Raw genomic sequence first — 72,089 nt, 5'->3', positions numbered from 1 at the left:
AATCTTGGAAAGTCTGATAATTGTTGGTTTATTTTATCAACAAAATTTGTATTCATCTTCCGACATACATTTTTCATTACGAAATCTGAACATATACACTCTATTCAGTCCATCCGCTGCCCACTCCAGAAATTGTCATTATTTCATTTTTTCCAAACCTTCCGTTCTACTATGACTGCTCTTGAAATATTTATACGTGCCAACGTAAAATTGGTAAATTTTAAACAAGAGCTAACGGATGCCATTATCACAGAATCTGCTATACTCGCTCTGGATGTCCATCGTGAAGAATTAAAGGCGATATGGGGAAGGATTAAAAGTTTATATGAAAAGTGCATTGAAGTACTTGATAACGAAGAAGATGGTGGAGCGGACGGCGGAGAAGACGAAGACGATAAAGATTCCACCGAAGACAATACCCTGACTAGCATAAATTCCAGGTACCATGCGTCTTATGAGATTTATTTCAAAATAGTTTACAAAATAAGTGCTAGCATCCACGAAAGATCTAAAGATTCTCCTTCTAGCACCCCTTCACTTTCCAATTTTCGTTTACCGGCATGTGATACCGAATTATTTCGTGGAGACTATCAGTCCTGGCCATCTTTCAAAGATATGTTCACGGCCATATATATAAAAAATTCAAGTTTATCCAAAGTCCAAAAACTTTTCCATTTGAGGAAAAAGACGGAAGGTGAAGCTAATGACATCTGTTGGCGTGATACCAGTGTGAGAAACCCAAAAAGAAAAGAAATAAAAACAATTTGGTGTATGTAATTTTATGTATGTTTATTTTCAAATCTTTGTTGTAAAGTTGGTGGGTTTCAAAGAAACAAAACTTTACCTTTATGCGTGTGTCGTTAACGAAAGCGAAAGAACAAGTGTTGCAGGTGGGCAGAATAACGATAATAAGGCCGTGAACATCAACTACGACGCAGCATTGGAAAGCGCCCCTCTGCATCCGAACTATGCGAATAAAGCTTTCCAGGAGAGGTAGTAGAAAAGAGCGAACTCTCTCCTACAAAGAAGGCTCCTGGAAGAAGTGCAGAGAAGATTTCCCCATAGAGCTCGAACGAGCGGCCAATTAACGTAGTTAATTGGAATGCTGGGAAGGGGAAACAAAGTATCGAACGTATACATTGGCGTAACCAATGTATCGAACTTATACATTTGCCGCCCACCTTGACGCGCTATCTGCAAGGCAACAGGGTTAGACTAATTCGTGAGCAAACTTAAACTAGAGTTAGTAGTGGAGTATGTTTTATATGAGAGGTGTCGTAGTTCAGTTTCTATTGAGCATTTTAGGTGTAATTAAATTTTTACTTAATTCGGCTAGCATGATTTTTCAATTTAGGGGTGTACTGCGACTAAAATAACCCAGGAAAACGAAGTATATTGTGAGGTGGGCAAACAAGGTTGAGCCATGACGCGCGATATTGCATTTTACACGGCATTGGAAGGATATTGATTGTTCGTTGTGCGAGGATAGTCGTAACTCTTAAATGAAATTTCAATAAAACAATGTCCTAGGGCAACCACGATGAAAATAAAACCGAAAGATGCCAGAAATGAAGCAGCAGATAGGTCCGAAGTGGCTTCTAAGTGAACTACTTTAGTTAAAAAGCAGGTGAAGACAAGTACGTAACCTTTGGTAATTCGACACGCTTTACCCGTAAATGTCTTCATATCAAAGGAAGATGATCCCAATATGCGATACGAAGTATACCAAACATTAATTGATTTCCACCATGAATGGAAATCGCGTGAACGAATTCTGCAAGAAGACGAACAAATCGACAACGATACGGCAATAAAATCGGGTGGCGCTCAGTGTAGGACCGTGTTGGAAACTTAACAAGACGCAAACGAGGGTCTTAGTCCAAACGAAGGTTTAGGACAGAAGTGAGCTTTTAGCCTCAGCAAAATATAATTTTTGGGCAAAAAGTACTAAACGGAGCTTGCTCGCTTTTATTTCGGAAGTATCTAGAGAATGAAAGAATCGGAATTAGCCTTTAATCGAAGTCCTAATTGCTTGACACTGCTGAATTCTACAAAGGAAGAAACGTGGATATAACCAGTTCACAAGGAGAGAAGCGAGACAAAAGGGAAATATGATTTGATATCCACTTCCTCAGTTCAAACTTTGTGATACATCCATACATCGACGAAGAATGCGAGCTTCGAGTGAATAATGATACTGAGTGTCATCTGCTAATTGACAAGGTGTACGAATGGCGAGGAAGGGCGCACAGTGTATCCCACATGTGACCGTTTGCAACTTAAATTTTGAATTGGGTCAGAAGGAGAAGTTCTACACCAAATGATTTGGAAAGGAAAGTGCTTGGGATCGACACTACATCTACCTGAAGAGTTGGAAGAAGATGATTCAAAATAATACCATTGGGCGACTTGTTGTAAAAATAGAATACTACGAGAAGTTTTGTGGTCGGTTTGTCAAGGTTAATGAATGTTATGATGTGGAATGTAGGAAGAGAGTGAACTGAAATTAGATTTGCGGGGGTTGACATAAACGATTTTTTACCGAGATTTTCGAAGAAGAGAATTTTTCGACCGACAAAACTGTTTCAAAACGTTTCTACGAGAATGCAATGTTTGCGGAAATCCGGATTTAAAGGGAAGCGTTACTGCGTAACGACCCTCCGAATCTCGCACGGTCGTGGCACGATAATTCCTCTCACGAAACATGTCCGATGGTGACCGGAGTAGTGTTTCGCTGAGAGATTCCTCCTCAGCTATATCCAACACAGTCGTGAAGACCTGGACTGAGGAAGAAGGCATGGGACCAGTCAGAATCCAGCCAAATATCGTGTTTTGGGCTAACATAGAACCCAGAATGTTTCTTTGCGTCCCTTCCCGCAAAATCTGTGGATACAAATCTGCCCCCAACAATAAATCGACAGGTCGTGAATCAAAAGGGCGATCATCGGCTAAACTAATATTAGGCAACCGAGATGTGATGTTTGAACTGAGGGGACATGAGGGAAGGCTTCCGGAAATTTTTGGAAGAACAAACGCACAAGTTTCTACAATTAAGGAGGAATCGAAACGAGAACCAATGCGAAGCGAACAATTTTTCTTCGAAGTGGCATATGTTGAACTATTAACACCAGAAACAGTAGCAGTGATTGACTGGGTGGGTAATTTAAGGCGCTTTTGCAAACGTTCAGTAATAAAAGAAGCTTCTGAACCTGGGTCTATAAGAGCCCGAGCAGGATACGAAACTCCTAAATGAACAATGTTGACCATCGCAGTACCTAGCAAGACATTCCGATCTTGGGATGTATGGAACACTTGACTATTCATGGCTCTAGGATTAGCGCCGGTGGAAGTAGAAGCTATATTTCCATCTACTTGTGGAGGATGGCTATTGGTCAACGACGAAAGAGATGTGGATGGTCTAGGTGAAGGAGATGACGAAGGCCTATGCAGCATAGTATGATGGCGACTATTGCAAATATTACAATTGTGGGTACTAGAGCAGTCTTTGACTGAATGTCCCACCGAAAGACAATTTATACAACAACCCTGCTTTTTGGCAGCTTCAAATCTCTTTTCAAACGAAAGTGCTCTAAATTTAGGACAAGAACGCAGTGAATGGGGTTCTTTTCTACAAAGTATGCAGGTCGATTTAGATTTATCTTTAACCGAAGAAGTAGCTAGATTAGTTTTGGCTCTACTTTTCGGAATTGAAATAGAAGAAGAACCTCTCATGTCTCTAAGGCAAGCTAATGTCTGAATTCTTTCTGTGAGGAATTTGTCTAATTCTTCCCACGAGGATAATGAAGATTTGTCCTTAATACTCTGCTCCCACAAAGAAACAGTTAGTCTAGGCAAACGTTGTTGACAAATGAAAACCAAAATTGGATCCCAATGATCCGTGACTACATCATAGACTGACATAGCAGAAATACAACTATTTATTCCACGCTGTAAAGTTTTCAAATTAGAACTAGTTTCGGTTTCAAAGGCAGGAAGATCAAATAAGAGCATGAGATGGTTATGGACTAGAATACGTTTATTATCGTACGTATCCTTTAACGACTTCCAAGCTAAAGCGAAACTTTTGTGAGTGAGCGGAAACTTTGCAACGATTTCCCTAGCCTCACCTTTTGTTTTTTGCACCAAGTGACAAAGCCTTTCAATGTCACTTAGCCCAGCGTTATTAATAAACATGGCTGAGAAAAGGTCCCGGAAAGTGGGCCACGACAAGAAGTCACCATGGAAATCTTCAATGTCACATGGTGGTAAATGAAGATGATGCATGTTATTCGAAACGTATGGTGGTAAGCTCCAATTAGAAATAGAAATGTCCGAAGGGTTTTGGATATCTGGAAAAGCAGTATTCGATAAATGTGGAGAAATAGAACTATGAATAGAGATATTGCCACCATTAGATGCTGGTGGTTGACCAATATTGGGTATATTGGACCCACGAATCGCAGAATTGAAGCGATGACTATTTTGAGATTGACTGTTTTGAGGCGTAGTAACGAGCAAAGCAGATGGGGAAGCAGGGGGAGACTTAACTGACTTAAGCTCCTCCAGTTTTTCTTTAATTGTCGACAAACAAGCGACGTAGCTTTCGCAAGTAGTTTGATACTTTGCGTCGGCTGAAGAAATGTCCTCAGAATTAGTACCCTGGACGGAAAGCAAATGATCCAGATACTTGTCATAAGTATCCTTCACCTTATTCCACAAATCTTGAAGTTCCGTGTTACGAATCTCAAGATTGAAAACGGTGTGATTTTCTGGCCTAATCAGAAGCACGAATAAATTGTGTGACAGGAGTGACCGACATGATTTAAGACAAGAAAAAACCAAAGTATCGACAGAAAATTCAAAAATCTCAAAAAAAATCACTTTTTTAACTATTTCAGAAAGTCAACTAGACCCGAATGTAGGGTGCACACGGTCTAATTTGCAGAAAAGGATCGGGAGAAATAAGCACGATGGCTAATAGCAACGAAAAGCTTAAAAAAAGTACGAAAAATTTCGAAAAAACACAATCTTTTGACAAATTAATGAGAAATTCGTCTATTACCAACAGTAGGGTGCACGTCACACTATGTGGTAAAAACGAATTTATCCAAAAATGTTTCGAAAAAAAATTAAAATTGAATTTATAAATAAATATTTATAAATAATTGAAAAAAAATCAATAAAATGTGAATTTAATATATAAATATTATCAATAATGCCGATTGTAGGGTGCTTTATTCGAATAATATCACGAACAATCAATATTTAATCGCGACACGAAATTATATTCGAAAAAAATAACAAACAAAATTTTATTACAAATTTATCAAAAAAAATATTATTTTTTACACTGGTGCCCAAGGTGCGACAACCAGCAACGAATATAAATAACAAAGAAAAAAAAAACAAGCAAATTATCAACGTCAGCCACCACACTACAGCATTGGTGGGCAAATTGCGAGAGACTCATGTATTTTTTACACTTTTGTGTATGAGGCCGAGCATTTCTGCCCAACAGTGCACTACAGACCAACCAACGACACCGAACCAGCACTAGTGGTGGGGAGAGGAATAATTTGTTGGTAGCTTGTATGTGAATAGACCGATCGACGAACGATGCTGCTTGGAATATTTGGGTATTATTATTGTTGCAATTGCACGACAAAAAACCCAAACGTTGGAACGATTAGAAAATTGTTGGTAGTTTTTAGAATTGCAAAGAAAAGGGCACGATGGAGAATAGTAGTGTTGTTATTGTATTTTCTCACTAGTGGCTGACAATTTCAACGATTAAGGGAATGTGTGTATGTAATGTATGTAAGCCCTTAGGTAGAAATAATAAACAAGCACTACAGAATCGATCACCGGCAAACAAATTAAAGCAATAGAATGCGAACAAATGCAAATTAGGCAGAAATTAAATTAGAATAATTTAGATTTTTTGTAAATAATCAGCGAATGTATTAAAATAAAGCACAATATTGGGATTATTGGTTATTTTAATACGATTATTTAGCAAATTGTACGACAATAAGTGGACTGTATGATGGTTTTTATGTTATAACACACGCGTTAAGGCAATTGTAGGGCGACCAGTACGCGACGTAGCGAACGAAATATCAAAAATATCACTTTTTTAAAACCGAAAAAAAAGCAAAACAACAACACTCGCGGTATGCTCAATATAAAAGAAACTGAACTACGTACCTTTTAGTAAATGATGTTGTTTGTGGATATTTTGGTTATTTGGATGATTTTTGATGTGGATGATGGTGAGATGATGCGCACTGATGAGGGGGGATGATGATGTTGATGATTTTTCTCCTTTGAAAATAGGGAAAGAAACCAAGATTAGCAACAACTTCAATATGCAGGTTATTGATCCGGCTCGAAGGACCAAAATGTTGGCGTGATACCAGTGTGAGAAACCCAAAAAGAAAAGAAATAAAAACAATTTGGTGTATGTAATTTTATGTATGTTTATTTTCAAATCTTTGTTGTAAAGTTGGTGGGTTTCAAAGAAACAAAACTTTACCTTTATGCGTGTGTCGTTAACGAAAGCGAAAGAACAAGTGTTGCAGGTGGGCAGAATAACGATAATAAGGCCGTGAACATCAACTACGACGCAGCATTGGAAAGCGCCCCTCTGCATCCGAACTATGCGAATAAAGCTTTCCAGGAGAGGTAGTAGAAAAGAGCGAACTCTCTCCTACAAAGAAGGCTCCTGGAAGAAGTGCAGAGAAGATTTCCCCATAGAGCTCGAACGAGCGGCCAATTAACGTAGTTAATTGGAATGCTGGGAAGGGGAAACAAAGTATCGAACGTATACATTGGCGTAACCAATGTATCGAACTTATACACATCGTTAGGAAATGCCCGCTTACCAACGATGGATTCGATATCGCTTGGAAGAACCTAATTGACCGCTTTGAAAACAAACGAATGCTTGTACACAGTCAACTCCGCATACTTTTTAATTTAACCCCAATCAACTCAGAGACTAGTGAAGAAATAAAAACTCTACAACGTAACATAAATGCTAGTATCTCATCTCAAGAACTTTAAAAAATTTACATTTCCAATTGGTACACTATTTTTGTTTATATTTGTTCCACTAAATTGCCTAAGATCACACTCTCCTTGTGGGAGCAATTTAAAGATTTAAACCCGCTCTTGTCATCCAGATACCAAACTTTAGAAAGATTGGGGAGATAAATAATCCCCAAACATCTCAAAAACTCAATACAAACAACTTTTCGGGTAAGAAGTCTTCATTCACCGGTGCAAAGAGATTGAGTTCAAACCATACCAGAATCAACCCTTCAGAATGCAACCTATGTTCTAAAGAATATCATACTGTACGAAAATTTTCAAAATTTAATGAAATGAATTCGGAAGACAGAACATCTTGTATCAAAAAACAAAATTAATGTCTTAATTGTTTTGCTAGTGGTCACACTGTGAAAAATTTTAAGAGTGCCCACAATTGTTTCACGTGCCACAAGAGACATAATACACTTTTGCATAGTGACACTTTATTCTCTTTATCTAAACAGACAACATCCCAACCTAATGTCATTCCAATTATTCAACCGATATAATCCACACCATCCTTTTCGAATCAAAAGTTTAAAAATAATTCTGGAATTTCATTAGGCCCCTCCACATCTCCCAATCATGTTCATAGTTGTTTCACAACCCACGCTCAAATGTCCTTCTAGGTACTGCAGTAATTCAAATCAACCATTTAGGTTTAAATTACATATGTCGAGCGTTAATTGATTCAGGATCGCAAGGAACCTTTATTACCGAAAAGGTTTTCAATACTTTAAAACTTCCTTTCACTTCCATTGACGCTGATATCTCAGGTTTCAACGGCGTAACATCTGCAAGAGTACTGAAGTTGGCTCATTTTACGGTTTGTTCTCGATTTGACACTAAGACACCAATCAATACAACCGCCCTGGATGTTTCACAACTCTCAGGTAACCTTCCCACAAGCTCCATTGATCCATCCATTCTCAAAGACCTTGGTACTTTTAAGCTTGCTGATCCAAAATTATACGAGAGTTCGCGGATTGACAACTGATATGTTCAATCAAATACTTCTAAACAGAGTTGAGCGAAATATTTGTGGATCTCTTGTTGCGCAAGAGAACATCTTTGGGTGGGTTATTATGGGTCCTCTACATTCCGATTTCAAAATATCTTCCTTTTCTACCACCATCACAGTCCACGATGAAATCAGCTTAGAAAAACAGCTCAAGCGTTTTTGGGAGGTGGAGAATATTCCGCAAAAGTCCCATCTTTCCCAAGACGATGCCATTTGCGAAAAGCTGTATTTAGAAACAACCACCAGAGATAGTGATGGAAGATACATAGTATCACTTCCATTTAAAACGTCATTTTCAGAGCAATCTGTAAGCTTAGGCCAATCCAGAGCTAAAGTATATTCCTTATTCTTACGAAATGAAGCTCGGCTCTTAAAAAACGAAGACCAAAAACATAAATATGATTCAGTTCTTCAGGAATATATTGATCTTCAGCATATGAAACGCATTTCCATAAATCCCCCAGAAAAGCTTCCAAATCATTATTACTTACCCCACCACGCGGTTATTAAACCCGAAAGAACTACTACTAAATTGAGGGTAGTATTTAATTCTTCCTTTCCAACCACTTCGGGTATGTCCCTAAATGATGTCCTTTATAGAGGACCTACTCTACAGAACGATCTGTGTTATTTATATACTATATCATACAAAACTGTAGAAATTATTTTCCAAAATTTCACAAGCAGGCATTGATTTACATTTTCTAAACCTTTCAAAACTTGAAAAATTTTCACATAATTTTCATTATACGTTCATTGTTATTTGGATTGTTGGATAGCGTAGAAGGGTCTACAATTGTAAGATTTTATAATTTAAACATTTTCATTTATTAGATTTATAAATTGCAACTTTATTTTAGTGAATAAACCTGACCAATAACAGATGTTTATCAAAGGCCCTTATGTGTTTTTCTTACGCTAACAACATTTTCTTTATTCAAATTGGAATAATTGGAATCTTTTCTCATCTTGGTTTGGAGAATTTGCAAGATATAAGAAGGATATTTCGGAATCATTTGTAATTGTCGGTCTTTCTTTGCCTGGTGAAAGACACAGCGAAGTATTGTCAGTCTTTCTTTGCCTAGTGAAAGACACAGCGAAATAAGTCAAACTTCAAGTTGCAGATTTTGTGCCGGATATTTTATTCAAGTCCAGAAGAGGAATTATTTCAATATTGTATGATTTTACGTAGTGGTAGAATTACGTCTGCCGAAATGCCGCTACATCGATCTCCGCAAAGACCAATGCATTTGGAACGGTCTGATGAATCAAATGCGGCTGATAATGACGAAATCGAACAAGTACATCCAATGCAATATCGAGCGAACCAACGGCTTCGCAAACGACTAATATAACATTTAGAAGTATAGAACAGGTAACCCAACATTTTGCTAGACAGTTTGAAAAAATGCAAATCGCTATAGCTCGGCAAATGAGTGCTTTTCAGTCAACGGTGGAGACAAACAGTATTCAAATCCGCGAGTCTTTAGCATCTATGGGAAGATTCAATAATTTGCCAAATGTTAACGTTACAAGCTCTAATGTTCCGCCAACTACATCTCCTAGCTTAGCCAATGCTACTTCCGATTTAGCGACGTCCATAAACCAACAATCAACATCTACTGTAAATGTGCTTCCACATACGATGGCACCGTCCTTCTCAAACCCAGTTGGAGGATTAAATTCAAGGTCTACAGCATCTGGAACAAACCTACGACTTCCCAGTGCGCAGTGCCTCTCATTTGAACCGCTGAATTCAAATCTTCCACCGCCAACTGCGTCCTCTCAAGTTATCGTGCCGCACCATCATACGAAAATATATGATTTACCCAAGTTTTCTGGTGCACCCGAAGAGTGGACAACGTTTGTTGAAATGTTCAACTGTACCACCACGGAGTTTGGATATTCAGATTTACATAATGTTATGCGATTAAGAAATGCCCTACAAGGAAAATCGTTTGAAACGGTGGAATCGTTATTATCAAACCCAGCAATTATGAAAATCCTTGCTGAAACATATGGAAGACCCGATCAGTTAATCAAGTCTCAGATTCAAAAGGTAAGAGTCCTTCCTTACATTAAGGAGTTCGATTTTGATGGGCTCTTAAACTTCGCGATTAAAGTAACCAATATGACAACATACGTACAATCTGCTGGAGGTGATTATCATTTAACAAATCCCACACTCTTAAGTGAGTTAGTTGCAAAGTTGCCGACATCAAGAAGAATTCAATGGGCAGAGAAATGTCTCAATATGACGAATATTCCGAGCATAGTTGATCTATCGAACTGGTTGCAGGATATTCGAAAAGTAATCAATATGGCGTCTGATTCACTACCAGCTTGTGATAATGTTGAGAAAAGGACCAAAAGGTTTGCTTGTGTAAGTTCTTCAGTGGAAAGTAAGTTTTGCAAAATGTGTGGACATCAATGTAAGAATCTGGCAGTTTGTGAGAAATTTACAATATTACCTCTTCAAATGAGGTGGTAAAAGGTAAAATCATTGGGAGTGTGCTTTTCATGCCTAAAAGGAGGTCACCAAACGACAAGATGTTTTTCTAAAAAGAAATGTGGTGCGAATTCGTGCCAAAAATTTCATCATAGGTTGTTGCATGCTGATTCTCAGAATGATGAAAATGTGAAGAAACCGACAGCATTCTATTAGAAAATCGGAAACGCAAGCCAATGCTGCACGGAATTGCTTAGTAGACGAAAGTGCTGGATACGGATCTGTCTTATTCCAAATGATCCCAGTTAAACTGTATGGACCGAGGGGATACGAGGAAATTTATGCTTTTATAGACGACGGGGCCAATGTATCCATGATCGACGAAGATGTTATCAGGAATTTGGGTATCACTGGCAGAGCCGATGTACTTGAACTTCAATGGATTAATAGTCAAATTTCTAGGGAAAAAACGCAAGTTGTAGATTTATTAATTAGCAGCGCTGAAAACGATTCAACCAAATATCCAATGAGAAATGTGTATGTTAGTTCAAATTTGAACCTTCCAATACAGAGTTTCAATTCAACATCTTTACAACGAAAATATCCAAACATCTCTCTTTCCGATATGAACTTGAAGGATTACAGTAATATGAAACCACAGATGATAATAAGCCTTTCCCACGCCTTCTTAACCGTTCCATTGGAAGAACCCAAAATGTTTAGCCCATCAGGGCCAATAGCCTCAAAATCTAGATTGGGTTGGATTATTTATGGACCGACTCAAAATAAAAAGGGAAAATTCTACTCTTGCCACTGTCGAGGATCCGAAGAAGAAGTTGAAAAGTTAAGAGAACTGGATGAAATGATGACGAGTTATTTTGGTTTAGAAACATTTGGTATCAAATCGCCTGTAAAGAACTTAATATCTAAGGATGACGAAAGAGCTTTGGAAACCTTAGACAAAACGACTGTTCGAAAAGGAGATCGTTTTGAGTCTGGATTGCTTTGGAAAAGCGATAACGTTATTCTTCCTGAATCATATGATATGGCGTTCAAACGGCTTTTAACGGTGGAAAGAAAGATGGAGACGAATGAAACATTTGCCAAAGAATATTGCGAAAAAATACAAGAATATTTAGATAAAGGATACGCCAGAATTATGTCGGAGAAGGAGGCAGAAACTCATTCCAGCAAGACGTTTTACTTGCCTCATTTTGGAGTAATAAATCCAAATAAGAAGAAGTTAAGATTTGTTTTCGACGCTGCAGCAGAAGTAGATGGAGTTTCTCTAAATAAAGTTCTTTTACCAGGTCCCGATATAAATCAGCCACTTTTGGCAATTTTGTTAAAATTCCGACAGGCAAAGTTTGCAGTATGCGGGGACTTGAAAGAAATGTTTCACCAAGTAATTGTCGCACAACAGGATCAAGAAGCTCAACGCTTTTTGTGGAGAGATGGAGATCCGTCAAAGCCTGTGAAGACGTATGTGATGCAACGACTAATATTTGGTGCAACATGTTCTCCAACAATTGCACAATTTGTAAAAAACAAAAATGCTCAGGAATTTACTGATAAGTATCCGAGAGCGGCGAAGGCAATTGTGGAAAGACACTACGTGGATGATTACGTAGATTGTTTTGATTCAGAAGATGAAGCGGTCGAAGTGGCTGAAGCAGTAAGGAAAATTCACAAATCAGGTGGATTCGAAATGCATAATTTGATTACTAACTCCGATCGAGTGGCTGAGAGATTAGGAATAAAAATTGACGACAGATTCGTGGATGTAGAGAAATCTAAAGAGAGAATTCTTGGAATGCATTGGGATCCCAAAACGGATGATCTCATATTTATCCTAAAATTCCATAAGGTTTCCGATGATGTTGTTAAAATGAAGCGAGCTCCAACCAAAAGGGAATTGTTAAGTATGTCAATGTCAGTATTTGATCCATATGGGTTTATCGCAAATTTCATGATATGTTCTAAACTATTAATGCAAGAAGTATGGAGACGTAAACTGGGATGGGATCAAAGACTACCTGAAGATATTTACCAAAAATTTAGAAATTGGTTGGAAGAACTACGAAATGTTAAAACATTTAAAATTCCAAGATATTATTTCAGCCATGATTCAACCGAGAAATTGCAGCTCCACATTTTCTGCGATGCCAGCGAACAGGCTCTAGCTGCCGTAGCGTACTGGAGAATTGAATCTAGACAAAATAATGTTCAGATATCCTTTGTCATAGGAAAAACATCTTGTGCACCACTTCGCTATCATTCCGTACCAAGACTTGAACTCCAAGGAGCAGTGATGGCCGTTCGTTTAAAGGAAACGATTGTAAAGAATCATGAAATTGGGAACTTTCAAACGTACTTCTGGAGTGATTCGCATACGGTTATACAGTGGATAAAGTCAGATCATCGTAAATATAAACAGTACGTAGCGAATCGGGTAGCAGAAATTCTGGAATATTCAGAGGAAGAACAATGGCGATGGTGTCCTACATCACAAAATCCTGCCGATAAAGGTACAAGAGCAATGTTTCCAGTGCATTATGAACCGAACAATGTATGGAAGAATGGCCCCAAGTTTCTTTATAACGAAGAATCTGAATGGCCTATGCAGAAGTTGCAGACGGTAGAGGCTGATAAGTCAAAGGAAGAATTGAAGGCAAAATTTGTTGTGTGTAGCACAAAACAGACATGCGACATTATAGAGAAAATGATAAGTCGGTCATCACAATATTTTAAAATTCGACGACAGATTGCTTGGCTTCTGAGATTTAAAAAGTATATTCTACATAAGTTTTTGAAAATTGATGTTATACGAGGAGAATTATCAGTTGATGAGGAAATGGAAGCTGAAACTATAATATTGAAAGAAATTCAGAAGAAATCATTCTGCGAAGAATACACATTACTGGGCAATAATAAATCAATTAGTAGATCCAGCCGAATCGTATCACTAAATCCATATTTAGATGAAAAGGGAGTTATGAGAGTGAATGGGCGTCTAACGAATGCAACAATTCTACCAGAGTGCACCAGAAGGCCAATTATTTTGCCCAAAGAACACAAATACACTAGATTGATAGTGGAATACCACCATCAAAGGAATTGTCATCAGAACTCAGGGGGAGTCATATGCAATGTGAGAGAAAGATTTTGGATTCCGTCTATTAGAACAGTTTTAAAAACAGTAGAAGCTCAATGCACATTATGCAAAATCCTGAAATGCAAACCATATCAACCTCAAATGGCTCCACTTCCAAAGGACAGAGTGACGCCTTTCGTTCGCCCTTTTTCCTATTGCGGTGTCGATCTTTTCGGTCCCTTTAACGTAAAAATAAGAAGAAGTACGGAGAAACGCTGGGTTGCACTATTTACCTGCCTTTCGACGAGGGCAATTCACATGGAAGTCGTGACAGACTTATTTTCTGATGCATTTTTATTATGTTTGCGTAATTTTATAAACAGAAGAGGAGTTCCATTGCAAATCAGAAGTGACAATGGAACGAATTTCGTTGGTATAAAGAAGGAATTAAGAAACGAAGCACATTTTCTCGATCATAATGAGATTACGAGAAATCTAACTCCTCTCGGCATAAAATGGATTTTTAATGCGCCAGCTGACCCTAGTTCAGGTGGATCATGGGAAAGACTGATACAATCCGTAAAGAAAACTCTCCGAGTTCTCTTGGGAAATATTGATCCAAAACTAGAAGTGTTTCAAAGTCTTATAATAGAAGCAGAAAACATCGTTAATGGGAGACCACTGACGCATATAGCATCGACTCCAGATGATCCGGAGCCCCTCACCCCAAATCATTTTTTATTGGCATCTACTAATTCAACGCAAGCCCCGGCGGACTATGATATAAAATTGATTAATCTAAAGAAACAATGGCGGATCCTTCAAAATTTGAAGAATGGTTTTTGGATTCGCTGGATAAGGGAGTACCTGCCAGATCTAACACGAAGGGTCAAATGGTGCTTGCCGTCAAAATCATTAGACGTAGGAGATGTCGCAATCGTATGTGATGAAAACCAGCCTAGATCGAAATGGAGGCGATGTCGAGTTTTGCGAATGTATCGTGGCAAGGATGGAGTTGCTCGATCAGCGGATGTCCAAACGAATGAAGGAATATTGAGAAGGCCCGTTTTCAAGCTGGCGAAATTGGATTTTATAGAAAATTAGTGAATCTCCGTAGTCAATTCACGGGGGCGGGGATGTTATTTATATACTATATCATACAAAACTGTAGAAATTATTTTCCAAAATTTCACAAGCAGGCATTGATTTACATTTTCTAAACCTTTCAAAACTTGAAAAATTTTCACATAATTTTCATTATACGTTCATTGTTATTTGGATTGTTGGATAGCGTAGAAGGGTCTATAATTGTAAGATTTTATAACTTAAACATTTTCATTTATTAGATTTATAAATTGCAACTTTATTTTAGTGAATAAACCTGACCAATAACAGATGTTTATCAAAGGCCCTTATGTGTTTTTCTTACGCTAACAACAATCTGACAATATTGTTACTGAAATGGCGTCTCTATCAATTCGTTTTCTGTGCGGATATCGAGAAGATGTATCGCCAGATCAAAGTTCGTAAAGAGGATACTTGTTACCAAAGAATTTTATTTTGAAAGAATAGATCTGAAGAAGTGCAGGATTACGAACTTCAAACCGTAACGTTCGGACTAAATGCAGCTCCTTACTTAGCAATCAGAACGTTATTGCAACTAGCAGACGATTTTGAACAAATGTTTCCACGTGCATGTAAAATTATTCGGAAGTCAATGTATGTCGTTGACGTCATTGCTGGAAGTCATGTCATATCCTCAGCAATTTCATCAAGAAACCAATTAATTTCAACAATGGACTCCGCATGTTTCCCTCTTCGTAAATGGGCCTCTAATAATCTTGAGATTTTAAAAGGTTTGCCAAAAGAAAATCTTCTTCAAGAAAATTTTCTTCATTTTGACGACAGTAGTCAGACAAAAACTTTAGGCATCGGGTGGGATGCAAAGAACGATTATTTTGTATTTCGTTCTATTCAATACAGTGACAAATGTGTTAGTACAAAAAGCGAAGTTCTGTAGAGATTTCAAAAATATTTGATCCAGCTGGATGGCTGGCCCCAATCGTTATTATCACTAAGATTCTAATGAGAAGAATTTGGCTTTCCAATGTTGGTTGGGATGATCCAATTACCACCGACTGTCTCCAGGAATGGGAGCAGTTTAAGCAATGTTTTTCACTTATCGATTCAATCTAAATCCCAAAATGGATTTCATATTCCCCAGCGTATAATATCCAATTCCATGCATTCTGCGATGCATCGGAGAATCCATACGCTGCGGTTGTTTACACTCGTGTCCAAATTGATAATCATTGTACCTGTACCCATCTCCTAACGTCAAAATCTAGAGTAGCTCCAGTGAACACTCTATCTATCCCAAGGCTCGAATTGTGTGGTGCTACACTCTTAGCCGATTTAGTTGACTCAGTTATTCCAAACCTCAATATGTCAAAATATGAACTGTATAAGTGGACTGATTCAACCATTGTTTTATCTTGGCTGAGAAAACCTTCGTGTTTTTGGAATGTGTTTGTGGCAAACCGAGTGTCTATCATTTCCTCCAAAGTTGGTGTCGACAATTGGTTTCATGTCGACTCCGATTCCAATCCCGCTAACTTAGTCAGTCGCGGAGTTTACCCACAAGATCTAGTCGACAACAATTTATGGTGGAATGGGCCTTCATGGTTAAAATAACCCCCAGATTTATGGCCAAAACGTTTAGACGTTGAAATGAGTATTGATTTAGAAAAAAAATCCATTGCAATCAACGTTGCATTGCTGCCTGATGACAATGATGTCTTGGAACGATTCTCCAATTGCAGTCGTGCTATCAAGGTGATATGTTGTGTTTTTCGTTTCTATCATAGAACTCACCCAAGACACAAAGAGTCCTTTCATCATTTGTCTACACTTTTAACATCTACAGAGACAATTTTCACTCGAAATCGCTTTATATCTCTTACTCAAAAAAGACATTTTCCAGAAATATTTAAAGCAAAAATCGAAAACGAAATGATTCCGATCGTCATCAATTCTAAATCGTAATCCGTTTATTGACAGAAACGGTTTAATTCGCTCACTTGGTCGACTCTCGTATTCGCCATCCTTCAAATACGATGAACGACACCCCATCATCCTCCCCTACAACTGTCAACTCAGTCGATTGTTAGTTCAATTCACTCACTTGTTATCCATAAAATGGTGGTAACCAGCAAGTCCTGAACCTTATTCGTATGCAATTCTGGTTCCCTAGATTAAATAACCTAATAAAAACTACTCTTCATAACTGTGAAATGTGCATTATCCATAAGAAAAAGGTTCAAGAACAACTCATGGCAGCATTGCCTCCGGAAAGGGCAACCCTCCATCGTCCATTTCATTCCACGGGTATATATTTTGCAGGTCCCTTTGACCTTAAAGCATTTAGCGGCCGTGGTACCAAATTCAAGAAGGGATATGCCTACATTTGTATCTGTTTTGCCACCAAAGCTATCCATTTGGAATCTGTATGCTCATTGACCTCATCAGCTTTTCTTGCTGCGTTCCACCGATTCATTTCCAGAAGAGGATGTCCTTTAAACGTTTATTCTGATAACGGAACGAATTTCGTCGGAGCCTCTAAAACCATAGCCAAAAACTTTTTATCTGCTTCCCGTTCCGGTACTACTTCCCAATTACTCCCTAAAAATTTGTCGTGGCACTTCATTCCACCCGGAGCTCCACACATGGGTGGTCTCTGGGAAGCTGGGGTGAAGAGTTCTAAGACGCATTTCAAAAAGATGTGCGGTTTCTTCAAATTTACATTCGAGGAATTCTGCACACTTTTATCGAAAATAGAGTCCTGCCTCAATTCACGTCCGATATCGCCAATCTCTGAAGATCCTTCTGATCTAAACCCTCTTACTCCTGGTCACTTCTTGATAGGATGTCCTATTCTTTCGTTACCTGAACCTTCTGTTGAACGTGTAAATGTCCTACAACACCATTTTTGCCAAAGATAGAAAATGGAATATTTAAAGGAGCTCCATAAACGTAATAAATGGAAAAATCCTGAGAAAAATATTGATATTGGTTCCATTGTCGTAATCAAAGATGAAAATTTAAGTCCTAACGAATGGAGAATAGGGCGCGTTGTTCGTTTACATCCAGGTACAGATAACCACGTTCGGGTCGCAGACGTATATACACACAAGGGAACTATCACACGTCCAGTTGTCAAACTAGTTTTGCTTCCTACGCAATAGTTCAGGATCAACATTTTCTTAGTAAAATTATATTTTTTACAGAATGCCACGAATCATAAAAAATCGCACATCTCCAACTAATAAGATTTTTCAACCAAAAAGGAAACTATATTCATGCAAGGTTTGCAAAATTGTTCATCCACTAAAAACGTGCAAACAATTTCTAGCAATGAGTATTGGTGAAAGCAAACAAACAGTTGAACGATTCAAATATTGCAGAAATTGGTTAGCCCATAAACACTCGCAGTCAACCTGTTGCAGCAAGTCTGGATGTCACATTTGTAAACGCCGCCATCATATTCTTTTGCATGAAAATATATCCCACACCATTGACCATACCAACGAATCACGATATTACCGACAGCCATCGTTAATGTATTCCATAAAGGAAGAACTTATGAAATTCGAACATTTGACACTGGTTTCACCATAAGTCGTATCGCCAAATCGTTCATCGATAAACATCAACTGTCATAGACAACTCAAATATGGCACAAATCTGTATTCGAGCACACAGTAACAATTCTGTAAAGTTAACAGCATGCCTACGTGTAGATAACAGAATATCGATGTTAACACCAAGCAAATCTCTTCCCTCTTCGTTAAAGGATAAATTTGTCAACATTATTTTAGCGGATCCCACCTTCTACGAATGTCATGGCATACAAATTGTTATTGGAGCAGATTTATACCCTAAAGTCATACTAAGCGGAACTATGCCGGGTCTTGAAGGAATACCAATGGTACTGAACTCGATTTTTGGATGGTTGGTCTCTGGCTCATTCTCTCAATAAAGAAGACGTTTAATGTAAAATTCACTACTATTTACATAAATTTTACTTTGTTCAATGGATTGGTTTGCATTTAATAATACATATCATGCGGAACTATGCCGGGTCTTGAAGGAATGCCAATGGTACAGAACTCGATTTTTGAATGGTTGGTCTCTGGCTCATTCTCTCAATAAAGAAGACGTTTAATGTAAAATTCACTACCATTTACATAAATTTTACTTTGTTCAATGGATTTGTTTGCATTTAATATTACATATCATGTTATATATCTGATAATTTTCTTTGATGGGACCCATCAACGCGCCCCGGAATGTTAATATGAAATCCGTTCCATTATTTTTATAGCTAAATCTAGGAAATATGAAATTGAGATGTCGTTTTAATCAATTTTTAAATTTGCCGAAAAACAACATACGTCATCTGTCAATGTTAGTTGTTAAGTTTTTAACTGAATAAAGTCTCTCTTTGAATTCAACCTTTAACCGAAGCACAAGGTAATCCTGTCTTTTGTTCAACGACTAGAACGACGAAACCACAATTCATAAGAAGTTCATAGTCAATCCTGATGATTTCGAATGAGATGATATTTTTAAAGGAAAACTACTAATAATACAAGATTAGTGATTTTTCAATTTCGTTATGAGATTTTGACTGCTGCAAATATACAATCCCTACGTCGATAATTATTCCAAAGGGAGAGCCCTTTAGTGAGAATTGCAACAACAAACGAATTACAAATTACCCGCCTTTTTCCATTTCTTCTAGCGTCACTTATAAAACGAAAAAAAAACCTACCAACAACAAGCCAATACGTTGTGGCCTCTCCACCTGCTTACCTACTAAAAAAAATTATTTTTTATATAAATTATTTTTTAATATTTTTTCGGAAAAATAAATAATTGCAAATTTTTTGAAAAATAATCGGTTTTCGTTTTAAACGTTTTTTGAACATCGTACAAATATTCAAAATAAATTTATATACTAAAATCACCTTTTTAATTAACATATTTGAATTTTCGGTTGCGGTTTTTTGCTTTTTTGGTTGTTCCGAAGTAGTGCACCCTACATTCGGTCCCTTTGGAATTTACAATTTTAATTTTTCACAAGAAAAATTCCCAAATTATTCGGTTTTCGATATATTGGCCATTTGTGTTTTCCTATTTCACAAAGATTAATCGATTTCGGACATTCAGTCATTGATTCACCCTACACCCCGTTGTTAAAACAATAAATTCAATTGATTTTTTGCAGCTTTTTGGAAATTTGTTGTCTTTTTGCAATTTTTGAACAGAGGGAATTTGTTTAATTTTTCGGACATTTGGTTTATTTGTGTTTCCTTTTCCGCAAAATAAATCAGTTTTGAAATTTTAGCTATTGGTTCACCCTACACTTCGTGCAAAAATAAAAAATTCTATTGAATTTTTACAATTCTTTTTTCATTTTTGTGAATTATTCCAACAAATTTGTGGAAATTTGACTAATTTTTCGGAACAAAGAAATTCTCTACAATGCCGGTCACACCTTTAGATCTCTTTATCAGAGCATCGGGTGCTTTGATCAAATTCGATTCCCATTTCAACCAAATGCGGGATGATCAGTTAGACGAGTATGAATTGGAGTTCCGTAGCGCAGAAATTGACAAGCTATGGTCCAAGGTCCAAACAATGTTCGATACTTGTCTCGATTATTTAATGTCGTCGGTAGACCCAGGAAAAGATATCATCAATTCGATAGATAGTAAGTACGAAGTGTGTCATCAGAATTACATTACTTGTAGGTCAACTATGAATCGCAAAATGGGCAAAATTCTTCAATCCTCCAAATCTTCACCTCACACCTCAATAAATAGTTCGGACTTCTCGTCATCAGAATTTCAGGGCGACCATCCAAATAACTTGAGCACTTAGACACAGGCGTCGCGGGAAATCGGTACTCAGGTGGATCATCCAGCCCCTTCATTAGTTCAAAACAGTTTTCAAACTCGAGAATCATTCTTTTCACCTAATCCGGACAGTGTACATAATCTAGTACTTCCTCCCTGCGATATAGAATCCTTTCATGGTGATTTTTTGTCGTGGCCAACTTTCCGAGACCTTTTCACCGCGGTATATATAAATAATTCTGGTCTTAGTGACATTGAGAGACTCTGTCATTTAATTAGAAAGACAGACGGCGAGGCTAAAGAAATTGTTCCCAAGTTCCCACTAACTCACCGTTGCTTCGTCTTAGCATGGACAGCTCTCAAAATCGGTTTGACAATAAACGGGTTATTGTCAATAGTCACTTGAAGCTTCTTTTTGATCTTCCATATATCGATCTTGAGACTAGTTCAGGGTTGAAAACCTTTCAGAGGGGTATTAACAGTTGTTTGTCCGCAATGGCAGTGTACGATATCACCACAGCATATTGGGATCCAACCTTAGTCTTCATGTGTATTCAGCGTTTACCGCGAATAACTGTCACTCTATGGGAACAGAGTGTTAGAGGCAAATCGGCTTTGTCTTCTTGGGAAGACTTGGATTCATTTATTTCTGAAAGAATTCAGACTCATGACTGTTTGCGTGATATCAAAGGCCCTGAACCCAATAAAAAGCCTTCTTCGAAAGAATTTAAATCACCAATAAATCGGACTCTAGAAAATTAAATTCTCCTTCCAAGTAAACTTGCATTCTATGTCCTACGGAAATTCATTCTTTGCGATCTTGTCCAAAGTTTAAACAATTGTCTTTTGACCAAAAATCTTCAACGGTGAAGAAACAAGGCAGTTGTTGGAATTGTCTTTCACGGGGTCATACAATTAAAACTTGTACTAGCGCCCATAATTGCAATATGTGTCGTGGAAAACACCACACCCTCCTCCACCGCTCTACTAATTCACCTTTCATCAAATCATCAAACTCTACACCTTCTTCTTCCCGTCATTCTGTAGTTCACCACAATGGAACATAGCTTCCATCTCCACTGGTGCCAATCCAACTATAGCAAATCAACAAGTTTTCCATACATCACAGAATCGTAGTCTTCTTCTGGGCAGTGCACAGTGCGAAATATGAGCACTTTAGTGGAACTTTACTAATAACTTTTAATGTAATGGACGTATGTTACCAAAATTTTGCAAACATGTTTCTTATGTATGTGGGCAGCATGGGGCTCAATATAGACCCGCGGTTTCCAGTAGCCCCCATATAACGGTGTCGCTACTTTTTACGTATAAAATGCATTTTTCAATCGATTTTGCTGCAAATTTATATATCGTGGTTTTAGTGGATAGAAAACTTCTCGACAAAATATTATCACGATAGCATCGCGATTTCCAATATCCCCCCATCGAAATATTTTGAATGTTTAACATTTTCCATTTATAAGCACAACTTGACATTTTATGTTCTCAGTAGCAGAAAACATCCAAACAAATATTATCCACATATATCCCCGACTTGCTATTGCCCCCAAATAATAGGTCCCCCCAATTTAAGGTATATTTTAGGTGTTAGATTATTATTGCCAACTAGGTTAGTTTATTTTATATTTTGTATACAGTGAATAGAAAATCATGACATATTACTAAGAATCGCAAATAATCGCAGCTAATTTTTTATTTTCCAATAGAGGAAGTTCCCACCTTTCAAATGATATAAACTTTAGTACGCTGGTCCACGCTGGGTATAAAGAAATCTCCCAAAGAACATATATATTTTTTCTCAAGAATTTAGTAAAAAGCAATTTTTCTGCGGACGAATAACACAAAAACTAAATCATATTTTGCAATTCTGTAAACACCAAAATATTACAAGTTCCTCCAAAATACAACAAGAACGAAAAGTCATAGCCTACTGGATTACCATTTGTTACTATCGCATTATTAACTTAAGTAAATCGATGTGCTATTTATAAATAAAAATAACAATGAATAAAAAGCTCAACTTTTACGTTCATTTCTGGTTGTTTCGCGGGGAAAAATGAAAAAATAAGTATGAGGTATTTATGGTGGGATACTTCCCTAATGATTTTCATATGAATATCATGATTTGAACGTTCTTCAAAATTTGAGTAAAGTTCCACTAAAGTGCTCATATTTCGCACTGTGCAGTGTTCGGAAACAAACAGTACCTTATCATAAGTTATCGTACATGTACACAAACACTAAAAAAATTATAAAGTTTAATATATAAAGTTTATTTTACCAGTAGGTCACTGTTGGTGCAAATGTGCGAGATTATTACCAACGAATTTGGAAAATTTAATTTTTAATTTAAGATTAAAACAAAATTTAGTTCAATAATGTTAAGTTTTTTACTGTTTAAAATATCATTAAGGCAATAAAATCAGAAATCGGCCAGAAATAACAACAACAAAAACTGTATGTACTTGATTTCTTGGCCTTGGTCTAAATGTTTGCAAATCAGTTAAAGTGCAATAAAATCGTGAATATTCCCACGATTTGTTTGCAATTAAGAATTTTTATGGTGTTCTTGGTATATAGAAATGTAGAGTCTATAACTTTTCGTCACAAAATAATTTAGGAAATCAATAATAGACTACAAACCAGAATAAAATGTTGGTTTTGTAATTGAAAACGATTTTGGAATATGTGCGTTACGTGAAAAAGTCAGAAAAGCATTATCACGAAGGGATAGGAAAAACCACTGCTCTCTCCGTAAAATATAGGGAAACGAATTTTCTACAGAGAAGATTTCAAGCCCTTTAAAGTACTTTGATGACGTTATATTTTCTAATGAGACGAACATTATCTTACAACCCTGGAAAATAAAAATGTAATACATACTGAAAACTTCGGAGAACTGTAAGTTATGGTATTGGCATAGACAAATGAATTGTATAGACAAAAGATTACTCAAGCTGTGTGCTGTCAACAGACTCAAACCAAAATACTGAATATTTTTCGAAGGCGATTTTTGAGAAAAATGGCAAGATTTTCTTTTACAATTTTATCCGAGGATGTAGATTCCGTCAAACTTTATAGAATTGTATTTATTGTAGTTTTAATTGAGTTATTCTGTCAACAAACTTGATGTTAAGAACATTGTTTAGAGCATTCCTTTGTCTATATGTACATTTAATTTGTCTATGGCAAAGGGTTGTATATGAAGAAATGACTTTAGGCAAAATAAGTTTTCTAAGGTTTATTTGAAGATCTTCTACAACTTATTTAACGAAAACGTCAAAATTGTGGTTTTTGGAACCTGAAAATCAAAAAAGTAAATACAATATAAAATCTACCAAGAAAAGACATTCTAGACGTAAATCTTATTTACAAAAACTTTATGGATTCACCTGAGGAAAAAGCTGGAAAAAGACCCTCCAGTAATATGCGAAACTTAATAAAGATCAATGGGAAAAATACCAATAAAATATGACATGTCGAAATGTGTTTTTTCATATCGTGTAAAGTACCCTTACCTATGCATATAACTTACATTTAAAATTAGTGTTCAGTGAAAAACAAATTTGTGTTTTGAATGCTGGTTAATGAATGACTATAATATATTTGATTTCTAAGACGATCCGAAATCAAATTCGTTCGAATTACTACCAAACGCCTTTCGGTGTAGAAAAACAAACAACAAACAAAAATAAGTCATATATAAACAAAACGTAACTCAGGTAGCAGTATGAACACATTTGTATTCGTATCGTCTTAACGAAACTGTTCATAAATCTCAGGTGGCAATAGCAATATTAAGCATCACAAGTAGTGCAATTGAAAAACGATTGAAGACCAGACTATAAACCGGATTATGGCGGTCTTAAACTCGAGTTGTTTCCGTGCCTTATGAAGGGTTTGATTTTTATTTGTTTTGCAAGATGACCCACGGTGATATATAAAGCTGGGGAAGTTGGTGTTTTAATAAAAAAAATGTGCTTTTTTCTTTTGTGTTGTGGTGAATCTATGTTAACGTTATGTAATGGTGAAATTTCCAAAAATTTTGCACGTTTTTACGTTCATTAGTAGTATCGATAATTGTCGGTAAAATTAAAATGCTTATAATTTCGATAACACTATGATACAAATGAGGACAAAATTTTTTTGCAGGATTTCTGATGCACAAATTCGGTTTTGTGGGAGTTCATAGAAGACGAAAATACCTTTGCTTTGTTTGGGTCACTTCGGGTTTCGATTTCATAGCGGTAAATGTAGTGAAAAATGGGCTTTCTTGGATTTTCAAATTTAAACGGACATTACTTCATTTTTCCACAACCGATTTGCACTGTTTTTCATTATAAAGGGGAGAGTAATGCCTTTCGAACAAGCCATAGATTTTTAAAATCGGTTAACAATTGCCTAAGTAATAGTGGTTTAAGTGTGACAAAAACGCATTAAAAAACAGTAAAACGTTTTTCCTTGTGCTTTAGGCTGCGTAAACGACACCTGACACCTGTTAACAAGTAGGAAATTTAGTTGGCTTTCTAAAATGGGAAAAACCAACGAAATCGGTTGAAAAATGAATGCGTTATGGCATTTTTTGTGTTTCAACTTTTTGGTTTTTTTCATATTTTCCATTATAAAAGATGGGTATCTTAGCATGTATGATTCTAATTGTGATTATCCTGCTTAACAATTACGCACAAGGTATCAATGTTTTATAAAGGAAAATATGAAAAAATACCAAAAAGTTAAAACACAAAAAATGTCATAACGCATTCATTTTTCAACCGATTTCGTTGGTTTTTCCCATTTTAGAAAGCCAACTAAATTTCCTACTTGCTAACTGTAAATAATTGTACTGTTAGGTGTTATTTACGCTGCCTAGAGCAAAAGGAAAAACCTTTTACTCTTTTTAAATACGTTTTTGTCACTCTTAAACCACTATTAATTAGCCATTTGTTAACCAATTTTAATAATCTATGGCTTGTTCGAAAGGCATTACTCTCCCCTTTATAATGAAAATCAGTGTGTGCAAATCGGTTGTGGAAAAAAGAAGTAATGTCCGTTTAAAGTTGAAAATTCAAGAAAGCCCATTTGTCACTACATTTACCGTTATAAAATGAAAAACCGAAGTGACCCAAAGAAACCAAAGGTATTTTCGTCTTCTGTGGACTCCCACAAAACCGAATTTATGCATTAGAACCCCTGCAAATTTTCACTGTAGCACAGTGTAATTAACGAATTTTTTTCGGTAAGTTAACGAAGAATAAAAAGTAGTCGCTAGCCTCTAGCGAAACAAACAGTGATGTCAACTTTTCTTTATGTTTTTAGTCATAATTTTGCTATTTAACAGTAAAAATGAGTTATAGCAAAAATGAGTTACAGAATCCCACTACAGGTTTGTGTACCCTCAAATTACTCGACTTCGAAAATAATTAATACAGTTTTCTAAAAAATGAATTTATATTTTGTATATGTTTTTCAAAATAGTCAGGCTTAATCCCATAGTCGTTGTTTTAATATTTTATTAAAACAACTTTAATTTATTAGTGGGAAAAATAAGGGGTAATAGTACGTTTATATATAAGCGGATTTAACAAACCCACTGGGTTTCAAATGTCAATTCCTTTACGTATACGTCAAGTAAATCCTAATTAAGTAGGTTAACCCTGCAAATGGCTATACTATAAACATGGCCTAAGGCAGGGAATACTATAGTTTCAGATCTCGCCACAGATCTTCATCAGTTCCCTTATTTCTTGTTTTTCAACAAGAAACTTTTTTTTTAGGTAGTGCCAAGAAATTCTCGATCAGAGTGTTTCTTTGCGCACGTATCTATTTGAGCTAGCAATTGACGCTTGGGTATAAAAAGTTTCTTGTTGAAAAACAAGAAATAAGGGAACTGATGAAGATCTGTGGCGAGATTTGAAACTATAGTATTCCCTGCCTTACCCTTGGTAAACATCGCCAATTTTTCCCACTAATAAATTAAAGTTGTTTTAATAAAATATTAAAACAACGACTATGGGATTAAGCCTGACTATTTTGAAAAACAAAATAGAAGTCGTCATCCCAAACAAAAAAACGCCAACCCTCCTAATTTTGTATATGATTAAATTCTTAATAATACTGCACAAATATAAACAAAAATACATCATAAGACCTCTGCCCCCTATTAACTATTTGACAATATGTCTGTCCGTGTACTCGTTAATTTTTAATAATTAGTACAAATGTTTCGAATTTTGATAGTTTCGAAACATTTGTAGTTTGATATGAAGGACATAGGTTACTAATTTTTACAGTAAACACAAAAGTTCCACTTATATTAGTTGGTAGTGCCAAGCTCAATATTTACCACATAGACACGCGGTTTCCTGTAGGGTTAATGTAGCGGTAGCGTCCATTTTTACGTTATAGACTCATTCAATCAATTTTGCTGCAAATTAAGTATAGTACACATTGAGAAGCAAAACTGACAGTCATCGAGGTCTATTTCGTGAATATCAAAGCCTAAGTGAAAAATTTCTTTTGTAATATCTAAATAATACCGTTGTTTAAGTTAAATAGTTTATTTGTATTATTAGTTTCATTTACAACGGCCAATCTGTTGTGGTCTACATTATCGTTAAAATCTGCAAGCTCCTTATTGTTACACCCTTGTAACATTTACATCGCAGATTTTAACGATAATTCTTTCGTTGAGTTGTTTGACATTTCTCCACCTCTCATCATCTACACTTTTTTCATCGGATCGTTGAACGCTATCGAAGCTTTATTGTAAGCATCTGCAAGATCGTTGCAAATTACAGGTAATATCGTTACCAAAAACCCTCTTTTATTTATTCAATAAATAAAGCTCATTTGACTTCTAGTCAAATATCATCAATACGAAAATACTGCCTTTTATTTTTCTCCTTTTTTTTCTTTTATTTACATTGACATAAACATTTGGTCACTTCGAGCCGCGATTGAGTCGGTGTTGTTGTTGGTACCATTTCTAATTGGTTTGCTTGTTTCCCTTCACAGCAAACAACACATCAAAAGTCCATCCTACAGTCCATCCATCCATATCTCCATCCATCAATCCATTTTTCACCCATAATCTCATCAACAAAACAGGTACGTAAAGTGTTTTAAGTGAGAATATCGAAAAATAAAAGTGGAAAATAACAACAATTCTTTGTGTCGTGATCGCTGTTTGGCCGTCTTACAACGCGTCGCGCATCCCCCCTCCCGTATCAATCGATTTTTCGTGTGCCTTTACCACTATTACATAGTTACAAGTGAAAAAGAAAAAAAGTTCCAAACAAACAAAAAGGGATAAGTGACATTTATTTTTTTTTTTGTTATTTTTTATCGCAAAAATATTTAATTTTTTCCTATTAATTGTGGTGGAATAGTGCTCAAAATTAAATATAAATAATTGTTAATAAGTGCTTTAAAATTATTTCAAAAAGAACCACAAATTTTGATACATTAATTGTGGCAGAATTGCATTTTTTTATTCCCCACATAATTTGCATAAAAATCCCTTTACGTTTGTTTGGTTATTAGCAAGTGAACAGCATACATTCGTTTATACGTACATACGCTAATAAACATACATACGTACACTCATATCGTTGAGTCAGTCGGTCGGTCAGTCGCTTGGTCGTTTGCCTGTTTGCTTGCTAGTTGATACACACACACTGTATACCCCCATACCAGCTGTGCGGTGTTTTTTTCCTCTCTTTTTTCTTTTTCGTTAAGTAGTGGTATCCCAGCAAACATTTTTTGGGAAAACATATTTAGTACACGCAAATAAAATAATTTAATATATTGAAATATTTTTTGGTAAATATTTTTGATCGTGATACGGGAGTGTTTTTCGAATATTTTTGGAAATTAAAAAATCGTGAACACCCTACACTCGGTCAATTCGACTTTTTCATAAATAAAGTGATTTTTTGACCGTTTTGTAAAAAAATCAATTATTTTTATTAAAATTTTCGAGTATTTTAATTTTGATTTAATTTGCTTTTGTGGTTTTTGGTCCACATTCACCCTACAATCGGTAGTAGTGAGCCTAATTGAGGTATTTTCGAAATTAAATCATAAAATCTCGGTATTTTCGGTTGAAAATAATAATTTTTTTGTTAATATTTTGAATTTTTGTACGGTTTCGGTACGTGAAATTACGGTTTTTTCAATTTTGAGAAGAAAATATTTGAATTTTTTGAAATACTTATATATATTTTTGATTTTTTACATTTATTTTTGATACTTTATATACGATTTTCGACCTTTTAGATATATATTTTTGATTTCTATTCGATTTCTTTTGATTTTTATTCGATTTTTTGAGTTTTTCTTGAAATTTTCTGAATTTTTTGGTGTTTTTTAACTTTTTTTGCCGAAACTTTGTACATTTTTTGATATTTTCTGCATTCCTTTGGTGGAATTTCTGAAAGCTCGTGTGTTCAGATACTAATTGAGTATTTCTAAACTACTTTCTTGTGAAAATTGTTTCCTGTTTTTGGGATTTTAATTGATTTTCGGGTATTTTCGTGACACTTTAGTGAGTTTTGAAGTTGATTTTTGGAAATTCAGTACGAATTTCAAAATATTTTTGGCAGTTTAGCGATTATGTGCTTCTTTCGCTTTTGAACTTTCTTTTGAGTGATTTTTTCGGACTTTAGTTGAATTTTTTTTTGATAATTCAAAATGTCAGTCACTCCACTGTATCTTTTTATCAGAGCATCGGACGCTATAGTAACATTCGAGTCTCATTACAGTGCTCTTAAGCCTGAAGAGATAGACGAATATGGGTTAGAAGTCCGTAAAGAAGAAATTCAGAAGTTATGGGTAAAGACACAGGAGATGTTTGAAAAGTGTCTTAATTTTGTGATGTCTTCCGGTGATACGAAAAAGGAGGATATTGAATCGGTTGACAGTAAGTATGATGTAGCTTATCAGACTTACTTGAGATGTTTGTCCGCTATACGAAGTCAGTTAGGTAAACTTAAAAGGTCGCATAGACATTCGTTGAACTCGACAATGAACGATTCGGTTGCCTCTTTAGCGCAGCAATCGGTTGCTAGTCCACTTGAAGCGAGAGGTAATCTTAGTACTTCTACTCAGGCTTCACGTGAAGTGGGAACCCAAGTTGATCCTCCTAATACTTTCTCTTTTAGGAGTCTTGTTTTAGATGATCTTCCCACAGATAGCGGTCATAATCTCGCGCTTCCACCTTGTGATGTGGAAGTCTTTGAGGGCGACTTTCATTCTTGGCCCACGTTCCGCGACTTATTCACAGCCATTTATATTAAATCTTCTCGGCTTCGTGATGTCGAACGGTTGTGCTATTTGGTTCGCAAGACTAGTGGAGAGGCTCGTGAGATAGTTTCCAAATTTCCATTAACTAATAGTAGTTTCGTTCTTGCATGGAAATCTTTAAAGGATACTTATGACAATCCTCGTGTTATAGTACACAATCAATTAAAAATCCTTTTCTCTCTGCCGGTTCTTGATAGTGAAACTTGCTCGAATTTAAAATCGTTACAGCGTGGCATAAATGGATGCTTGTCGGCAATGTCCATTTATGATATTTCGACTGATAATTGGGATCCGATCATAGTTTTTATGTGCCTACAAAGGCTTCCTAAGTTTACACAAACCTTGTGGGAGCAAAGTGTGAAAAATAAATCTTCCTTGTCTTCGTGGAAAGATTTAGATGCGTTTTTGTCGGAGCGGATCCAAACGCTCATGTGTCTTCACGACATGCGCGGAAATGACGGAAAGCGCACAATTAAAAAAGTGCAATCGCATTATGTTAATGCAGAGTCCTCGGCATCCTCTCAACCTTCTCGCATTTCTAGCGATTCTAAACAATCAAGAAAATCTGGTTGTGTGCTTTGTCCAAATAAAGGTCATCGCTTGTTTGAATGACCGCGCTCCAAAATCAGTCCTCTACGGAACGGTATAAAATAGTTAAACGGTTCCAATTGTGTGTGAATTGTCTACGTAGAGGACATGGAGTAAAAAAGTGTGATAGTAGTCGTCGTTGTTCCAAATGCAATCAACCTCATCACACCTTATTACATCGCCTAGATACCCAATCAAATACATCGGCTCCGGGTAATACAGTCGCTACAAATAATAGGGCGGTCAATCCCTCTGCCTCATCTGAGCAACCTTTACCATCCACATCGGCTGGGTGTGTTCCTCGTCAGTCCTTTCATGTAGCACAAAACAAATCGGTTTTGTTAGGAACAGCCATGGTTAATATTGTTCATCATGGTGTTTCCTATTCGGCTAGGGCGCTTATAGATCCTGCATCTGAGTCATCATTCTTGTCTGAGCGACTTCAGAATCGTTTAAAACTTCCGGTGCATTCCACTACTGCTTCTATTTCGGGTGTGAATTGTACTGTATCGGCCACTTCTCGAAAAATTTGTTCGTTGAAAATTGGAAGTCCTCTCGATAGCCGTCTTATTTTGGAGACGACGGCGTTGGTTTTGCCTTTGATTTCGGGAAATATTCCCTCGTTTACTGTCAGCTCGGATTTAAGAGCACAACTACCTGATTTGCGGCTTGCTGATGTAAACTTATTTGACCCTCGGCCCGTAGATCTTTTACTAGGTGCTGATCTCTATCCGAAGATCTTATTAGATGGTTGTCGACCCATTCTTTCTGGTACTTTGCTGGCCCAAAATTCGGTGTTTGGTTGGTTAGTTACCGGTCCTGTCCCTACGACCGAGGTTCGAACATTCGCGACTAAAATTGACGTGATAGAAGAAGACAGCATTAATAAAACTCTTTTGCGTTTTTGGGAGCTAGAGGAACCTCCAAAGCGAAATATAATGTCTCCTTCTGACCGTTTTTGCGAAGATAACTATATAAAAACTACGCGTAGAATGTCGAACGGTAGATATATAGTAACACTGCCAATTAAACCTGACATAGATCCTACGGAATTTTTGGGTAGGTCGCGAGAAACCGTTTTAAAGCAATACCTTAGAAATGAATCGTCTTTATTGAGAAAATCGGACGTTAAGGTTGTATATGACGCGGTCCTACAAGAATATTTAGATCTTGACCACATGAGGTTAGTATCCCCCAGTTCCTCTACTGATGCTTTATCTTCTTATTTGCCTCACCATCCCGTCATAAACCCTGATAAACAGACCACTAAACTTCGGGTAGTCTTTAACGCTTCCTTCAAAACATCTAGCGGGAATAGTCTGAACGACTTGCTTTATGTCGGACCCACTTTGCAGCTTGATTTAGTCTTGCTGATTCTGCGGTGGCGTGTTTTTAAATATGTTTTCAATTCGGACATTACCCAGATGTATAGGCAGATTCGAGTCGATCCAAAACATGCTTCGCTTCAGAGAATTCTCTTCCGTGATTCCCCCACGAAACCGGTCCAAGACTATGAATTACATACGGTGACTTTCGGTGTAAATTGTGCACCATATTTAGCAATTCGAACGCTATTAAAACTGGCAAAAGACACCGAGACCGATTTCCCACTCGCAGCGCACATTTTGCGCAAATGTATGTACGTTGACGACGTGTTGGCGGGAACACATGACCTGGAGACAGCTTTAACTGCTAGGGATCAATTAGTTTCCGCGCTTTCTTCAGCGAAATTCGAACTTCGGAAGTGGACAGCGAACAATAGATCGATTCTCGAAGGAATTTCTCCTGATCATTTGCTAGATGAGAAAATATTGTCCTTTGTAGAATCTAGTGGATCTAAGCCGTTAGGAATAAGGTGGAATGCACAGTTGGACACATTTTACTTTGAGGTTGCTCCAATCGCGAAAAAGGCTTCGTATACTAAACGGGAAGTTCTTTCAGCCATAGCAAAATTGTTTGATCCTGTGGGCTGGTTAGGACCAGTTATTGTCGTTGCTAAAATGGTTATGCAAAAGGTGTGGTTGGACAATATTGGTTGGGATGACTCCCTTTCGTCAGCCACAGATGCCGATTGGCGCAAATTTGTAGATTCCTACACGGATGTTAATTCGGTTAGGATTCCCAGATGGGTTCAGTATACTCCTGATTGTTCGGCTGAACTCCATGTTTTTTCCGATGCCTCGGAAAAAGCATACGCGGGGGTAATTTATATTAGAATTGAGTCCCCTAGTGGAGATATTTTCGTCCATTTACTATCGTGTAAAACTAGGGTGGCCCCCATAAAATCAATTTCTCTGCCACGTTTAGAACTCTGTGGTGCTGTTTTGGCTTCTGAGCTTCTAAAAACGATAGTTCGGGAAATTGATATTGAGTTTCGTCAGGTTTATTGTTGGACGGACTCAACTATAGTCCTCTCCTGGTTACGAAAAACTCCTTCGACTTGGACTACATTTGTAGCTGACCGCGTTTGTCGTATCCAAGAAAACGTTGGTAATCACAATTGGTACCACGTTAAATCTGAGGATAATCCCGCTGATTTGGGAAGTCGCGGTCTTGCTCCTTCTGATCTAGCCAATTCCTCTCTTTGGTGGCATGGGCCACATTGGCTTAGGGATCAAAAATCTAAATGGTCAATTCGTGATCTGTCGGCACTTGAAACCGATACTGAAAAGCGTTCGGTAAAAAGTCATGCCTCTTTCATTACGGGCTCTGAGGACTTTCTTGCTAGGTTCTCTTGTTTGGGTAGAGCTCTTCGTGTTGTCTCGTATATATTTAGATTCTTCAATCGTACTCATCCAAGACATAGAAGTAATTTTGTTTACACCGACACCACTATTGCTTCGTCGGAAATCAATTTCGCCCTTACTAGATTGATAATTTTCGCACAAAAAATGTACTATGCGGACGAATATAAGGATTTATTAGAAAGAAATCCGCTTAATAGTAAGAGTCCTTTGGTTCCTCTTAACCCCTACTTGGATGATTATGGCATAATTCGTATGAATGGAAGATTAGTTAACTCACCTACTCTTGCGTATACGGAAAGGCATCCGATAATACTGCCCTATCATTGTCGCTTTGTAAAGCTTTTAGTGGAATTTGTCCACAAGATTTCCGTTCATGGAGGAAATCAATTAATGTTGAGGATTCTTAGAATTGAATATTGGGTTCCTCGATTGAAAAGTCTGATTCGTTCGGTGATTAATCGGTGCAGAGTTTGCATATTAGAAAAGAAGCGCTCTAGAAGTCAAGTTATGGCTGCGCTTCCACCAGAACGAACCGAGATTAATAGGCCTTTTACTACAACTGGTGTAGATTTCGCTGGGCCTTTCGATGTAAAATCCTTTACGGGTCGTGCCTGTAAAATTACCAAAGGGTACGTTTGCGTTTTCGTGTGCTTCTCGACGAAAGCGATTCATTTGGAAGCAGTGTCAGATTTATCGACTGCAAACTTTCTAGCAGCATTTCATCGATTTGTTTCTCGTCGTGGTTGTCCTCGGTCCGTATTTTCGGACAATGGTACGAATTTTGTCGGGGCTTCCAGGGAAATAGAAAGAGATTTTAGGTCGTTTCTTCGAGAATGCTCAGGAACTGTTTCCTCTAATTATGCAGTTCAAGGCCTATCGTGGCAATTTATTCCAGCTGGAGCTCCACACATGGGTGGGCTCTGGGAAGCTGGAGTAAAAAGTTTTAAATTGCATTTTCGAAAACAGGCTCGAAATCTCCGCTACACTTTCGAAGAGTTAGCTACGGTTTTAGCGAGAATCGAAGCTTGTCTGAATTCTCGACCGCTTTGTCCTATGTCAGATAGTTCTACTGACATCGTTGCCTTGACTCCAGGACACTTCTTGATCGGTGCCCCTTTGCTCGCTCCTCCAGAACCCCTAGTCACTGAACAGCCTTTGTCTATCGTGAACAGGTTTAGAAAAGTTCAGGCTTTGGTTCATCAATTTTGTTTGAGATGGAAGAAGGAATACTTAAAATGTCTTCACATGCGGTATAAATGGAAATTTCCGCAACGTGACCTTCAAAAAGATGATATCGTCGTGATTAGGCACGAAACTCTTCCTCCAACGTCGTGGAAACTAGGTAGGGTCGAAAACGTATTTCCCGGCCCCGATGGCCATGTTCGCGTCGCCGACATTCGCATAGAGAATACCGTTGTAAGGCGGCCTATAACTAAATTGGTCGTTTTGACCGAATAAATCTCGATCTCTTTAACCTAGTTTTCTCTCTATAGTAATATGGAAAAGATGTCATTCTTTGCTGATGGACTTAGGGACTACGATGAATTGATGGCGGAAATTGATCAAGCCACGGGCCTCTCTGATGCCGTTTCTGCTGCTACGGGTTCCTCCGCCACAGCCTCCACTGCCACCATCGAGTCTGCTCCCCTAGAACCGGAGGCTATGGACACATCGGCGAATGATGCCGCTTCTAATTCTCCGAGTCCGACTGTCGTTCCTTTGCTTACTATACCCCCAACCACTCAATCGCCAAAGACCTCTCCTGTCACTGAAGCACCACCATCCACTAATTCCTACAACTATTTTAGGTGCAAGTTGTGTGATGGAAGGCATCCACTTCGCTTCTGCGAAAAATTTTTGAAGTACCCCTTGGAGAAACGACACAGGGTGGTCATTTCGCACGGCCATTGTACCCGCTGTCTGGCACGCAGTCACTTGGCAAAGGATTGTCGTAGCAAAAGCAGTTGCCGCATTTGCAACGACAAACACCACACCCTTCTCCACGATGGTCCGCAGACCACGCGAACTCAGACAGAGTCTCGTCCTGCTAACAAGCATCGTCCGACTAAAAAGTCCAAGGTCCGTCCGCAGCACAAGTCCGATTCTCGTCCGTCCGAAATGGTCAGCCAATCGACAAGCTCAAATGCGGTAGCATTGGGCAGTCTCCCATTAGTGGGTGTGGTATCTCTTTCCCCCAGTGTTGTTGTCCGCTTGTCCACCCCCACTGAAAGCATCCTAGTCCGCGCGATCATTGATCAGTGTGCCAGACAGAGCCAGGTGTGTACGTCATTGGTGCGTGATTTGCGACTGCCCTGCTCTCAAATAGATGGTATTGCTTATAGTCGTTTCACCATCACCTCAACGTACGATCCAGCACAATCAGTGACAGTGACAGCTAGAGTGAACGACTTGGCGCATGTGTCTACGCCAGCTGAAGCGATTCCGGAGAAGGTTAAGGAGTCCTACATTGGGTTGCCCCTCGCCGATCCACATTTTTATATAGTTGGTCGTGTGGTTTTGGTGTTGGGTCCAGAGCTCTATACGAAGGTGATGACGAGTCGTGTCCAAGTCTTCCCCGGTTTGCCGATGGCCCAGTACTCAATTTTTGGTTGGGTACTCTCTGGGGTCTACACTAACTAAAGGTTCCCTAATGATCCTTTAGCGCTGGGTCCCTAATGGCCCGGCCCATGAGTGGTCCCTAATGACCATAAATTTCGCGGGGTCCCTAATGGCCCCATCGTTTAGTCTTAAGTACAAAATATGGTCCCTAATGGCCATATTCACCGCGGGGTCCCTAATGGCCCGGGGTCCCTAATGGTCCCATCGTTTAGTCTATAAGTGTTTTTTGAAAAAATGAGATTAAAAACAAGAGATAAAAAAAAACAAAACAAAAATTAATTTGATGAAAAAAAAAATTTTAAATAATTTGTATTATTTTTGTTTCAACATCCCTACGATGTTGAAAGGTGGGCGCCAAATGTTTAAGTTAAATAGTTTATTTGTATTATTAGTTTCATTTACAACGGCCAATCTGTTGTGGTCTACATTATCGTTAAAATCTGCAAGCTCCTTATTGTTACACCCTTGTAACATTTACATCGCAGATTTTAACGATAATTCTTTCGTTGAGTTGTTTGACATTTCCCCACCTCTCATCATCTACACTTTTTTCATCGGATCGTTGAACGCTATCGAAGCTTTATTGTAAGCATCTGCAAGATCGTTGCAAATTACAGGTAATATCGTTACCAAAAACCCTCTTTTATTTATTCAATAAATAAAGCTCATTTGACTTCTAGTCAAATATCATCAATACGAAAATACTGCCTTTTATTTTTCTCCTTTTTTTTCTTTTATTTACATTGACGTAAACACCGTATATATTGTATTTTATTGTACTCCCCTTTAAGCGGGGCGCACACGATCAGTTTTGACTGTCAGTTTTGCTCAAGTAATCGGTTGCTTGCCAGTGTGGCCGTTCATTTTTGTCAGTCATCATAAAATATTTTGCGGTTGTTGGATAGTTTGATATTTATCGATATTTCCGAAAAATCGACAGTCAAAACTGATCGTGTGTACCCCGCTTTAGAATATAGGATTTTCGGAATATGTACAAAATATTTTCAATACACGTTGGTATAGCCCTCATTTAACCATACCGGCCGTTAGGATACATTTTCCTACGTATTTTGTTGTAATTTGGCATTTGTTGTTCTTTATAGATAGAAAACCTCTGTGCTAAATATTAGCAACATAGGTTTAGGTTTTGAAGTATTTTAAAGTTTAAAGACAAAACTTTCAATCGACTTTGGTCCATCATCATACCATCAATTTTATACAGAATGTCTTACATAAAGTTCAGGTTGTTACTGCATTTTAATTTTAACCGTTTCATTTGCGAGAGGATTCTTAGTATCACAGAAATCAGGTGGATCATCCAGCCCCTTCATTAGTTCAAAACAGTTTTCAAACTCGAGAATCATTCTTTTCACCTAATCCGGACAGTGTACATAATCTAGTACTTCCTCCCTGCGATATAGAATCCTTTCATGGTGATTTTTTGTCGTGGCCAACTTTCCGAGACCTTTTCACCGCGGTATATATAAATAATTCTGGTCTTAGTGACATTGAGAGACTCTGTCATTTAATTAGAAAGACAGACGGCGAGGCTAAAGAAATTGTTCCCAAGTTCCCACTAACTCACCGTTGCTTCGTCTTAGCATGGACAGCTCTCAAAATCGGTTTGACAATAAACGGGTTATTGTCAATAGTGACTTGAAGCTTCTTTTTGATCTTCCATATATCGATCCTGAGACTAGTTCAGGGTTGAAAACCTTTCAGAGGGGTATTAACAGTTGTTTGTCCGCAATGGCAGTGTACGATATCACCACAGCATATTGGGATCCAACCTTAGTCTTCATGTGTATTCAGCGTTTACCGCGAATAACTGTCACTCTATGGGAACAGAGTGTTAGAGGCAAATCGGCTTTGTCTTCTTGGGAAGACTTGGATTCATTTATTTCTGAAAGAATTCAGACTCATGACTGTTTGCGTGATATCAAAGGCCCTGAACCCAATAAAAAGCCTTCTTCGAAAGAATTTAAATCACCAATAAATCGGACTCTAGAAAATTAAATTCTCCTTCCAAGTAAACTTGCATTCTATGTCCTACGGAAATTCATTCTTTGCGATCTTGTCCAAAGTTTAAACAATTGTCTTTTGACCAAAAATCTTCAACGGTGAAGAAACAAGGCAGTTGTTGGAATTGTCTTTCACGGGGTCATACAATTAAAACTTGTACTAGCGCCCATAATTGCAATATGTGTCGTGGAAAACACCACACCCTCCTCCACCGCTCTACTAATTCACCTTTCATCAAATCATCAAACTCTACACCTTCTTCTTCCCGTCATTCTGTAGTTCACCACAATGGAACATAGCTTCCATCTCCACTGGTGCCAATCCAACTATAGCAAATCAACAAGTTTTCCATACATCACAGAATCGTAGTCTTCTTCTGGGCAGTGCACAGTGCGAAATATGAGCACTTTAGTGGAACTTTACTAATAACTTTTAATGTAATGGACGTATGTTACCAAAATTTTGCAAACATGTTTCTTATGTATGTGGGCAGCATGGGGCTCAATATGGGCCAGATAGACCCGCGGTTTCCAGTAGCCCCCATATAACGGTGTCGCTACTTTTTACGTATAAAATGCATTTTTCAATCGATTTTGCTGCAAATTTATATATCGTGGTTTTAGTGGATAGAAAACTTCTCGACAAAATATTATCACGATAGCATCGCGATTTCCAATATCCCCCCATCGAAATATTTTGAATGTTTAACATTTTCCATTTATAAGCACAACTTGACATTTTATGTTCTCAGTAGCAGAAAACATCCAAACAAATATTATCCACATATATCCCCGACTTGCTATTGCAACCAAATAATAGGTCCCCCCAATTTAAGGTATATTTTAGGTGTTAGATTATTATTGCCAACTAGGTTAGTTTATTTTATATTTTGTATACAGTGAATAGAAAATCATGACATATTACTAAGAATCGCAAATAATCGCAGCTAATTTTTTATTTTCCAATAGAGGAAGTTCCCACCTTTCAAATGATATAATCTTTAGTTCGCTGGTCCACGCTGGGTATAAAGAAATCTCCCAAAGAACATATATATTTTTTCTCAAGAATTTAGTAAAAAGCAATTTTTCTGCGGACGAATATCACAAAAACTAAATCATATTTTGCAATTCTGTAAACACCAAAAAATTACAATTTCCTACAAAATACAACAAGAACGAAAAGTCATAGCCTACTGGATTACCATTTGTTACTATCGCATTATTAACTTAAGTAAATCGATGTGCTATTTATAAATAAAAATAACAATGAATAAAAAGCTCAACTTTTACGTTCATTTCTGGTTGTTTCGCGGGGAAAATTGAAAAAATAAGTATGAGGTATTTATGGTGGGATACTTCCCTATGGATTTTCATATGAATATCATGATTTGAACGTACTTCAAAATTTGAGTAAAGTTCCACTAAAGTGCTCATATTTCGCACTGTGCAGTGTTCGGAAACAAACAGTACCTTATCATAAGTTACCGTACATGTACACAAACACTAAAAAAATTATAAAGTTTAATATATAAAGTTTATTTTACCAGTAGGTCACTGTTGGTGCAAATGTGCGAGATTATTACCAACGAATTTGGAAAATTTAATTTTTAATTTAAGATTAAAACAAAATTTAGTTCAATAATGTTAAGTTTTTTACTGTTTAAAATATCATTAAGGCAATAAAATCAGAAATCGGCCAGAAATAACAACAACAAAAACTGTATGTACTTGATTTCTTGGCCTTGGTCTAAATGTTTGCAAATCAGTTAAAGTGCAATAAAATCGTGAATATTCCCACGATTTGTTTGCAATTAAGAATTTTTATGGTGTTCTTGGTATATAGAAATGTAGAGTCTATAACTTTTCGTCACAAAATAATTTAGGAAATCAATAATAGACTACAAACCAGAATAAAATGTTGGTTTTGTAATTGAAAACGATTTTGGAATATGTGCGTTACGTGAAAAAGTCAGAAAAGCATTATCACGAAGGGATAGGAAAAACCACTGCTCTCTCCGTAAAATATAGGGAAACGAATTTTCTACAGAGAAGATTTCAAGCCCTTTAAAGTACTTTGATGACGTTATATTTTCTAATGAGACGAACATTATGTTGTATTATTACGAGGGGACCCAAAAAGTATGGCGCAACCATCTTACAACCCTGGAAAATAAAAATGTAATACATACTGAAAACTTCGGAGAACTATAAGTTATGGTATTGGCATAGACAAACGAATTGTATAGACAAAAGATTACTCAAGCTGTGTGCTGTCAACAGACTCAAACCAAAATACTGAATATTTTTCGAAGGCGATTTTTGAGAAAAATGGCAAGATTTTCTTTTACAATTTTATCCGAGGATGTAGATTCCGTCAAACTTTATAGAATTGTATTTATTGTAGTTTTAATTGAGTTGTTCTGTCAACAAACTCGATGTTAAGAACATTGTTTAGAGCATTCCTTTGTCTATATGTACATTTAATTTGTCTATGGGAAAGGGTTGTATATGAAGAAATGGCTTTAGGCAAAATAAGTTTTCTAAGGTTTATTTGAAGATCTTCTACAACTTATTTAACGAAAACGTCAAAATTGTGGTTTTTGGAACCTGAAAATCAAAAAAGTAAATACAATATAAAATCTACCAAGAAAAGACATTCTATACGTAAATCTTATTTACAAAAACTTTATGGATTCACCTGAGGAAAAAGCTGGAAAAAGACCCTCCAGTAATATGCGAAACTTAATAAAGATCAATGGGAAAAATACCAATAAAATATGACATGTCGAAATGTGTTTTTTCATATCGTGTAAAGTACCCTTACCTATGCATATAACTTACATTTAAAATTAGTGTTCAGTGAAAAACAAATTTGTGTTTTGAATGATGGTTAATGAATGACTATAATATATTTGATTTCTAAGACGATCCGAAATCAAATTCGTTCGAATTACTACCAAACGCCTTTCGGTGTAGAAAAACAAACAACAAACAAAAATAAGTCATATATAAACAAAACGTAACTCAGGTAGCAGTATGAACACATTTGTATTCGTATCGTCTTAACGAAACTGTTCATAAATCTCAGGTGGCAATAGCAATATTAAGCATCACAAGTAGTGCAATTGCAAAACGATTGAAGACCAGACTATAAACCGGATTATGGCGGTCTTAAACTCGAGTTGTTTCCGTGCCTTATGAAGGGTTTGATTTTTATTTGTTTTGCAAGATGACCCACGGTGATATATAAAGCTGGGGAAGTTGGTGTTTTAATAAAAAAAATGTGCTTTTTTCTTTTGTGTTGTGGTGAATCTATGTTAACGTTATGCAATGGTGAAATTTCCAAAAATTTTGCACGTTTTTACGTTCATTAGTAGTATCGATAATTGTCGGTAAAATTAAAATGCTTATAATTTCGATAACACTATGATATAAATGAGGACAAAATTTTTTTGCAGGATTTCTGATGCACAAATTCGGTTTTGTGGGAGTTCATAGAAGACGAAAATACCTTTGCTTTCTTTGGGTCACTTCGGGTTTCGATTTCATAGCGGTAAATGTAGTGAAAAATGGGCTTTCTTGGATTTTCAAATTTAAACGGACATTACTTCATTTTTCCACAACCGATTTGCACACACTGTTTTTCATTATAAAGGGCAGAGTAATGCCTTTCGAACAAGCCATAGATTTTTAAAATCGGTTAACAATTGGCTAAGTAATAGTGGTTTAAGTGTGACAAAAACGCATTAAAAAACAGTAAAACGTTTTTCCTTGTGCTTTAGGCTGCGTAAACGACACCTAACAGTACAATTATTTACCGTTAACAAGTAGGAAATTTAGTTGGCTTTCTAAAATGGGAAAAACCAACGAAATCGGTTGAAAAATGAATGCGTTATGGCATTTTTTGTGTTTCAACTTTTTGGTTTTTTTCATTTTTTCCATTATAAAAGATGGGTATCTTAGCATGTATGATTCTAATTGTGATTATCCTGCTTAACAATTACGCACAAGGTATCAATGTTTTATAAAGGAAAATATGAAAAAATACCAAAAAGTTAAAACACAAAAAATGTCATAACGCATTCATTTTTCAACCGATTTTGTTGGTTTTTCCCATTTTAGAAAGCCAACTAAATTTCCTACTTGCTAACTGTAAATAATTGTACTGTTAGGTGTTATTTACGCTGCCTAGAGCAAAAGGAAAAACCTTTTACTCTTTTTAAATACGTTTTTGTCACTCTTAAACCACTATTAATTAGCCATTTGTTAACCAATTTTAATAATCTATGGCTTGTTCGAAAGGCATTACTCTCCCCTTTATAATGAAAATCAGTGTGTGCAAATCGGTTGTGGAAAAAAGAAGTAATGTCCGTTTAAAGTTGAAAATTCAAGAAAGCCCATTTGTCACTACATTTACCGTTATAAAATGAACAAGTAAGAACGGCGTAAGTTCGGCCGGGCCGAACTTGTTATACCCTCCACCATAAGTTGTATTGAAGTAAAATGGAATAATTAGTTTCCTTTCGTGTATGAAAAAGACTTCGGTAAAACAATGTGAGGCACCATTTTATGGGGGCTATTTCAAAACGTCGATCTATACCGAAAAACTTCTGACGGAAAGTTTTTAGGCTCAAAGAAGACTAAATACCAAAATTCCTATATTTCGGTAAGAGAATGTGGCTAAAACTTAAAATATACCGAAAATCAAGAAGTACGCTTCTATGGGGATATAGGAAGACGTGAACCTATACTTATAATACTCTTCTGGAATATTTTATAACTCTTGGAAGACGAAATAACGAATTTCAGCCATTTCGTTTGGATATTGACGTCACAATCTTCAGTTTTACGAAAATCGGGAGGTACCGTTCTATGGGAGCTATATCGAAACGTGGACCTATACCGACGAATTTTAGTCAGAAATGGGGCAATATGAAAGCGTGGACCTGGACAGACATATTTCTGGCGAACAGTTTTATATCACATTGAAAACTAATTACCAAATTTCAGCCATTTTGTGGAATATTGAAGACACAACCTTCAAAATACGAAAAATCGGGAGGTACCTTTCCATGCGGGCTATATGAAGGCGTGGACCTATACCTATACCGACAAATTTAAAGGGGAAGTTTGAGTACCCCCATCGAAGTCTAAATACCAAATTTCAGCCATTTCGGTGGAATATTGAGGCCACAACGTTCAAAATACCGAAAATCGGGAGGTACCGTTCTATGGGGGCTATATGAAGGCATGGACCGATATCGACAAAGTTATGGGGAAAAGTTTTATACCGCCAACGTAGACTAAGTACCAAATTTCAACCATTTCGGTGTGATAATGAAGCTAAAACCTTCAAAATACCGAAAATCGGGAGGTACCGTTCTATGGGGGCTATATGAAGGTGTGGACCGATACCGGCAATATTCCGGGGGAAAGTTTTATATCCCTAAAGAAGACTACGTACCAAATTTCAGCCATTTTGGTAGGATAATGAAGCTAAAACCTTCAATATACCGAAAATCGGGAGTTACCGTTCTATGGGGGCTATATGAAGGTGTGGACCGATACCAACAATATTCTGGGGGAAAGTTTTATATCCCTAAAGAAGACTACGTACCAAATTTCAGCCATTTTGGTAGGATAATGAAGCTAAAACCTTAAAAATACCGAAAATCGGAAGGTACCGTTCTATGGGGGCTATATGAAGGTGTGGACCGATACCGACAAAATTCTGGGGAAAAGTTCAATACCCCTAAGGAAGACTACGTACCAAATTTCAGCCATTTTGGTAGGGAAATGAAGCTAAAACCGTAAAAATACCGAAAATCGGGAGGTACCGTTCTATGGGGGCTATATCAAAACGTGGACCCATTTTCAATACCGACCATCCTGCAAGCAATAAAAACTTCTGTACCAAATTTGGACTCTCTATCTTTAAAATTGCGAGCTGTATCTTGATTTCAACAGACAGACAGACGGACGGACGGACGGACGGACAGACGGACAGGGTCAAATCGACATAGAATTTTATGCTGATCAATAATATATATACTTTATAGGGTCTCCGACGAATATTTCGATGTGTTACAAACGGAATGACAAATTTAATTATACCCTCCATATGGTGGAGGGTATAATCCATATGGTGGAGGGTATAAAAACCGAAGTGACCCAAAGAAACCAAAGGTATTTTCGTCTTCTGTGGACTCCCACAAAACCGAATTTATGCATTAGAACCCCTGCAAATTTTCACTGTAGCACAGTGTAATTAACGAATTTTTTTCGGTAAGTTAACGAAGAATAAAAAGTAGTCGCTAGCCTCTAGCGACACAAACAGTGATGTCAACTTTTCTTTATGTTTTTAGTCATAATTTTGCTATTTAACAGTAAAAATGAGTTACAGAATCCCACTACAGGTTTGTGTACCTTCAAATTACTCGACTTCGAAAATAATTAATACAGTTTTCTAAAAAATGAATTTATATTTTGTATATGTTTTTCAAAATAGTCAGGCTTAATCCCATAGTCTTTGTTTTAATATTTTATTAAAACAACTTTAATTTGTTAATGGGAAAAATTGGCGATGTTTACCAAGGTGTAAGGCAGGGAATACTATAGTTTCAGATCTCGTCACAGATCTTCATCAGTTCCCTTATTTCTTGTTCTTCAACAAGAAACTTTTTATACCCAAGTGTCAATTGCTAGCTCAAATAGATACGTGCGCAAAGAAACACTCTGATCGAGAATTTCTTGGCACTACCTAAACTCTAGCAACTTCACTTGCAAACAAATCCAATTTTTTGCCACTGCTATGCGTTCGTCGATTCTCGACGAAAAAGCACATAACTAATTTGTTGGTATTGCATACTACAGCAATAAACAACATTTTGACGGTGCCCGGTCTCACAATTAGGAGGGATGGCGTTTTTTTTTTTTTGTTTGGGATGACGACTTCTATTTTGTTTTTCAAAATAGTCAGGCTTAATCCCATAGTCGTTGTTTTAATATTTTATTAAAACAACTTTAATTTATTAGTGGGAAAAATAAGGGGTAATAGTACGTTTATATATAAGCGGATTTAACAAACCCACTGGGTTTCAAATGTCAATTCCTTTACGTATACGTCAAGTAAATCCTAATTAAGAAGGTTAACCCTGCAAAAGGCTATACTATAAACATGGCCTAAGGCAGGGAATACTATAGTTTCAGATCTCGCCACAGATCTTCATCAGTTCCCTTATTTCTTGTTTTTCAACAAGAAACTTTTTTTTTAGGTAGTGCCAAGAAATTCTCGATCAGAGTGTTTCTTTGCGCACGTATCTATTTGAGCTAGCAATTGACACTTGGGTATAAAAAGTTTCTTGTTGAAAAACAAGAAATAAGGGAACTGATGAAGATCTGTGACGAGATTTGAAACTATAGTATTCCCTGCCTTACCCTTGGTAAACATCGCCAATTTTTCCCACTAATAAATTAAAGTTGTTTTAATAAAATATTAAAACAACGACTATGGGATTAAGCCTGACTATTTTTAAAAACAAAATAGAAGTCGTCATCCCAAACAAAAAAACGCCAACCCTCCTAATTTTGTATATGATTAAATTCTTAATAATACTGCACAAATATAAACAAAAATACATCATAAGACCTCTGCCCCCTATTAACTATTTGACAATATGTCTGTCCGTGTACTCGATAATTTTTAATAATTAGTACAAATGTTTCAAATTTTGATAGTTTCGAAACATTTGTAGTTTGATATGAAGGACATAGGTTACTAATTTTTACAGTAAACACAAAAGTTCCACTTATATTAGTTGGTAGTGCGAAGCTCAATATTTACCACATAGACACGCGGTTTCCTGTAGGGTTAATGTAGCGGTAGCGTCCATTTTTACGTTATAGACTCATTCAATCAATTTTGCTGCAAATTAAGTATAGTACACATTGAGAAGCAAAACTGACAGTCATCGAGGTCTATTTCGTGAATATCAAAGCCTAAGTGAAAAATTTCTTTTGTAATATCTAAATAATACCGTTGTTTAAGTTAAATAGTTTATTTGTATTATTAGTTTCATTTACAACGGCCAATCTGTTGTGGTCTACATTATCGTTAAAATCTGCAAGCTCCTTATTGTTACACCCTTGTAACATTTACATCGCAGATTTTAACGATAATTCTTTCGTTGAGTTGTTTGACATTTCCCCACCTCTCATCATCTACACTTTTTTCATCGGATCGTTGAACGCTATCGAAGCTTTATTGTAAGCATCTGCAAGATCGTTGCAAATTACAGGTAATATCGTTACCAAAAACCCTCTTTTATTTATTCAATAAATAAAGCTCATTTGACTTCTAGTCAAATATCATCAATACGAAAATACTGCCTTTTATTTTTCTCCTTTTTTTTCTTTTATTTACATTGACATAAACATTTGGTCACTTCGAGCCGCGATTGAGTCGGTGTTGTTGTTGGTACCATTTCTAATTGGTTTGCTTGTTTCCCTTCACAGCAAACAACACAACAAAAGTCCATCCTACAGTCCATCCATCCATATCTCCATCCATCAATCCATTTTTCACCCATAATCTCATCAACAAACCAGGTACGTAAAGTGTTTTAAGTGAGAATATCGAAAAATAAAAGTGGAAAATAACAACAATTCTTTGTGTCGTGATCGCTGTTTGGCCGCCTTACAACGCGTCGCGCATCCCCCCTCCCGTATCAATCGATTTTTCGTGTGCCTTTACCACTATAACATAGTTACAAGTGAAAAAGAAAAAAAGTTCCAAACAAACAAAAAGGGATAAGTGACATTTATTTTTTTTTTTTGTTATTTTTTATCGCAAAAATATTTAATTTTTTCCTATTAATTGTGGTGGAATAGTGCTCAAAATTAAATATAAATAATTGTTAATAAGTGCTTTAAAATTATTTCAAAAAGAACCACAAATTTTGATACATTAATTGTGGCAGAATTGCATTTTTTTATTCCCCACATAATTTGCATAAAAATCACTTTACGTTTGTTTGGTTATTAGCAAGTGAACAGCATACATTCGTTTATACGTACATACGCTAATAAACATACATACGTACACTCATATCGTTGAGTCAGTCGGTCGGTCAGTCGCTTGGTCGTTTGCCTGTTTGCTTGCTAGTTGATACACACACTGTATACCCCCATACCTGCTGTGCGGTGTTTTTTTCCTCTCTTTTTTCTTTTTCGTTAAGTAGTGGTATCCCAGCAAACATTTTTTGGGAAAACATATTTAGTACACGCAAATAAAATAATTTAATATATGGAAATATTTTTTGGTAAATATTTTTGATCGTGATACGGGAGTGTTTTTCGAATATTTTTGGAAATTAAAAAATCGTGAACACCCTACACTCGGTCAATTCGACTTTTTCATAAATAAAGTGATTTTTTGACCGTTTTGTAAAAAAATCAATTATTTTTATTAAAATTTTCGAGTATTTTAATTTTGATTTAATTTGCTTTTGTGGTTTTTGGTCCACATTCACCCTACAATCGGTAGTAGTGAGCCTAATTGAGGTATTTTCGCAAATTAAATCATAAAATCTCGGTATTTTCGGTTGAAAATAATAATTTTTTGTAAATATTTTGAATTTTTGTACGGTTTCGGTACGTGAAATTACGGTTTTTTCAATTTTGAGAAGAAAATATTTGAATTTTTTGAAATATTTATATATATTTTTGATTTTTTACATTTATTTTTGATACTTTATATACGATTTTCGACCTTTTAGATATATATTTTTGATTTCTATTCGATTTCTTTTGATTTTTATTCGATTTTTTGAGTTTTTCTTGAAATTTTCTGAATTTTTTGGTGTTTTTTAACTTTTTTTGCCGAAACTTTGTGCATTTTTTGATATTTTCTGCATTCCTTTGGTGGAATTTCTGAAAGCTCGTGTGTTTAGATACTAATTGAGTATTTCTAAACTACTTTCTTGTGAAAATTGTTTCCTGTTTTTGGGATTTTAATTGATTTTCGGGTATTTTCGTGACTCTATAGTGAGTTTTGAAGTTGATTTTTGGAAATTCAGTACGAATTTCAAAATATTTTTGGCAGTTTAGCGATTATGTGCTTCTTTCGCTTTTGAACTTTCTTTTGAGTGATTTTTTCGGACTTTAGTTGAATTTTTTTTTGATAATTCAAAATGTCAGTCACTCCACTGTATCTTTTTATCAGAGCATCGGACGCTATAGTAACATTCGAGTCTCATTACAGTGCTCTCAAGCCTGAAGAGATAGACGAATATGGGTTAGAAGTCCGTAAAGAAGAAATTCAGAAGTTATGGGTAAAGACACAGGAGATGTTTGAAAAGTGTCTTAATTTTGTGATGTCTTCCGGTGATACGAAAAAGGAGGATATTGAATCGGTTGACAGTAAGTATGATGTAGCTTATCAGACTTACTTGAGATGTTTGTCCGCTATGCGAAGTCAGTTAGGTAAACTTAAAAGGTCGCATAGACATTCGTTGAACTCGACAATGAACGATTCGGTTGCCTCTTTAGCGCAGCAATCGGTTGCTAGTCCACTTGAAGCGAGAGGTAATCTTAGTACTTCTACTCAGGCTTCACGTGAAGTGGGAACCCAAGTTGATCCTCCTAATACTTTCTCTTTTAGGAGTCTTGTTTTAGATGATCTTCCCACAGATAGCGGTCATAATCTCGCGCTTCCACCTTGTGATGTGGAAGTCTTTGAGGGCGGCTTTCATTCTTGGCCCACGTTCCGCGACTTATTCACAGCCATTTATATTAAGTCTTCTCGGCTTAGTGATGTCGAACGGTTGTGCTATTTGGTTCGCAAGACTAGTGGATAGTTTCCAAATTTCCATTAACTAATAGTAGTTTCGTTCTTGCATGGAAATCTTTAAAGGATACTTATGACAATCCTCGTGTTATAGTACACAATCAATTAAAAATCCTTTTCTCTCTGCCGGTTCTTGATAGTGAAACTTGCTCGAATTTAAAATCGTTACAGCGTGGCATAAATGGATGCTTGTCGGCAATGTCCATTTATGATATTTCGACTGATTTGGGATCCGATCATAGTTTTTATGTGCCTACAAAGGCTTCCTAAGTTCACACAAACCTTGTGGGAGCAAAGTGTGAAAAATAAATCTTCCTTGTCTTCGTGGAAAGATTTAGATGCGTTTTTGTCGGAGCGGATCCAAACGCTCATGTGTCTCATGTGTCATGTGCGCGGAAATGACGGAAAGCGCACAATTAAAAAAGTGCAATCGCATTATGTTAATGCAGAGTCCTCGGCATCCTCTCAACCTTCTCGCATTTCTAGCGATTCTAAACAATCAAGAAAATCTGGTTGTGTGCTTTGTCCAAATAAAGGTCATCGCTTGTTTGAATGTTCGCGATTCCAAAATCAGTCCTCTACGGAACGGTATAAAATAGTTAAACGGTTCCAATTGTGTGTGAATTGTCTACGTAGAGGACATGGAGTAAAAAAGTGTGATAGTAGTCGTCGTTGTTCCAAATGCAATCAACCTCATCACACCTTATTACATCGCCTAGATACCCAATCAAATACATCGGCTCCGGGTAATACAGTCGCTACAAATAATAGGGCGGTCAATCCCTCTGCCTCATCTGAGCAACCTTTACCATCCACATCGGCTGGGTGTGTTCCTCGTCAGTCCTTTCATGTAGCACAAAACAAATCGGTTTTGTTAGGAACAGCCATGGTTAATATTGTTCATCATGGTGTTTCCTATTCGGCTAGGGCGCTTATAGATCCTGCATCTGAGTCGTCATTCTTGTCTGAGCGACTTCAGAATCGTTTAAAACTTCCGGTGCATTCCACTACTGCTTCTATTTCGGGTGTGAATTGTACTGTAACGGCCACTTCTCGAAAAATTTTTTCGTTGAAAATTGGAAGTCCTCTCGATAGCCGTCTTATTTTGGTGACGACGGCGTTGGTTTTGCCTTTGATTTCGGGAAATATTCCCTCGTTTACTGTCAGCTCGGATTTAAGAGCACAACTACCTGATTTGCGGCTTGCTGATGTCAACTTATTTGACCCTCGGCCCGTAGATCTTTTACTAGGTGCTGATCTCTATCCGAAGATCTTATTAGATGGTTGTCGACCCATTCTTTCTGGTACTTTGCTGGCCCAAAATTCGGTGTTTGGTTGGTTAGTTACCGGTCCTGTCCCTACGACCGAGGTTCGAACATTCGCGACTAAAATTGACGTGATAGAAGAAGACAGCATTAATAAAACTCTTTTGCGTTTTTGGGAGCTAGAGGAACCTCCAAAGCGAAATATAATGTCTCCTTCTGACCGTTTTTGCGAAGATAACTATATAAAAACTACGCGTAGAATGTCGAACGGTAGATATATAGTAACACTGCCAATTAAACCTGACATAGATCCTACGGAATTTTTGGGTAGGTCGCGAGAAACCGTTTTAAAGCAATACCTTAGAAATGAATCGTCTTTATTGAGAAAATCGGACGTTAAGGTTGTATATGACGCGGTCCTACAAGAATATTTAGATCTTGACCACATGAGGTTAGTATCCCCCAGTTCCTCTACTGATGCTTTATCTTCTTATTTGCCTCACCATCCCGTCATAAACCCTGATAAACAGACCACTAAACTTCGGGTAGTCTTTAACGCTTCCTTCAAAACATCTAGCGGGAATAGTCTGAACGACTTGCTTTATGTCGGACCCACTTTGCAGCTTGATTTAGTCTTGCTGATTCTGCGGTGGCGTGTTTTTAAATATGTTTTCAATTCGGACATTACCCAGATGTATAGGCAGATTCGAGTCGATCCAAAACATGCTTCGCTTCAGAGAATTCTCTTCCGTGATTCCCCCACGAAACCGGTCCAAGACTATGAATTACATACGGTGACTTTCGGTGTAAATTGTGCACCATATTTAGCAATTCGAACGCTATTAAAACTGGCAAAAGACACCGAGACCGATTTCCCACTCGCAGCGCACATTTTGCGCAAATGTATGTACGTTGACGACGTGTTGGCGGGAACACATGACCTGGAGACAGCTTTAACTGCTAGGGATCAATTAGTTTCCGCGCTTTCTTCAGCGAAATTCGAACTTCGGAAGTGGACAGCGAACAATAGATCGATTCTCGAAGGAATTTCTCCTGATCATTTGCTAGATGAGAAAATATTGTCCTTTGTAGAATCTAGTGGATCTAAGCCGTTAGGAATAAGGTGGAATGCACGGTTGGACACATTTTACTTTGAGGTTGCTCCAATCGCGAAAAAGGCTTCGTATACTAAACGGGAAGTTCTTTCAGCCATAGCAAAATTGTTTGATCCTGTGGGCTGGTTAGGACCAGTTATTGTCGTTGCTAAAATGGTTATGCAAAAGGTGTGGTTGGACAATATTGGTTGGGATGACTCCCTTTCGTCAGCCACAGATGCCGATTGGCGCAAATTTGTAGATTCCTACACGGATGTTAATTCGGTTAGGATTCCCAGATGGGTTCAGTATACTCCTGATTGTTCGGCTGAACTCCATGTTTTTTCCGATGCCTCGGAAAAAGCATACGCGGGGGTAATTTATATTAGAATTGAGTCCCCTAGTGGAGATATTTTCGTCCATTTACTATCGTGTAAAACTAGGGTGGCCCCCATAAAATCAATTTCTCTGCCACGTTTAGAACTCTGTGGTGCTGTTTTGGCTTCTGAGCTTCTAAAAACGATAGTTCGGGAAATTGATATTGAGTTTCGTCAGGTTTATTGTTGGACGGACTCAACTATAGTCCTCTCCTGGTTACGAAAAACTCCTTCGACTTGGACTACGTTTGTAGCTGACCGCGTTTGTCGTATCCAAGAAAACGTTGGTAATCACAATTGGTACCACGTTAAATCTGAGGATAATCCCGCTGATTTGGAAAGTCGCGGTCTTGCTCCTTCTGATCTAGCCAATTCCTCTCTTTGGTGGCATGGGCCACAGTGGCTTAGGGATCAAAAATCTAAATGGTCAATTCGTGATCTGTCGGCACTTGAAACCGATACTGAAAAGCGTTCGGTAAAAAGTCATGCCTCTTTCATTACGGGCTCTGAGGACTTTCTTGCTAGGTTCTCTTGTTTGGGTAGAGCTCTTCGTGTTGTCTCGTATATATTTAGATTCTTCCATCGTACTCATCCAAGACATAGAAGTAATTTTGTTTACACCGACACCACTATTGCTTCGTCGGAAATCAATTTCGCCCGTACTAGATTGATAATTTTCGCACAAAAAATGTACTATGCGGACGAATATAAGGATTTATTAGAAAGAAATCCGCTTAATAGTAAGAGTCCTTTGGTTCCTCTTAACCCCTACTTGGATGATTATGGCATAATTCGTATGAATGGAAGATTAGTTAACTCACCTACTCTTGCGTATACGGAAAGGCATCCGATAATACTGCCCTATCATTGTCGCTTTGTAAAGCTTTTAGTGGAATTTGTCCACAAGATTTCCGTTCATGGAGGAAAAATTAATGTTGAGGATTCTTAGAATTGAATATTGGGTTCCTCGATTGAAAAGTCTGATTCGTTCGGTGATTAATCGGTGCAGAGTTTGCATATTAGAAAAGAAGCGTTCTAGAAGTCAAGTTATGGCTGCGCTTTCACCAGAACGAACCGAGATTAATAGGCCTTTTACTACAACTGGTGTAGATTTCGCTGGGCCTTTCGATGTAAAATCCTTTACGGGTCGTGCCTGTAAAATTACCAAAGGGTACGTTTGCGTTTTCGTGTGCTTCTCGACGAAAGCGATTCATTTGGAAGCAGTGTCAGATTTATCGACTGCAAACTTTCTAGCAGCATTTCATCGATTTGTTTCTCGTTGTTTACGCCAAATAGTACACACATAAAATTACCAGCATTTTGTTCTGACTCATCACTGGTATCGCACAAGTTTAAATGTAATCCAGATACACATTCTATGTTTTGACATTTATGCTTTAATCCTAGGCATCACTAAAACTGCCACATTGCAAGCTACATTTCCTTTTTTAATTTCTATTATATTTTGACCACGAAGGTATTTGGTTGTTTCTGAAACCCTAAGTCCTGGAACTATTGTATTTGAATAAAGGAGTACACAATCAATAAATTATCAAAAGTTCAACCGACTTCCTATTGTTTCATTTACTGGCGTTCGTTTAATAATAAGTTGGTGAGCAACAGTAACAACGAAAGATACTGGTCATCCAAATATTGTCCATCAGCGCACTGGAGTTTTTTCGAGTGCATATCCAACGCTAATCCAGCCTTCCACACGTAAACATTTGGTCCACGTCGAACCGGATCGACAAGGCGCTCTCTCGAGTTCTCTGCTGCGTTCCTGTTTACTGCCAGTAGGTATGTTGCTTTTCTTCTTTGGTTCATGGCTCAGTACAGTTCACAATGTCGTGCGAGTAATGAAATGAATGCTATACTTCGGTCGAAATATTTAAAATTATATATGTGTATATATGTATATTACAACGAAGATAAACCAAAGGAATAATCCACAACACTATAATAGTTATAATCCAAATTAGCTGTGGGAAATATTGAATATTTATCAAAATTTCGTCGGACAGAATTAACAATTAGCAGCGTCTGCTACAAAAATATTGGAGGTTGAAGTTGCATGTTACTACAAAAACAGAGTCATGTCACTAGACAGGTTCATACGTCTAGCAGATAGCTTGGTGGAGTTCGAAGCTGCTCTTAACGCCAACGAGCTCTGCCTCACCACCCGTTGTCTCGTTGAGACTCATAACGAGGAGGTAAAGTCTACATGGTCGCGATTAAAGCTGGCTTATGAGCAATGTTTGGCAGACTTAGCCAATGAAGAAGACGATGACGACGAAGAGGCTTCCGAAGGAAAGGAAGCCAACGAGGTGGCCACCGTGAAGGAAAAATACAAAAACTCGTATTCTACCTACTGTCGTTGCGTCTCAAAACTAAATGAAGCTTTCGAAGTTCTCCCTTCTGCATCATCTAGTCCAACTCAGGTTCAAGGCGCCCACAAATCGCTCACTTTACCTCCAATTGACCTATCCACATTCCATGGGGACTACAAATCATGGCCTACTTTCCGTGATCTGTTCACGGCCATGTGTGTCCGAAACTCCAATCTAAGCCCGGTGGAAAAGCTTTTCTACTTAAAGCAAAAAACTAAAGGTGAGGCATACGATATTGTGAAAAAAAGCCCTTTAACCAACTCGGGATTTACCTCCGCATGGACCAATCTGTGCTCTCGGTTTGAGAACAAACGTGTGCTAATCAATGGTCAACTAAAGGACTTATTCTCTATCCCTTCCATCCAAACTGAAACAGCACATTCAATACAGACCCTTCAGAGAGATATGAATTCTTGTATATCTGCTCTGAAACTGTACGAAATCGATATAGATAGCTGGAATCCGATTTTCGTATATGTTTGCTCAAATCGCCTTCCAGAATCTACTTTAACCTTATGGGAGCAAACGCTTTCGGATAAGACTAGCATTCCCAAGTGGAATGAACTAGACGATTTTCTTACTCATCGGTTTCGGACACTAGAGTCTGTCTTGGAAATGAGAGGTTCTGCTGATTCCAAATCCAACCCTAAGGTACCCAAACAATCAACTTCAAAAACTTCAAATATCAGGGTTAACACATTCCAGGCCAAGGTCACGAAGACTAAGTGTAGGCTATGCCCAAACGAGTTCCATATTATTCGAAAATGTCCTCGTTTCCTCCAATTCACTTATGCCCAGCGTTTAGCAGAAATAAAAAACAGCAATCCTTGTTTGAATTGCTTTTCTAGTGCTCATGCTCTGAAGAATTGTAAGAGCAAAAACACCTGCTTCAAATGTCAAAAACGCCATAATACCTTGCTACATAAGGATTCAGACCAATCACACCCATCCCATAACACTTCCCCTTCAGCTTCCCAACTAAGAACACCCAATTCTAGCATACAGTCAACATCATTCACCTTCCAGCCATCCCCAACTTCTTCCATACAGTCCACTAATTCTTCGAATGGTGTAGTTCAGAACTGTTTTGCAATCAACTCCAAAGGTGTTTTACTTGGTACCGCTGTCGTGAAGATAATCCATTTGGGTGTCGATTACATAGCGAGGGCCTTGATCGATTCTGGATCAGAGGGCTCCTTCATATCTCAAAATCTGGTGAATTCGCTCAAACTTCCCTGTAAACCTGCATCGGCGGTTATATCAGGACTCAATAATACGGTCTCAGCATCAGTCCAGAAACAATGTCAATTTCTGTTGGGGTCATACGCAAATACAGCCTTTGAAGTTGACGTTTCAGCTCTAATCGTTCCATACCTTTCCAATAATCTACCATCCAGAACCATAGAATCAGATATTGTCTCAGCGTTACCTCCATTAAATTTGGCCGATCCCCAATTCTATAAGAGCTCCAAAATAGACATCTTGCTTGGCGCAGATCTCCTCCCAACTATTATGTTATCCGGTTGCCAACGTTCCTTTTGCGGATCTTTAATGGCTCAGGAGACAGTCTTCGGTTGGATCCTTACTGGTCCTGTTCCGACGAATAATCTGCAATCGTATTCTACTTGTGTGTCTTTCTTTTGCGAAACTCCCTTAGAAAAGTCAATTTCGCGATTTTGGGAGGTGGAAAATATTCCACAACAACGCATAATGTCCAAATCTGATCGATATTGTGAGGAATTGTACCAAAAAACTACTTCCAGGGATGAGACCGGAAGGTATCTAGTCTCACTTCCGTTTAAGGAAGGATATCCTGACTCGTTATGTTTAGGTCAGTCTAGAAAAGGTTCCATGGCGCAATTCCTTCGAAACGAAGGTCGCCTTTTAAAAAATCCTGAACTGAAAAGAGATTACGACAACAATATACAGGAATATGCCACACTACGTCATATGACTCCAGTGACTCCTCCTTGTCCTTCAGAATTTCCTCATCATTACTATCTGCCACGAAGACTAAGTGTAGGCTATGCCCAAACGAGTTCCATATTATTCGAAAATGTCCTCGTTTCCTCCAATTCACTTATGCCCAGCGTTTAGCAGAAATAAAAAACAGCAATCCTTGTTTGAATTGCTTTTCTAGTGCTCATGCTCTGAAGAATTGTAAGAGCAAAAACACCTGCTTCAAATGTCAAAAACGCCATAATACCTTGCTACATAAGGATTCAGACCAATCACACCCATCCCATAACACTTCCCCTTCAGCTTCCCAACTAAGAACACCCAATTCTAGCATACAGTCAACATCATTCACCTTCCAGCCATCCCCAACTTCTTCCATACAGTCCACTAATTCTTCGAATGGTGTAGTTCAGAACTGTTTTGCAATCAACTCCAAAGGTGTTTTACTTGGTACCGCTGTCGTGAAGATAATCCATTTGGGTGTCGATTACATAGCGAGGGCCTTGATCGATTCTGGATCAGAGGGCTCCTTCATATCTCAAAATCTGGTGAATTCGCTCAAACTTCCCTGTAAACCTGCATCGGCGGTTATATCAGGACTCAATAATACGGTCTCAGCATCAGTCCAGAAACAATGTCAATTTCTGTTGGGGTCATACGCAAATACAGCCTTTGAAGTTGACGTTTCAGCTCTAATCGTTCCATACCTTTCCAATAATCTACCATCCAGAACCATAGAATCAGATATTGTCTCAGCGTTACCTCCATTAAATTTGGCCGATCCCCAATTCTATAAGAGCTCCAAAATAGACATCTTGCTTGGCGCAGATCTCCTCCCAACTATTATGTTATCCGGTTGCCAACGTTCCTTTTGCGGATCTTTAATGGCTCAGGAGACAGTCTTCGGTTGGATCCTTACTGGTCCTGTTCCGACGAATAATCTGCAATCGTATTCTACTTGTGTGTCTTTCTTTTGCGAAACTCCCTTAGAAAAGTCAATTTCGCGATTTTGGGAGGTGGAAAATATTCCACAACAACGCATAATGTCCAAATCTGATCGATATTGTGAGGAATTGTACCAAAAAACTACTTCCAGGGATGAGACCGGAAGGTATCTAGTCTCACTTCCGTTTAAGGAAGGATATCCTGACTCGTTATGTTTAGGTCAGTCTAGAAAAGGTTCCATGGCGCAATTCCTTCGAAACGAAGGTCGCCTTTTAAAAAATCCTGAACTGAAAAGAGATTACGACAACAATATACAGGAATATGCCACACTACGTCATATGACTCCAGTGACTCCTCCTTGTCCTTCAGAATTTCCTCATCATTACTATCTGCCACATCATGCTGTTGTGAAACCAGACAGTTCTACAACAAAAGTTCGTGTGGTATTTAACGCGTCTTCACCTACTTCCAATGGTACCAGCCTGAATGACATTCTATACACTGGCCCAGCCCTTCAAACGGACTTGACGGTTCTCATTCTTAAATGGCGTTTTTTCCGCTATGTTTATAGCGGGGACATTGAAAAAATGTATCGCCAGATCCTGGTTTCTCCCTTTCACACAAAATTCCAGAGAATAATATTCCGAACAAATCCATCTGAACCTATTCAGGACTACGAGTTAAGGACGGTTACATTCGGTGTAAACTGCGCACCATATCTTGCAATCCGTACAATGATCCAACTTGCCAACGACGTCCAAAATGTATATCCATTAGCAAGTCAGATTCTGAAAAATTGTATGTATGTCGACGATGCTCTAGCAGGGGCACACGACATCCAGTCAGCCATCACATCTCTAGAGCAAGTGATTCTAGCATTGAAATCCGCAGGATTCAAAATGAGGAAATGGACTTCCAATTCCGGACAAATTCTTTTAAATCTGCCACAAGATGATCTTCTAAATGAAGGCTTTTTAGACTTCAACGACCATTGCGCTGCTAAAATGCTAGGCGTCCGCTGGAACGCTTACACTGATGAATTCTACTTCTCCGTTACCTCCTTTCCGTCCAACTTATCATACACAAAAAGAGAGGTTCTGTCGCAGATAGCTAAATTATTCGATCCCGCAGGATGGATATCACCCGTTATAGTCCTTGCGAAGATCATTATGCAAAAAATCTGGCTAGAACGAACCGAATGGGACGAAGAAATTTCACAAGACTCCCTTAATTTGTGGAAATCGTTTCAATCTTCTTTTACAGCCATCAACGATATCAGAGTTCCAAGATGGATTGACTTTTCTCCGGACTGTAAGATAGAATTTCATGGATTTTCAGACGCTTCTGAAAAAGCGTATGCCGCAGCGATTTACATTCGAATCCAGCGTGGAGATAGCATTTACTCACATCTAATATCCTCTAAAACCAAAGTAGCTCCAATTAAAACCTTATCTATTCCAAGGTTAGAGCTATGTGCTGCCGTTCTGCTTGCGGAACTGATTGACAACTTGCTTCCACAATTCGATGTTTCCCAATATTCATTACACTGCTGGACGGACTCCACTATTGTTCTGTCATGGCTGTCCAAACCTCCGTGTCACTGGAATACATTTGTGGCAAACAGAGTGTCAAAAATCGTCCAAATTATCGATCCTCCGAATTGGCACCATGTTGAATCTGAATTCAATCCTGCAGATCTCGCAAGTCGAGGAGTATATCCACAGGATTTACATACGAATGGCCTTTGGTGGAATGGTCCACCATGGCTCTCTGATTTAAACCACAAATGGAATTTATTTCCAAATATTCCTGAAATCACACTAGAGAAAAAGTCCATTAAATCGCATTTTGTATATTTTGAAAACTTTGAAGATTTTTTGGACAGGTATTCATCCTTTCCACGAGCTCTAAGGATCATGGCATATATTTACCGCTTCATTCATAGTATTCATCCAAAATACAGATCTACTTATTGCAGAAGTAGCAAAACCATAACAGCTTACGAAATTGGGTTTGTTCGTAAAAAACTAACAATTATCTACCAGAAACGATTTTATCCAAGCGAGTACTTGTCTCTGAGTACTAAGAAACCCATTCCAAATTCCAGTAAACTGCTAAATTTGAATCCATTTTTAGACTCAGAAGGTTTAATGCGTGTTGTGGGAGACTTGAATCCAGTGCAGAGTTGTCATTCGAGGAAAAACATCCTATTATCCTTCCGTACTATTCTCCATATGCAAGACTTTTGGTACAATTTGTACACCAGATAAGTCTCCATGGCGGCAATCAACTTGTCCTCCGTTTGATCCGTTCACAACATTGGATTCCACGGGTCCAAAACCTCATAAAGACTATTATTAGGAATTGCAAAATCTGTGTCATCTATAAAAGAAGATGTCAGAAGCAGTTAATGGCTGCCCTACCACCAGAGAGATGTGGAATCTCTCGTCCATTCACACACACCGGCCTGGACTTCGCCGGACCGTTCGATATTAAAAGTTATACTGGACGGTACTGTCGCATTACGAAAGGATACGTTTGTGTATTTGTCTGTTTCTCCACCAAGGCAATACACCTCGAGGCAACGTCCGACCTATCAACATCCACTTTTTTAGCAGCGTTCAGTCGCTTTGTTTCTCGTCATGGTTGCCCCCTCCATTTGCATTCTGACAACGGAACTACATTTGTCGGTGCGTCTAAAATAATGTCCAAGAACTTTCTCGAAACAACACATCAAGCACTGGTATCCAACTACTACCATCAGAATCTCACTTGGCATTTCATACCCCCCGGAGCTCCTCATATGGGTGGTCTTTGGGAAGCCGGTGTAAAATGTTTCAAGCAACATTTCAAGAAAATAGCTGGAACCACAAAATATACTTTTGAGGAATTTCAGACACTACTGGCGAAAATAGAAGCGTGCCTCAACTCCAGACCTATTTCTCCATCATCGCAAAATCCTTCCGATCTCACTGCATTGACTCCCGGACATTTTTTAATTGGCTCGCCTCTGCTAACTCCATTGGAACCAGAGATAAAACAATCACCGATCTCAATTCAAAATCGCTGGCAAAGGATCCGCGCATTGTACCAACATTTTTGTAATCGGTGGAAAAGTGAGTACCTTAAAGAGCTACACAAAAGGACTAAGTGGAAAAAGCCCGAAAATGATGTTAAAGAGGATATGCTTGTCGTCATAAGAGACGAAAATATTCCTCCAAACTGCTGGCGACTTGGACGGATAATTCACGTCTATGAAGGCCGTGACCACAGAGTACGAGTGGCTGATATTCTTACGCAGAGAGGGAAGATCACACGCCCCGTCACAAAGTTGGTTATCCTACCAAATAACAGCTCTTAACAATGTCTTATAAAATATCCATTCTTTAATCCTAACTTCAAAATTCCGTTCGTTTATCTGTTTCATTCCTTTATTAACTCCATATCTTTCCTTTCAGCACTTATTCTAACACCATGACAGGTCAGTCTTCTCTCCGTCCAAAATTCGTTTGTAGGTTATGCCGAAAGAAGCACCCCCTGAAGTTATGCTGGAAGTTCCGAGCTATGAACTCCGTGGAAAGAATGGAAGCTGTCAAGAAATTCGGCTACTGTACGAACTGTTTAGCACATACTCACTCGCAAGGGACGTGTTTTACAACATCGGGATGTGGTTACTGCCACAAAGGGCACCACTCGTTGTTGCATCAGCATCCACGATTAGAGAAGAAGAAACCACCACCGACAGCTAAGGCAACTTCCTCAAGCGATCTACGTACATCTACAGCTTCAAAATCAGAACACAATTCCAGGAAAAAATTAGCACCATCGCCAAGTATCACCTCCTTAACGACACTTCTTCGAAAAAACGCTACCCCCCTTCTTCCTACTGCCTTAGTGAGGATTTATGAAAAGGACAATTATAAAATTGCAAGGTGCTTACTAGATTCAGCTGCTCCGATGAGTTGCATCTCCAGACGATTTGTGGACAGTCTAGGTTTATCTACCCTCGAACTGGAAGACGAAGTCATGTGTCCGGTTACGATGAGGCCCTGTTTTCAGTCTACTGCCAAAATAGAAGCTACGCTGCGGGTGAGAAACAGAATAGGAATCACTACTCCAAGGGAATCGTTGCCCGAATCGACTAAGATCAACTTTCAACATCTTGTCTTGGCGGATACTCGTTTCTACGAAGCTGCAACTATTGACATTGTAATCGGAGTTGATGTATATTCAAAAATAGTTTCGGATGGTTTATTTATTCGACACGGCCTTCCAACTGCACAAAGCACTGTCTTTGGAATAATTCTCTACGGTATTTTCTCAACATAAATTCAAACAAAATGTATATATTTGTATATGTAGTCTTACCAGCTCATCATATGAGGCTTAACCTCAACATTCACTGAATACAGACTATTAATTTGTCATCTGAATTGTTAATCTTTTGCATTGAAAACAACTCGAATAGAATGTACTTTAAGAATATATATTATTCACTCGTACCCCTTGAAACCTATTTAGACATGAACTAAATCCAATTGAATTCCAATTATTATACTATTACGTGAAAGTAGTATCAAATACAACATAGTCTTAAGCAACTCGATCTGTCCGCTTGCAACGTGAGCCCCTTACTTCCTCAAATACAGTAAAAACTGCATAGGGGGCGGAATGTTTACGCCAAATAGTACACACATAAAATTACCAGCATTTTGTTCTGACTCATCACTGGTATCGCACAAGTTTAAATGTAATCCAGATACACATTCTATGTTTTGACATTTATGCTTTAATCCTAGGCATCACTAAAACGGCCACATTGCAAGCTACATTTCCTTTTTTAATTTCTATTATATTTTGACCACGAAGGTATTTGGTTGTTTCTGAAACCCTAAGTCCTGGAACTATTGTATTTGAATAAAGGAGTACACAATCAATAAATTATCAAAAGTTCAACCGTCTTCCTATTGTTTCATTTACTGGCGTTCGTTTAATAATAAGTTGGTGAGCAACAGTAACAACGAAAGATACTGGTCATCCAAATATTGTCCATCAGCGCACTGGAGTTTTTTCGAGTGCATATCCAACGCTAATCCAGCCTTCCACACGTAAACACTCGTCGTGGTTGTCCTCGGTCCGTATTTTCGGACAATGGTACGAATTTTGTCGGGGCTTCCAGGGAAATAGAAAGAGATTTTAGGTCGTTTCTTCGAGAATGCTCAGGAACTGTTTCCTCTAATTATGCAGTTCAAGGCCTATCGTGGCAATTTATTCCAGCTGGAGCTCCACACATGGGTGGGCTCTGGGAAGCTGGAGTAAAAAGTTTTAAATTGCATTTTCGAAAACAGGCTCGAAATCTCCGCTACACTTTCGAAGAGTTAGCTACGGTTTTAGCGAGAATCGAAGCTTGTCTGAATTCTCGACCGCTTTGTCCTATGTCAGATAGTTCTACTGACATCGTTGCCTTGACTCCAGGACACTTCTTGATCGGTGCCCCTTTGCTCGCTCCTCCAGAACCCCTGAACCCACTGAACAGCCTTTGTCTATCGTGAACAGGTTTAGAAAAGTTCAGGCTTTGGTTCATCAATTTTGTTTGAGATGGAAGGAGGAATACTTAAAAAGTCTTCACATGCGGTATAAATGGAAATTTCCGCAACGTGACCTTCAAAAAGATGATATCGTCGTGATTAGGCACGAAACTCTTCCTCCAACGTCGTGGAAACTAGGTAGGGTCGAAAACGTATTTCCCGGCCCCGATGGCCATGTTCGCGTCGCCGACATTCGCATAGAGAATACCGTTGTAAGGCGGCCTATAACTAAATTGGTCGTTTTGACCGAATAAATCTCGATCTCTTTAACCTAGTTTTCTCTCTATAGTAATATGGAAAAGATGTCATTCTTTGCTGATGGACTTAGGGACTACGATGAATTGATGGCGGAAATTGATCAAGCCACGGGCCTCTCTGATGCCGTTTCTGCTGCTACGGGTTCCTCCGCCACAGCCTCCACTGCCACCATCGAGTCTGCTCCCCTAGAACCGGAGGCTATGGACACATCGGCGAATGATGCCGCTTCTAATTCTCCGAGTCCGACTGTCGTTCCTTTGCTTACTATACCCCCAACCACTCCATCGCCAAAGACCTCTCCTGTCACTGAAGCACCACCATCCACTAATTCCTACAACTATTTTAGGTGCAAGTTGTGTGATGGAAGGCATCCACTTCGCTTCTGCGAAAAAATTTTGAAGTACCCCTTGGAGAAACGACACAGGGTGGTCATTTCGCACGGCCATTGTACCCGCTGTCTGGCACGCAGTCACTTGGCAAAGGATTGTCGTAGCAAAAGCAGTTGCCGCATTTGCAACGACAAACACCACACCCTTCTCCACGATGATCCGAAGACCACGCGAACTCAGACAGAGTCTCGTCCTGCTAACAAGCATCGTCCGACTAAAAAGTCCAAGGTCCGTCCGCAGCACAAGTCCGATTCTCGTCCGTCCGAAATGGTCAGCCAATCGACAAGCTCAAATGCGGTAGCATTGGGCAGTCTCCCATTAGTGGGCGTGGTATCTCTTTCCCCCAGTGTTGTTGTCCGCTTGTCCACCCCCACTGAAAGCATCCTAGTCCGCGCGATCATTGATCAGTGTGCCAGACAGAGCCAGGTGTGTACGTCATTGGTGCGTGATTTGCGACTGCCCTGCTCTCAAATAGATGGTATTGCTTATAGTCGTTTCACCATCACCTCAACGTACGATCCAGCACAATCAGTGACAGTGACAGCTAGAGTGAACGACTTGGCGCATGTGTCTACGCCAGCTGAAGCGATTCCGGAGAAGGTTAAGGAGTCCTACATTGGGTTGCCCCTCGCCGATCCACATTTTTATATAGTTGGTCGTGTGGTTTTGGTGTTGGGTCCAGAGCTCTATACGAAGGTGATGACGAGTCGTGTCCAAGTCTTCCCCGGTTTGCCGATGGCCCAGTACTCAATTTTTGGTTGGGTACTCTCTGGGGTCTACACTAACTAAAGGTTCCCTAATGATCCTTTAGCGCTGGGTCCCTAATGGCCCGGCCCATGAGTGGTTCCTAATGGCCATAAATTCCGCGGGGTCCCTAATGGCCCCATCGTTTAGTCTTAAGTACAAAATATGGTCCCTAATGGCCATATTCACCGCGGGGTCCCTAATGGCCCGGGGTCCCTAATGGCCCCATCGTTTAGTCTATAAGTGTTTTTTGAAAAAATGAGATTAAAAACAAGAGATAAAAAAAAACAAAACAAAAATTAATTTGATGAAAAAAAATTTTTTTTAATAATTTGTATTATTTTTGTTTCAACATCCCTACGATGTTGAAAGGTGGGCGCCAAATGTTTAAGTTAAATAGTTTATTTGTATTATTAGTTTCATTTACAACGGCCAATCTGTTGTGGTCTACATTATCGTTAAAATCTGCAAGCTCCTTATTGTTACACCCTTGTAACATTTACATCGCAGATTTTAACGATAATTCTTTCGTTGAGTTGTTTGACATTTCCCCACCTCTCATCATCTACACTTTTTTCATCGGATCGTTGAACGCTATCGAAGCTTTATTGTAAGGATCTGCAAGATCGTTGCAAATTACAGGTAATATCGTTACCAAAAACCCTCTTTTATTTATTCAATAAATAAAGCTCATTTGACTTCTAGTCAAATATCATCAATACGAAAATACTGCCTTTTATTTTTCTCCTTTTTTTTCTTTTATTTACATTGACGTAAACACCGTATATATTGTATTTTATTGTACTCCCCTTTAAGCGGGGCGCACACGATCAGTTTTGACTGTCAGTTTTGCTCAAGTAATCGGTTGCTTGCCAGTGTGGCCGTTCATTTTTGTCAGTCATCATAAAATATTTTGCGGTTGTTGGATAGTTTGACATTTATCGATATTTCCGAAAAATCGACAGTCAAAACTGATCGTGTGTACCCTGCTTTAGAATATAGGATTTTCGGAATATGTACAAAATATTTTCAATACACGTTGGTATAGCCCTCATTTAACCATACCGGCCGTTAGGATACATTTTCCTACGTATTTTGTTGTAATTTGGCATTTGTTGTTCTTTGTAGATAGAAAACCTCTGTGCTAAATATTAGCAACATAGGTTTAGGTTTTGAAGTATTTTAAAGTTTAAAGACAAAACTTTCAATCGACTTTGGTCCATCATCATACCATCAATTTTATACAGAATGTCTTACATAAAGTTCAGGTTGTTACTGCATTTTTATTTTAACCGTTTCATTTGCGAGAGGATTCTTAGTATCACAGAAATCATCAATTGTAATGATTAAATTTCAACTTTCCACTTTTTACATTTCTGATTTCAAGAGTAAAATATAACTGTTTTGTAAAATATTAAGAATGATAGATTTGTGCATACCGTTTGTTCCTTACAAAAAAGTATGAAACAAAAGTGCAACTTTTAAATGCGTTTTCTAAAGGCGTTGCGAGGGGTAAATTGCGTTGGGTACTTATCTAACGAATTCAATAAAATTCAATAAAAAAACGGAAATGCAAAAAGGTTTTAATTTGCGTACTAAATTTGGTACCTTTGGTTTTGTGTGAACAGACAGATTTCTAAACTGATATTTAGTATTGGTTGAGATAAAGTGGTGATTTAAAAATATAGTTCTGTAAGTTTACAAATGGGGATCACTGGGGTTTTGTGAACAGACAGAACTAGAAGCAAGCTCAATTTTTACAAACGGGTAGAGTTTTCGATAATTAGTGTTTTCGCGGTACGAATATTACTAAATGTTAATTAACATTAAAGTGATGGTATTAACTAACAAAGAAATCATTTTTTTTTTTGCCTTCAAAAAATACAATACCATAAGATACGAAGGGAAGGAGGGAGGGGGAGACATATTTGCTTTACGATTGTAGATATTAATATTTGGAGATAAGTCGATTTACGTCAAACTATATCGCGAACGATTCGATTTATGTAGTTCTTTTTGAAAACTAAATATTTGATTTTTAGAAAAAGATAAATAGTAACACTCTTAATTGTCGTAAGTAGCATTACTGGCTTTTATTTTGATAAAAAAAAGGTGTAAATGGGAAATGGAGACATTATATTCTGAATTTTGGTCAATTTATTTATTATCCTGCTTTATACCATGGGGATTTTCCGCTAACGAAGTAGCGGGCATATGCTAGTAAATGAATATGTATCTTCAATCAATTAGGACGATAAATGCCATTACTTAAATGTCATAAATACATATGCAAGAAGTTAGTAATGCCTAAACAAAACGCTCTCATCGAATATCTAAAATCTTGACAGTTTTCAAAAGGGTTGCTATAGGGCTGTAGGTTATGGAGGAGTTTTTTATTATTAAAAATCGTATCATTTGTATTGTGAAAACAGATGGTTCATTTTCAATATTTTAGCAATGTCAAGAAAGCATCGAAGAACAGGGTCTGCTATATTTTTAAAGTTTGTTTCCAGGTAGAATTATCGGAGTTTTTGGTTTTGATAAGTTAGAACGTTAGAATTAGGTGGAAATATTATTCCTCGCACACCAAAACAATAAAGTACCTATCCCTTCTTTTTGACATCATAAAAATTATGTGTTAAAAAATTGTAAACCACAATATTGGGTTTTACCTTTCTTGTGTATTGTAATAAATTATAACCATTCAGGTACCACATGAATGATCTAGTTTTTGAGTTTGTTACAATCGGAGTCTTACTGTATAATTTACGGAAAATTTCGCGAAAACCCTTTGGAATAGTTGCAGGTAATTTAAATTTTTAAGAAAATTCATTTTTTGCAAACTATATATGCAAAAACCGCGGCAATGCTATTTAGTTCATTTTTAAACGTTAAGTGAAAATAATTATAAAAATGCCAAGACCAAAAAATGTTGTTCTTCGTGATATGTTCAGTACAAACGAATCAAATCAAACAGTGTGTAATTTACAAAAATGCGTCAACAATGTTTTAAATTGGCATTCCGCAAATTTAGAGCGACATTTGAAAAATGTTCATCCCGAGTTGTAGGTCATCATAGTATTATTAAAAAAGTGTGAATCCAAAAAATATTGAAACAGCATTGGTGGAACTTTTTACAAAAAATTGACGTCCTTTACAAATGGCCGAAGATAAAGCCTTCAAAGTTCTTATAGAACCTGTTTTAAGTGTACTCTGGATAACGGTAAATGAACATAACGTAATGGAACGAATTATCGCTTTCTCAAAAAATATTAAAACGGAAATCTCAAACGATCTTAAAATGAGTTAGAGAATCCCACTACAGGTTTGTGTACTCTCAAATTACTCGACTTCGAAAATAATTAATACAGTTTTCTAAAAAATGAATTTATATTTTGTATATGTTTTTCAATATAGTCAGGCTTAATCCCATAGTCGTTGTTTTAATATTTTATTAAAACAACTTTAATTTGTTAATGGGAAAAATTGGCGATGTTTACCAAGGTGTAAGGCAGGGAATACTATAGTTTCAGATCTCGTCACAGATCTTCATCAGTTCCCTTATTTCTTGTTTTTCAACAAGAAACTTTTTATACCCAAGTGTCAATTGCTAGCTCTAGCAACTTCACTTGCAAACAAATCCAATTTTTTGCCACTGCTATGCGTTCGTCGATTCTCGACGAAAAAGCACATAACTAATTTGTTGGTATTGCATACTTCAGCAATAAACAACATTTTGACGGTGCCCGGTCTCACAATTAGGAGGGATGTCGTTTTTTTTTTTTGTTTGGGATGACGACTTCTATTTTGTTTTTCAAAATAGTCAGGCTTAATCCCACAGTCGTTGTTTTACTATTTTATTAAAACAACTTTAATTTATTAGTGGGAAAAATAAGGGGTAATAGTACGTTTATATATAAGCGGATTTAACAAACCCACTGGGTTTCAAATGTCAATTCCTTTACGTATACGTCAAGTAAATCCTAATTAAGAAGGTTAACCCTGCAAAAGGCTATAATATAAACATGGCCTAAGGCAGGGAATACTATAGTTTCAGATCTCGCCACAGATCTTCATCAGTTCCCTTATTTCTTGTTTTTCAACAAGAAACTTTTTTTTAGGTAGTGCCAAGAAATTCTCGATCAGAGTGTTTCTTTGCGCACGTATCTATTTGAGCTAGCAATTGACACTTGGGTATAAAAAGTTTCTTGTTGAAAAACAAGAAATAAGGGAACTGGTGAAGATCTGTGGCGAGATTTGAAACTATAGTATTCCCTGCCTTACCCCTTGGTAAACATCGCCAATTTTTCCCACTAATAAATGAGGCGTTCAGAGCACACTTCGACTAACTCCATAAAACAAAAAGTTGAGAAAATCAATGATGAAGTGTATATTGTTTTTTAAAATTCCCCTGATAATATGGATTCAAATATATAATGTAGAATGCATAATAGCAGGAATAGCTTTCATCTAACGGTATATAAAATAAAATAAAAAAATAGTCAACAAACAATCGTTAGTAATGTTGTGGTAATGGTGGAGTTAATCGAAGTGTGCACTGAAAAAAGTAATAAAGTTACGTCTTGAAATTTTTTTAATTTTTTATTAACGAAAAACTTAGTTTTATACACATATATTCAGGTTTTACATAAAAATTAATGTCGGCAGTTCGGTTATAAAACAATATTTGTAATTAATTCATGTTAGCTTTATGTTAGCGACATTCTTCATGGCTAGGTTTACGACGTTTCCGACGTATGTAATATACATCAAAAATGTATGTCATATACGTCATAATTTCCTAAAGGCCATCTATGGTTTCAACAAAAGCCGAATAAGCATTGAATGTAAAAATGTACACGTTGCGAGCAGAGCTACATTTGAATGTGGAGTTAATCGAAGTGTGCACTGAAAAAAATTGCATATTATTCAGTGGTCAAAAAAACTTGTTATTTAAAGGTGCTCATCTTTATTATTCGGGAAAGATATTATAATCATAAATAGATATGGCTATATCAAAGGCTTTGACACTAAAATCTCAAATTTTTCAAAAAGTGGAGTTAGTCGATGTGTGCACTGAGCGGCTCAAATTAAAGTTGTTTTAATAAAATATTAAAACAACGACTATGGGATTAAGCCTGACCAAACAAAAAAACGCCAACCCTCCTAATTTTGTATATGACTAAATTCTTAATAATACTGCACAAATATAAACAAAAATACATCATAAGACCTCTGCCCCCTATTAACTATTTGACAATATGTCTGTCCGTGTACTCGATAATTTTTAATAATTAGTACAAATGTTTCGAATTTTGATAGTTTCGAAACATTTGTAGTTTGATATGAAGGACATAGGTTACTAATTTTTACAGTAAACACAAAAATTCCACTTATATTAGTTGGTAGTGCGAAGCTCAATATTTACCACATAGACACGCGGTTTCCTGTAGGGTTAATGTAGCGGTAGCGTCCATTTTTACGTTATAGACTCATTCAATCAATTTTCTTCAAATTAAGTATAGTACACATTGAGAAGCAAAACTGACAGTCATCGAGGTCTATTTCGTGAATATCAAAGCCTAAGTGAAAAATTTCTTTTGTAATATCTAAATAATACCGTATATATTGTATTTTATTGTACTCCCCTTTAAGCGGGGTGCACACGATCAGTTTTGACTGTCAGTTTTGCTCAAGTAATCGGTTGCTTGCCAGTGTGGCCGTTCATTTTTGTCAGTCATCATAAAATATTTTGCGGTTGTTGGATAGTTTGACATTTATCGATATTTCCGAAAAATCGACAGTCAAAACTGATCGTGTGTACCCCGCTTTAGAATATAGGATTTTCGGAATATGTACAAAATATTTTCAATACACGTTGGTATAGCCCTCATTTAACCATACCGGCCGTTAGGATACATTTTCCTACGTATTTTGTTGTAATTTGGCATTTGTTGTTCTTTGTAGATAGAAAACCTCTGTGCTAAAGACAAAACTTTCAATCGACTTTGGTCCATCATCATACCATCAATTTTATACAGAATGTCTTACATAAAGTTCAGGTTGTTACCGCATTTCTATTTTAACCGTTTCATTTGCGAGAGGATTCTTAGTATCACAGAAATCATCAATTGTAATGATTAAATTTCAACTTTCCACTTTTTACATTTCTGATTTTAAGAGTAAAATATAACTGTTTTGTAAAATATTAAGAATGATAGATTTGTGCATACCGTTTGTTCCTTACAAAAAAGTATGAAACAAAAGTGCAACTTTTAAATGCGTTTTCTAAAGGCGTTGCGAGGGGTAAATTGCGTTGGATACTTATCTAACGAATTCAATAAAATTCAATAAAAAAACGGAAATGCAAAAAAGGTTTTAATTTGCATACTAAATTTGGTACCATTGGTTTTGTGTGAACAGATAGATTTCTAAACTGATATTTAGTATTGGTTGAGATAAAGTGGTGATTTAAAAATATAGTTCTGTAAGTTTACAAATGGGGATCACTGGGGTTTTGTGAACAGACAGAACTAGAAGCAAGCTCAATTTTTACAAACGGGTAGAGTTTTCGATAATTAGTGTTTTCGCGGTACGAATATTACTAAATGTTAATTAACATTAAAGTGATGGTATTAACTAACAAAGAAATCATTTTTTTTGCCTTCAAAAAATACAATACCATAAGATACGAAGGGAAGGAGGGAGGGGGAGACATATTTGCTTTACGATTGTAGACATTAATATTTGGAGATAAGTCGATTTACGTCAAACTATATCGCGAACGATTCGATTTATGTAGTTCTTTTTGAAAACTAAATATTTGATTTTTAGAAAAAGATAAATAGTAACACTCTTAACTGTCGTAAGTAGCATTACTGGCTTTTATTTTGATAAAAAAAGGTGTAAATGGGAAATGGAGACAATTTATTCTGAATTTTGTTCAATTTATTTATTATCCTGCTTTATACCATGGGGATTTTCCGCTAACGAAGTAGCGGGCATATGCTAGTAAATGAATATGTATCTTCAATCAATTAGGACGATAAATGCCATTACTTAAATGTCATAAATACATATGCAAGAAGTTAGTAATGCCTAAACAAAACGCTCTCATCGAATATCTAAAATCTTGACAGTTTTCAAAAGGGTTGCTATAGGGCTGTAGGTTATGGAGGAGTTTTTTATTATTAAAATCGTATCATTTGTATTGTGAAAACAGATGGTTCATTTTCAATATTTTAGCAATGTCAAGAAAGCATCGAAGAACAGCTTCAAGTAAGTTGTTTTCAGTATAAACATCATTTTACAAAAAGAAATGTTACAACACCACATTAAGAATTACTTTTTGCTTTTTTGTGTTTTTTCCAAATTATGAATTGGCGTTGAGGTACCCAAGGACTGGTACCTAGCTTTGAAGGCAACATCCGTTCTTTGGGTCTGCTATATTTTTAAAGTTTGTTTCCAGGTAGAATTATCGGAGTTTTTGGTTTTGATAAGTTAGAAAGTTAGAATTAGGTGGAAATATTATTCCTCGCACACCAAAACAATAAAGTACCTATCCCTTCTTTTTGACATCATAAAAATTATGTGTTAAAAAATTGTAAACCACAATATTGGTTTTTACCTTTCTTGTGTATTGTAATAAATTATAACCATTCAGGTACCACATGAATGGTCTAGTTTTTGAGTTTGTTACAATCGGAGTCTTACTGTATAATTTACGGAAAATTTCGCGAAAACCCTTTGGAATAGTTGCAGGTAATTTAAATTTTTAAGAAAATTCATTTTTTGCAAACTATATATGCAAAAAACCGCGGCAATGCTATTTAGTTCATTTTTAAACGTTAAGTGAAAATAATTATAAAAATGCCAAGACCAAAAAATGTTGTTCTTCGTGATATGTTCAGTACAAACGAATCAAATCAAACAGTGTGTAATTTACAAAAATGCGTCAACAATGTTTTAAATTGGCATTCCGCAAATTTAGAGCGACATTTGAAAAATGTTCATCCCGAGTTGTAGGTCATTATAGTATTATTAAAAAAGTGTGAATCCAAAAAATATTGAAACAGCATTGGTGGAACTTTTTACAAAAAATTGACGTCCTTTACAAATGGCCGAAGATAAAGCCTTCAAAGTTCTTATAGAACCTGTTTTAAGTGTACTCTGGATAACGGTAAATGAACATAACGTAATGGAACGAATTATCGCTTTCTCAAAAAATATTAAAACGGAAATCTCAAACGATCTTAAAATGAGTTACAGAATCCCACTACAGGTTTGTGTACCCTCAAATTACTCGACTTCGAAAATAATTAATACAGTTTTCTAAAAAATGAATTTATATTTTGTATATGTT

At 37.3% G+C, this 72,089-nt stretch overlaps 2 protein-coding genes and 1 long non-coding RNA gene across 3 annotated transcripts; all 3 read left to right on the top strand.

The window, feature by feature from the left end:
- Positions 1–20,202: 20,202 nt before the first annotated feature.
- LOC141400501 (uncharacterized) lies at positions 20,203–34,172 on the top strand. Its single transcript, XM_073979704.1, has 3 exons — positions 20,203–20,431; positions 30,675–32,689; positions 34,101–34,172. Exons 1-3 carry the CDS (start codon positions 20,203–20,205, stop codon positions 34,170–34,172), a joined length of 2,316 nt encoding a protein of 771 aa, XP_073835805.1.
- Positions 27,406–36,455, top strand: LOC141400504 (uncharacterized). Its single transcript, XM_073979706.1, has 2 exons — positions 27,406–27,704; positions 34,729–36,455. Exon 2 carries the CDS (start codon positions 34,733–34,735, stop codon positions 35,873–35,875), a length of 1,143 nt encoding a protein of 380 aa, XP_073835807.1. The 5' UTR covers positions 27,406–27,704; positions 34,729–34,732; the 3' UTR covers positions 35,876–36,455.
- A 9,644-nt stretch (positions 36,456–46,099) lies between these two features.
- Positions 46,100–61,089, top strand: LOC141400497 (uncharacterized). Its single transcript, XR_012412129.1, has 2 exons — positions 46,100–46,172; positions 60,207–61,089. It is a non-coding gene; the product is annotated as an uncharacterized lncRNA (long non-coding RNA).
- The last annotated feature ends 11,000 nt before the right edge of the window (positions 61,090–72,089 follow it).

The sequence above is a fragment of the Musca autumnalis genome, unplaced genomic scaffold (genome assembly GCF_047663935.1).
Source record: "Musca autumnalis isolate F117 unplaced genomic scaffold, ASM4766393v1 scaffold_30, whole genome shotgun sequence".
NCBI classification, from domain to species: Eukaryota; Metazoa; Arthropoda; class Insecta; order Diptera; family Muscidae; genus Musca; species Musca autumnalis.
This window is presented reverse-complemented; position numbering and strand designations above follow the sequence as displayed.

Coding starts and splice junctions, on each gene's coding strand:
- LOC141400501 (XM_073979704.1), top strand. CDS start 20,203: ATGCCGGTCACACCTTTAGATCTCTTTATCAGAGCATCGGGTGCTTTG. Junction 20,432..30,674: donor TATCATCAATTCGATAGATA/GTAAGTACGAAG, acceptor TACATCGCCTAG/ATACCCAATCAAATACATCG. Junction 32,690..34,100: donor CGGAAAAAGCATACGCGGGG/GTAATTTATATT, acceptor CTAATTATGCAG/TTCAAGGCCTATCGTGGCAA.
- LOC141400504 (XM_073979706.1), top strand. CDS start 34,733: ATGGAAAAGATGTCATTCTTTGCTGATGGACTTAGGGACTACGATGAA.